Consider the following 70871-nt stretch of genomic DNA (forward strand, 5'->3'; position numbering starts at 1 on the left):
TAGGGAAAACCACTAGACCATTCAGGTATGACCTAAATCAAATCCCTTATGATTCTACAGTGGAAGTGAGAAATAGATTTAAGGGACTAGATCTGATAGATAGAGTGCCTGATGAACTATGGACTGAGGTTCGTGGCATTGTGCAGGAGATAGGGATCAAGACCATCCCCATGGAAAAGAAATGCAAAAAGGCAAAATGGCCATCTGGGGAGGCCTTACAGATAGCTGTGAAAAGAAGAGAAGCAAAAAGCAAAGGAGAAAAGGAAAGATATAAGCATCTGAATGCAGAGTTCCAAAGAATAGCAAGAAGAGATAAGAAAGCCTTCCTCAGCGATCAATGCAAAGAAATAGAGGGAAACAACAGAATGGGAAAGACTAGAGAGCTCTTCAAGAAAATCAGAGATACCAAGGGAACATTTCATGCAAAGATGGGCTTGATAAAGCACAGAAATGGTATGGACCTAACAGAAGCAGAAGATATTAAGAAGAGGTGGCAAGAATACACAGAACTGTACAAAAAAGAGCTTCACGACCAAGATAATCATGATGGTGTGATCACTCACCTAGAGCCAGGCATCCTGGAATGTGAAGTCAAGTGGGCCTTAGAAAGCATTACTATGAAAGCATTACTAGTGGAGGTGATGGAATTCCAGTTGAGCTCTTTCAAATCCTGAAAGATGATGCTGTGAAAGTGCTGCACTCAATATGCCAGCAAATTTGGAAAACTCAGCAGTGGCCACAGGACTGGAAAATGTCAGTTTTCATTCCAATCCCAAAGAAAGGCAATGCTAAAGAATGCTCAAACTACTGCACAATTGCACTCATCTCACACGCTAGTGAAGTAATGCTCATGCTCAAAATTCTCCAAGCCAGGCTTCAACAATATGTGAACCGTGAACTTCTTGATGTTCAAGCTGGTTTTCGAAAAGGCAGAGGAACCAGAGATCAAATTGCCAACATCCACTGGATCATCGAAAAAGCAAGAGAGTTCCAGAAAAGCATCTATTTCTGCTTTATTGACTATGCCAAAGCCTTTGACTGTGTGGGTCACAATAAACTGTGGAAAATTCTTCAAGAGATGGGAATACCAGACCACCTGACCTGCCTCTTGAGAAACATATATGCAGGTCAGGAAGCAACAGTTAGAACTGGACATGGAACAACAGACTGGTTCCAAATAGGAAAAGGAGTATGTCAAGGCTGTATATTGTTACCCTGCTTATTTAACTTCTATGCAGAGTACATCATGAGAAACGCTGGGCTGGAAGAAGCACAAGCTGGAATCAAGATTGCTGGGAGAAATATCAATAACCTCAGATATGCAGATGACACCACCCTTATGGCAGAAAGTAAAGAGGAACTAAAAAGCCTCTTAATGAAAGTGAAAGAGGAGAGTGAAAAAGTTGGCTTAAAGCTCAACATTCAGAAAACGAAGATCATGGCATCTGCTCCCATCACTTCATGGGAAATAGATGGGGAAACAGTGGAAACAGTGTCAGACTTTATTTTTCTGGGCTCCAAAATCACTACAGATGGTGACTGCAGCCATGAAATTAAAAGACGCTTACTCCTTGGAAGAAAAGTTATGACCAACCTAGATAGCGTATTGAAAAGCAGAGACATTACTTTGCCAACAAAGGTCCATCTAATCAAGGCTATGGCTTTTCCAGTGGTCATGTATGGATGTGACAGTTGGACTGTGAAGAAAGCTGAGCACTGAAGAATTGATGCTTTTGAACTGTGGTGTTGGAGGAGACTCTTGAGAGTCCCTTGGACTGCAAGGAGATCCAACCAGTCCATTCTAAAGGAGATCAGTCCTGGGTGTTCATTGGAAGGACTGATGCTAAAGCTAAAACTCCAGTACTTTGGCCACCTCATGTGAAGAGTTGACTCATTGGAAAAGACTCTGATGGTGGGAGGGATTGGGGGCAGGAGGAGAAGGGGACGACAGAGGATGAGATGGCTGGATGGCATCACCAACTCAATGGAAATGAGTTTGAGTGAACTCTGGGAGTTGGTGATGGACAGGGAGGCCTGGCATGCTGCAATTCATGGAGTCACAAAGAATTGGACATGACTGAGCGACTGAACTGAACTGAACTGAATTACTAATGAGATCAAGCATCTTTTGGTACATTATTCTGCATTTCCTCCTGCTTAAATGTAGTTCAGGTCAAATGTTTGGTCTACTTTTTATTAGATGGCTTATCTATTTTTTATGGCTTTGTAAAAATCAATATATTGATTCTACTATTCGTACTAAACATTTGTACATTATCTGTCACAAATATGTTCTCCCTGTTTGTGATTTGTCTTTAACTTTACTTTGGGGTTGTTTAATAAACAGAAACTCTTAATTTAATTTAATTATATACACATATATATATTTTGGCCACATGCTGTGCGATTTGCAGTGTCTTAGTTAATCAAAATTGAGAGCTTGGACTGTCAGGAAATTCCCAGAAAACTGTTAATTGTAATGTAGCGTAATTTATCCATGTTTCCTTTTTTGTTTAGAAATTTTCTGTTCTTTAGTAAACTCTTTTGTATACTAGGGCCCAAAACAATATTCTTCTCTCTTTTCTTCTGGAAGTTTTGATTTTTACTTTTAATTTTCTTGTCCGTCTGAAATGGATGGTAATGTCTGATGTGAGGTAGGGAATCCAATTTTACTTTTCCCACATATAGACAATCAGCAACACCACCTTCCGTTCATCTCTGACATAGAGCACTGTGCCATATTTGTGTGGGGTTGTTTCTTGGCTCTTTATTTTGCTCCGCTGGCCGTTTTGTGTGTATCCGTGTCATGACCACCTTGCCTTAATCATTCTTGTTTTATGTCTTGTTATCTGCCTAGTCAAGTCCTCACTGCCATCTTCTTCTTTAGCAATGTCTCGACTATTCTAGAGTCTTTGCTGATTTACATTTTACTCCCAGAATGGGATCATAACGTTATTGCTGGTTGATAACTTGCTTAAAAAAAAAACCTTAATAAATATTGTGAATATTTTGGAATTACATAATGCTGTAAAATATAATTTAAATAACTACATGATATATTATAATGTAGATATTCTATAATTTACTCATTTCATCCCCCATTCTTGATATTTAAGTTGTTGCCAAATTTTCCTTGTTATAAGCAGTTTTGTGGTGAATATTCCTGTGGTAAAATATTCACGCCTATTTTCTCAAGATGGAAGTAGGATGTCTAAGGATTTGCTCAATTTTAAGGTTTTTTGATAGAAATTACTATGCTATTTTTTAGGAAGTTCATATGAACTGTGTGATAATGAGGTCTCAGGGCAGGCACCCTTACTAAAAGGGAACATTATCATTCCCAAAACAAAAAGCAAAAAGAACCCTCACATTTTCCAGCTCCATGGGCAAATAATTTAAGACCAGGTTAAATTTGGTTTACAAATCTAATCTGGATTACCACATTCTGTGTATTTTTCTAGTGAATAGCCCTGGGATTTCGTACCGTGAACATGCACGTAAATATCATCTCCCTTTGTCCCATTAGAGGTACTGAGCTGGGCGGATGGCCCATGGAGGATCAGAGTGCCGCGTTGATGGAGTTTATCTTGCTGGGATTTCCTCTCAGCAGGCAGGTGGAGCTGCTGTTGCTGGTGCTCCTGCTGCCCACGTTCCTGCTGACACTCCTGGGAAACCTGCTCATCATCTCCGTGATGCTGTCCTAGGCCCACCTCCACACCTCCATGTACTTCTTCCTGTGCAACCTCTCCATCCTGGACATCCTCTTCACCTCTGTCATTTCCCTGAAGCACTGGCCAACTTAGTGCTTCCCAGCTGCCCTTCTGTGACTCTGACATCATTAACCACTTCTTCTGTGACAGTGGAGTTTGCTGGCCCCCGCCTGTGCGGACACCACTGCCATCGAGCTGATGGATTTTATGCTTTCATCCATGGTCATCCTCTGCGGCATAGTCCTCCTGGCCTTTCCCTACACGTACATCATCTTGACGATAGGAAGCATCCCTTATGTAAGTGGAAGAAACAAGGCCTTCAAACCTGTGCTTCCTACTTGACCATACTTGTGATTCCCAGCAGTATCACGGTGTTTATCGATGTGACTCCCTTCCAGAAAGAATATCTGGAGGTCAACAAGGTCCCTTCAGTCCTGAGCAGTGTCGTGACTCCATTCCTCAACCCCTTCATATATACTCTGAGGAATGATACAGTGTTGAGGGTCCTCAGGGATGTGTGACTGGGTTCGAGTGGGTTTGGAAAAGAGGATGAGGACAATGCTGAGGAGAGGAGTGTCCTCTGTCAGTGACCACAGAGGAGGGGGATAGTTCCTCTTCCTCTTCACTACCAGGTACCCATTGTGCAAACTCCCAGTACTAAAACAGAGGAATTTTTTAGAAAAGAAAAAGAAAGGGGCATCCCAGGTGGTCCAGTGGTTAAGACTCTGTGCTTCCATTGCAAGGGGAGTGGGTATGATCTTTGGTCGGGGAACTAAGATCCCATATTCCATGCGGCATGGCCGAAAAGCAAAAATTAAAGAAATAAATAAAAATAAAAGAGAGGACTTGCCTTAGCAAGAGTGAGCTAGCTGAGGGATCCTCAGTGGTCTATAGCAGAAAGAAGCTGAGCTTGGAGACAGGGACTTGGACTCTGGCCTTGGTTCTAACTCTAACTCTGTGGCCACAATGGTGTCACCGTGTCACCTGCCACTCTGGCCCTCAGTGCTGTCCTCTGAAGTGCATCAGGGCTTGACTTGATGATTTCCAAGTTCTGTCCACACTGAATATTCCAAGAATTGCAGAAGGGTCTACAGCCTGTGTGTGTCCTATTTGAAGTTCCAACATATTTGACCCCCTTTCCTCATGGATCCTGAATACAACTCTTCTATCAACTTGACACAAAGTCTTTCCTAGTTCTTTCTCCATGGACGCCCTTTCCTTCTGTTTTCTCTAAGAAGCTTTCTAGGAATAATCTTCATTATTCTCCAGGCCATTGTCATATCTGTGACGCACTGTCTTCCCTCAGTGGACATTTGTAATGACTGTGGTGGATATATGTAGTCCATGTTATTTAATAACACTGCTTTCTGTACTAGAACATGTTCATAACACCCAACACGCTCGCATGCTTATGTAAGACACGCCCTCAGCTTCCAAGGACTGACGCGCAGATGGATAATTTGACTGAAGGCACAATCCATTGCCTGGCCAGTGATCTATGACCTGTGTGGCTTGGCTAGGACAGATAAATTGTACAAACAAATGTCTCTTTTTTGAGAGTTTGAACTAAGAGATGCAGTGATTCTACAAGACAATGGTGATGTTCCTTCTGGAAGCTCAAGGAGACTTGGTGCCTGGAGTGGCCATTTGGGGCAGGTACAAGCTGATGAGTAATTACTTTGGTGGGGGCAGGGATCCCTCCATCTCTCTTTTTTTTTCTTCTTTTTTTTATGATTGAAGTGTAGTTGATTTACAATTTATGTTAGTTTCAGGTGTACACCAAAGTGATTCAGTTATATATATTCAGCTATGTATATTCACATATGTGTATATATGAATATATATTCTTTTTCAGACACTTTCCATTATAAGTTATTGCAACAAGCTGATGAGTAATGAGGAGCCCAGTCTGCCCATCATAGAGAATAATAGAGAAAATAGAAAATAGAGAAGAGATGGATGAGAGTCTACTCAGTTGCAGAGACATAAGAGTGAAGGGCCCTCCTCTGTAATGACTTCCCAGGTCAAGACACTGACAGCTTTATTTCCTGTTCCTGAATTTGATGAAGTTGCCAGTACCCATATATCAAACCCCTCTTTATTGAGCGCTTTTGGGAAGGTCATTATTTCTCATGACTAAAAAACAGTTTGAATAAAGCTCTCTCTCTGCACCAAGTGTAGCCCTTCCCCCTTTCTGAGGAATTAGAAAGATGCCTATTTCTAATTAAACTTTTTGAATTCTTGGTGCCCAGACACTGCCTCAGATATTTGACTGGCACCATGTAGGTCTATGGCTCAGGTTAGTTCAAGCCAGACTTTTCTCAATGTCACCAGAAACACTAGGGTTTACATTCCTGTCCTCCCTGACCTCTAGCACTGCAGTATCCACCTTGCCTGAATTAACACCTGTGCTTTTCATGGAACACACACCTAAGGCAACTCTATAGAGTGCTGTGGAAGCAAAGGCCACTCAAATGAGAATAGGGGCTGTGGACTTCCCTGGTGGTCCAGTGGTTAAGACTCTGTGCTTCTGATGCAGGGGGCCCAGATTCAATCACTGGTCAGGGAACTAGAATGCAAATGGTGACAAATGGTGTGGTCAAGACCTCTTACATTTGTCACAGGTAATATCCTAATTTCATCTGGTAATTGCATAGCCATCTGTTAGCTAATTGGCTTTATCCAGAGGAAAAATAAACTTCTCATATCTTTATGACAGAAGGTAGTTTGAGAGTGAGGCGTCCTCCAAGCTAGGTTCTTATTCTCCCATGGAGACTGGGAGGAAGGGTGCCATCTTTCTTGATTCTACTTCAAAGAGATGGTTCCAAGGTCCTGAAGAAAGACTTGCTGGGTCACAAAGCTGGCCAGAGGCTGATTTAAAATTTAAAACTAAAGATTTATGTACATTTAAGATTTATATACATAAATATACTTTAATATTTATGTACATTTCAAAGAACAGACAGAACTCACAAGTTTTCTAAAGTATATATCTCAGAAAAGGGTAAGAGACAGCTCTTCTCTTATTTTCAGCAGGGAGAATTTAGCCTTGTAGATGAAAAATTAATCAGTCAATCTAATAAACAAATGGAAACTTCTATTTGAGCTGACTTTGAGGATTATAATCCAGGAGGAGCATCTCAGAAAGCTCTGAGAACTGTTGAACCAGTAAGAAGTCAAGACACAGTTATATGAGTTCCTTGACATATGACATATGACAAAGGGTTGTATATCAAATGACATATTATTGACAGTTTATGTAATCCAGATCTAAACTTCATTATGGACTTCCCTGGTGGCTCAAATGACAAAGAATCTTCCTGCAATGTGGGAGACCTGGGTTCACTTCCTGGGTTGGGAAGATCCCCTGGAGAAAGGAATGGCAACCCACTCCAGTATTCTTGCCTGGGAAATCCCATGGACAGAGGAATCTGGCAAGCTACAGTCCATTGGGTCACAGAGAGTCTGACATGACTGAGCGACTAACACACATACACACACACACTTCATCATGGTAGATCAAGTTACACCTTATAAGGTCAAAAAGAAATGTTATCTTTTGAGGGTGTGGCCTCCCTATGTGGCAAGTGGGATCTTCCCTGATTAGGGATAGAACCCATGTCCCCTGCATTGGGAACCCAGAGTCTTAACCACTGGACAACCAGGGAAGTCAGAAATGCTATCTTTAAGTTGTCCTGTTGATTCTAAGAGAATGTTGCTTTTTATGTTTGAGCAGGTATTCCTGCCAACTGGGGAGGTTTGGTTGATGCATAATTCAGATACACAATGCACAGTGGGGAAGAGAGGAGGCTAAAGGGCAGAGAAGAAATTTTTCTGTTAAAATTTTTCTTGTCTTGCTATAACATGAATTTTACCTCACAGCCTCTTACTTTACTTCTATTTGACCTTACCCAGCCCTCTGGGAGTCCATTCCTGCAATGCTTTTTGCTTCTCCAAGCTTTGTCAACTATTAGGTAAATCCCTGTCCTGGGCTAGGTAGGAATCAAAGTGGGCACACCTGATTCCCATCTGATAGTGACAGAGGAATATAAATCAAAATGAGGATCACCTTTGACTGGAGAGCTTTTTTGTTTCTGATCTTTAACTATAAAAATACACATTCATTGTAAAATTTCAGCCAGTACTGAAAATAAACCATAAAATAAACCATGAGAATTTTATCAGCCAATTCTACTCTCCAGCAGCAAACATTATTAACTAAGCAATTTGTGTTTTTGAGACCATGCACCTCAGATGGGTCTTGAACCCACATCTTTTAACTGAGATCATACACTTGGTCTTAGGACTTAATAAAGCTTAGGTTCTTGATGTCTTGTCACAGAAAGAATTCAGTTAGAGACAGTGATAGGTAAGGAGTGGACTTAGGAGAAGCACATTCCACAGACAGGTTGTGGACTGTCAGAAGGTGAGAGGCCCTAAAATATAGGGCCTAAAATATGGGGTGGTTAGTTTTTGCTGGAGTCCAGCTCCAGCAGCCAGGGAATCAGCCTGAAGGGGTGAGGGTGTTGGTGGACGATGAACTAGCCTCTGACTCATAGTACGGAACTACATCGGTGAACGATGATGTAGTCTCTGACTCACAGTACGAAACTACATGTTTATTTCAAGCTTCAGCTTCTCTTTTATACTTTGACAAAAAGCATTAGGTCAGAGGTCTGACGTTTTTAGTTTCCCCCACCCAGATTTGGGGCTTCCCTGGTGGCTCAGAGGTTAAAGCATCTGCCTGGAATGCGGGAGACCTGGATTCTATCCCTGGGTCGGGAAGATCCCCTGGAGAAGGAAATGGCAACCCACTCCCGTACTCTTGCCTGGAGAATCCCATGGAGGGAGGAGCCTGGTAGGCTACAGTCCATGGGGTCGCAAAGAGTCAGACACGACCGAGCAACTTCACTTTCACCCAAATTTACTGTACTTAACTTGTGATTACATTGTAACTCATGCTACATTCCTCAGTTTATTTCTTTTCTTTCTAAATCCTGTTTGCCCCTAGCATCTTAAGATCACTATCTCCTAAAAAAGGCTTCTAGCTATTCTTAATTATTCCTAAACCCTAAACTCAGCAATGCCAAAAATGCTCAAACTACCGCACAATTGCACTCATCTCACACACTAGTAAAGTAATGCTCAAAATTCTCCAAGCCAGGCTTTAGCAATACGTGAACCGTGAACTTCAGATGTTCAAGCTGGTTTTCAAAAAGGCAGAGGAACCAGAGATCAAATTGCCAACATCCTCTGGATCATCGAAAAAGCAAGAGAATTCCAGAAAAACATCTATTTCTGCTTTATTGACTATGCCAAAGCCTTTGACTGTGTGGATCACAATAAACTGGAAAATTCTGAAAGAAATGGGAATACCAGACCACCTGACCTGCCTCTTGAGAAACCTGTATGCAGGTCAGGAAGCAACAGTTAGAACTGGACGTGGAACAAGAGACTGGTTCCAAATAGAAAAAGGAGCACGTCAGGGCTGTATATTGTCACCCTGCTTATTTAATTTATATGCAGAGTACATCATGAGAAATGCTGGGCTGGAAGAAGCACAAGCTGGAATCAAGATTGCTGGGAGAAATATCAATAACCTTAGATATGCAGATGACACCACCCTTATGGCAGAAAGTGAAGAGGAACTCAAAAGCCTCTTGATGAAAATGAAAGAGGAGAGTGAAAAGTTGGCTTAAAGCTCAACATTCAGAAAATGAAGATCATGGCATCTGGTCCCATCACTTCATGGGAAATAAATGGGGAAACAGTGGAAACAGTGTCAGACTTTATTTTTTGGGGGCTCCAAAATCACTGCAGATGGTGACTGCAGCCATGAAATTAAAAGACGCTTACTCCTTGGAAGAAAAGTTATGACCAACCTAGATAGCATATTCAAAAGCAGAGACATTACTTTGCCAACAAAAGTTCGTCTAGTCAAGGCTATGGCTTTTCCAGTGGTCATGTATGGATGTGAGAGTTGGACTGTGAAGAAAGCTGAGTGCTGAAGAATTGATGCTTTTGAACTGTGGTATTGGAGAAGACTCTTGAGAGTCCATTGGACTGCAAGGAGATCCAACCAGTCCATTCTGAAGGAGATCAGTCCTGGGATTTCTTTGGAAGGAATGATGCTAAAGCTGAAACTCCAGTACTTGGTCACCTCATGCACAGACTTGACTCATTGGAAAAGACTGTTGCTGGGAGGGATTTGGGGCAGGAGGAAAAGGGGATGACAGAGGATGAGATGGCTGGATGGCATCACTGGACATGAGTCTGAGTGAACTCCGGGAGTTGGTGATGGACAGGGAGGCCTGGCATGCTGCGATTCATGGGGTCGCAAAGAGTTGGACATGACTGAGCGACTAAACTGAACTGAACTGAACTGAAACTCAGCAATCTTCTTTTGCCATAAATATTTCCCTCACAAACAGGTCTCAGATAACAATCCTTCCCATGGCCTCAAGCTGCAGCCTACGTGCTTATCCTGGGACATTCTTTGTAAAGATCATTGAACAAATGTCAATGGTTATTTTATAGATTATTTTCTGGGCACAACTGTAGAAGGCTTTGTGCTTTCTCGTGCTTCTCTCAAGCACCTTAACATTCTTTCCAGCCAACTCAACTGAAGAAAGGAAAGAACAAGTCAGAATCACAAGGCCTAACTCCTTCATCCTGGGGCCGTGCCTGCGAGATGAGCAGAGGGGGTTGGGGCTGTGCCTCCATTTTGTCAGTAATGCCTAACACAGCTCTGGACAAGTTTTTATGCGTTGGGTAATTTCATAGGCTAATAAGTGGGAGATTTCCAGGAATTAGGCCACCGCCCACTTTTTGGACTTTCATGATTGGCCTCAGAACTGTCATGACACTGGTGGGTGTGTCATGAATTATAATGAATGTATAATGAGTCTCAAGGTCCACTGGAAGTCAAATCTTCTGCCATCTTGAGCTGCGTTGGTTCTAACCAGTTTTTTTTTTTGTCTTTCAAACTTTTATTTAAGGGAACTGATCCATGATGGATTTTAGATCTTGTTGAATGCAGCCACGTCCATAGATTGTACATACTTGTCAAAAGCAGTGATCTGCTCTCCAGCATGTCTGTTCCAAGTTTGTCATCTTCAACTACACATTGTATTTGAAATTTTTTAATGCCATACCCAACCGGAACTAGTTTAGAAGAGCCCCAGACCAAGCCGTCTGCTTGAATGCTTCTGACGCATTCCTCTAGTTTTGCCATATCAGTCTCATCATCCCAAGGTTTCATGTCTAATAAGGTGGAAGACTTGGAGACAAGTGCTGATTTTTTGGCTTTCTTTGACTCATACTGGGCAAGGCGTTCTTCTCTTAGCTCTTGGCTTCTTCACTTTCCTCTTCCTCCTCAGATCCAAAGAGATCAATGCCACCATCATCTTTACTATCTGTAGCTCCTCTTTCTGTGGTGTCTTCCACATTGGCAGGGCCATACTTGCCCAAAGCTTTCTTCACTCCTGGCAGGCTGGCCTTTTCCTTCTCATAAGATTTGATGTGATTATACCAATGCAGGGCATGACATAAGTCGGCAGGTGGTGGGCCAGAGATGGCTTCAAATACTGCCACATCTGCTTGTGATGGCACACACCCCTCCATGTAACTCTTGTCCGCCAAGTAGTCATTGAGCACCTGGAGGCCAGCAGGGCTTTTCAAAACCCATGGTGATGGCTAATCTAGAACTGGGAGGCAGTGGAGGAAAAGAGGCGAGCAACTGGTCAGCGCCAAGCGCTGAGGAAAAAAGGCGGTTCTAACCGGTTTTTGTCATGCCCTACCGCTGTGTCTTTCTTTTAAAGGTTGTTCCCTGCCCCCTTCCCTCCTGTTTCACTCGTAGAACATGCACATATTTATTTATACAAACTTTTATTTTACAAAAATGGGATGGCATTATATGAAATGTCTGCAAACTGATATTCTAAAATATCATTCCATGTCAATACCAACAAAACTACATAATTTAGGTGTCACATTTATAAACAATGGACACTGAAATTTCTAGTATATTGTTAATGGTGCTAAAATTTATTAGCATAAATTCCTACTCTTAGTTCTTGTTGTTGTTTAGTCACTAAGTTGTGTCCAACTCCTTTGCGACCCCATGGACCTGTCAGGCTTCTCTGTCCGTGGGATTTCCCAGGCAAGATCACTGGAGTGGGTTGCCATTTCTTCTCCAGGGGGTCTTCCTAACCCAGCGATTGAAACTGCATCTCTTGCATTGCAGGCAGGATTTTTTACTGCTGAGCCACTAGGGAAGCCCTGATTATCTTGTAATAGAATATAAAAGTTTCTTCCCTATTACAGGGTGGCTGCATTTTTATATTCTATATTTACTGATATAGAAAGAATACATGTATATATATACATATGTGTTTAAAATATTTAATGTGGTTATTTCTAGATAGTGTAATTATGGATGATTTAGAAAATATTTTAATTAATTAATGTATTTATTTATTTTTGGCTGCACTGGGTCTTTGCAGCTGCTCTTGAGCTTCTCTAGTCGTGGCGAGTGGGGGCTACTCTCTAGTTGCGGTTTGTGGGCTTCTCGTTGTGGTAGCTTCTCTTGTTGCGTTACTCGGCCTTTATGTGCACGGGCTTCAGTACAGTAGTTGCTGCTCACAGGCTTAGTTGCTCTAAGGTATGTGGAATCTCCCCGGACCACGGATCTAACTGATGTCCCCTGTATTGGCAGGCAGAATCCTATCCACTGGACCACCAGGGAAGTCCTGAATGATTTTTTTAAAGTCCTGCTTCTCCTTATTTCTTTAAAATGAAAATATTCTGTTCACAAAAAAAGGAAAAATTTCCCAGAACTGAACTTCTGCTCAGGTCAGAGTCCAGTGGAACCATCACATCTACCTGGGAATGCAAAGAATGAGCCCTAACATTGCATTAGTTTTTTTGGCAGCCTCATCCTTTACCACTTCAAACTGACCTTTCAGTCCACTAAAACCTTCATATTGGTTTAACATTTTCACATGAACTGCGTCCTTGCTTTACTTGTTTGGTTCATTTTTTAGTGTAAGAGACTTGTCATTTGTCCCTCTCATAGTTTGATCACATCAGAGAGCAACCAGTGCAGTTTTGTAATTGGTGAAGGCTCTTTTTTTCCTCAGCAGTATCCTTTGGGGGAAACAAAATACTGGAACTTCACACAGGAGAACTAGCTGTCCCCTTTGAGCCTCTCAGGTAATTTTTCTTGGAACATTTTGAAATCTGACTTGAAATCTATAAAAGTTATGTCTGACCATCTTTCTTTGACATTCTAGGAAGTGACAAAAACAAAATAGTAACAGACTCATAGACACAGAGGACAAAGGAGTGGTAGCCAGAGGGGACAGGGCTGAGGGAGCAGGTGAAATGGGTGAATGGGATGAAGAGGTACAGGCTCCTAGTTATAAAATAAACAAGTCATGGGGGTGTAATGTACAGCTCAGGGGCTAGTGTCAATAATATTGTAATAACTGTGTTGGTGACAGATGGTTACTAGGCTTATCATGGTGATCATTATATAATGTATAAAAATATCAATCACTATGTCATATACCTGAAACTAGTATAATATATCAATTATAATTCAATGTAAAAAAATTCTAGTAAGTGAAACTGTCAATAGGGCAAGAATATACTAGGTGCTCTGCTTCCAGCAGAGGGAGACTTGGAGTTGATGCCCTGATTCTGGGACCTCTGGCACCTTGGTATCTTGCCTTGGAACAGTTTTGCAACCTGAATTTAAAAACCATCATCCCTCCATGTCTTCCTTTAATCTTAACATCTATTCTGTAACTCCTGCCAGGTGTTATTTTCCTGTCATCCAAATGCTTTCACTTACAGTTTTGTGATTTCCTTTTGGACTTATAAACTAACTGTTGAATCTTTAATTACATCTGCTTCCTCTGAACACTGTTATCTTTCCATGGTCATCCTCCAGTCATGAGTTCTACATCAACTATTTGTCTTCTTGTGAAAAGATTCGGCCTTGCAGACGCCGCCACCCCAGAGCTTCCCTTGCTGTCTAGCCATGGTCAACCCCACCGTGTTCTTCGACATCGCTGTTGACGGCGAGCCCTTGGGCCGCGTCTCTTTTGAGCTGTTTGCAGACAAAGTTCCAAAGACAGCAGAAAACTTTCGTGCTCTGAGCACTGGAGAGAAAGGATTTGGTTATAAAGGTTCCTGCTTTCACAGAATAATTCCGGGATTTATGTGCCAGGGTGGTGACTTCACACGCCATAATGGTACTGGTGGCAAGTCCATCTATGGCGAGAAATTTGATGATGAGAATTTCATTCTGAAGCATACAGGTCCTGGCATCTTGTCCATGGCAAATGCTGGCCCCAACACAAATGGTTCCCAGTTTTTCATCTGCACTGCCAAGACTGAGTGGTTGGATGGCAAGCATGTGGTCTTTGGCAAGGTGAAAGAGGGCATGAATACTGTGGAAGCCATGGAGCGCTTTGGGTCCAGGAATGGCAAGACCAGCAAGAATATCACCATTGCTGACTGTGGACAAATCTAATAAATTTGACTTGTGTTTTACTTAAGCACCAGACCATTCCTTCTGTAGCCCAGGAGAGCACCCCTTCACCCCATGTGCTTGAAATATCCTATAATCTTTGTGCTCTTGCTACAGTTCTTTGGGTTCCATATTTTCCTTATCCCCCTCCAAGTTTAGCTGGATTGCAAAGTTAAATTTATGATTATGAAATAAAAACTAAACAATTAAAAAAAAAAGAAAAGATTCAAGTTCCTTTACCATCTGGTCTCTGATGCAGCACTTCCAGGCTTTAGGATTTTATTAAAGTTAACTAATTATAGAGTAAAATCCCTTGAAATTGATAAAAAAGAAATGATATTCCCTCTTATTCCAAACAATCTTAGAATGTCACCATTTTTTCATAAAAGAACATAGCTTAATCTTTGTAGGGTTAGAAAGGATATAATTTCAGAATTAAAAAGTATTGAAAAAATATGATTTCATTTTAGACCAGAAATCCTTTATCACGGTCCAGCTCCATTCTGCAGATTCATGTAGGAAACCACTACTGTAATACCTGTTTGCTTGTTTGTTTTTAATTTATTTATTTTTAAATTAAAGATAATTGCTTTAAAGAATTTTGTTTTCTATCAAACCTCAACATGAATCAGCCATAGGTGTACATATATCCCCTCCCTCTTGAACCTCCCTCCCATCTCCCTCCCCATCCCACTCCTCTAGATTGATACAGAGCCCCTGTTTGAGTTCCCTGAGACATACAGCAAATTCCCATTGGTTATCTATTTTACATATGGTAATGTAAGCTTCCATGTTACTCTCTCCATACATCTCACTCTCTCCTCCGCTCTCCCCGTGTCCGTAGGTCTGTTCTCTATGTCTCTGTCTCCATTTGAATATTGACTTACTTATTTGGTTCTTCCAAGTCTTAGTTTGGCTTCCCAGGTGGTCCAGTGGTAAAGAATTTGCCTGCCAGTGCAGGAGACATAAGAGACGCAGGTTAGATCCTTGGGTTGGGAAGATCTCCTGGAGAAGGAAAGGGCAACCCACTCCAGAATTGTTGCCTGGAAAACTCAGTGGGTAAAGGAGCCTGGTGGGCTACAGTCTATGGGTCACAAAGAGTCAGACACGACTGAGTGACCACACACACACACACACACACACACACACACACACGCACAGGTCTTAGTTGTGGCGCACAGGCTGGGATCTTTAGTTGAGGCATGTGAACTCTTAGTTGGGGCAGGTAGGATCTAGTTCCTTGCCAGGGATTGAACCCTGGCCCCCTGCATTGGGAGCCCAGAGTCCTAGCCACTGGACCACCAAGGAAGTCCCTGTAATACATATTTAGGCAGCTTTATTTGGACACTTTTCTCTTTCCCTGAAAATTATGGGAAGTACATGATGCCGGTTTTTTTAGTTACCGTATAATTTACCAGAGGTCCATAAATCTTTTGTTATAAGTCACAAGCCCTCCCCCAAATCCTGTTCTCTGACCCCATGTCAATTATCGGGTGTCAGCCTTGTGCTCTTTCTTTTCCAAAGTCAGACTCTTCACACAAAGATGAAAATACCATCCACAACCCTATGTCCTTCAGAGTCATCTTTGTCCCAGGCTTCTTAAGGTTGTATAACTTGTTTTCACATGTATCAACTCAAATACGAGATTGCCTAATTTTAACAGACTCCACATCAGGCCTCAGAACACACTGGAGGAAGGAGTATCATTAGCAAGGTCAGGTCTGCAGAGCGTTCCTCCTACCCTTTTACATAATCACCAACCAACAGACTGGGGTCTTGTCTTCCTGGGTTGGAGGAGGGCTCTGTGCATATATTGGCATCAACAGATCCTCCTTAATCTTGGAATTCATCATACTCATAAGTGTCAAGCTAGGATTGTCTTTCCTCCTCAACCCTAGTGAAGAGTGGTATTTAGTAGGATAAAGGTAAAGACTTCTCTGGTATAATAATGGTGAATAATGCTATGGAGAACAGTCAACATGAGCAAATGAAGAAATGGTTTGTCTTGAGCTATTCCCCCTGGATGGTGTTGGGACTGACCCTCAAAATCTCAGGTGCCTCACTTGCTTCTTTCCGCTAGACCAGGACCCTGGGGACTTCCCCGGTGGTCCAGTGGTTGAGAGTCTACCTTGCAATGCAGGGGATGTGGGTCTGATCCTTGGTCAGGGAACTAGGGTCCCACATGCTGTGGGGCAACTAAGCCCACGCACTGCCATAACTGAAGAGAAGCCCATGTACTGAAACTAAGACCTGACACAGCAAATAAATATTTTTTAAAAAGAGAGAGTTATAGATAAACCAGGACCCTGGTAGAGAGGGTGGAGCTCAGAGAGAAAAGACCCTCAAGACCCCATCTAAGGAGGATTCAGTGTGAACTGATAGGTCACATGATGAGAAAAGTGATGTCTTGCATCAGTTGTTGCACACTATCATCAGTCAGTAGGATTATTTTCTATCTGGTTACAGACTCTACCTGCAGCTGTGGGCTTTTGGTATGACATGCCAGAGTGAAGAGGTATTCATCAAGATTTCATCACCCTTTTGGCAATGAAATCAGACTGCATTTTTAGCACACGTATTTTGGTGTCTATCCTCGAGGAGGAAGTTATATTTAGCACATTTTCTGCTAGCCACTGAACAGTGCAAGACCTTCTGAGTCTGGAGTTAGTCACAGCCCTTTATGTCTGTCTGTGGAAGGTCTCCTTGTAAACTGCTAGGCCTGTGAGGAGCCTGAATTTATAGCGTGAACTGTAACCATAAATCCTTAGAACCCACCAGGAAAGGTGCCGATTGGGTGGTATGTTCATAGTGATTTCTTAGTCCCTGCCCTGGGAAGGTTAGGAAGGCCCCTGTCAGATAGAGTGTGTGTGTGTGCACGCTGGCATGCATTCACGTGCTGGGTGTGGTAGTATAAACAGGGCACTCTGACTGACCTTCCTCAGACTTAAAAAAAATTTTTTTTGAGTGGAGTATCGTTGATGTACAATGTGTTAGTTTCTGTTGTACAGCAAAGTGAATCAGCTATACATATACATGTATCCATTTTTTTTAGATTCTTTTCCCATACAGGTTATTACAGAGTATTGAGAAGAGTTTCCTGTATAACTAGTGTATAACTATACATTAGTCAATCTATTTTATATATCAATTACAATTTCCCAATTTATCCCCTCCCTCTTTTCTCCCCTGGTAGTCATAAGTTTGTTTTCTACCTCTGTGAATCTATTTCTGTTTTGTAAGTAGGTTCATTTATACCCTCAGATCCTTCTTGTACCTGCTTCTGAGCAATGTGTTTGCACTGTGTTGGAAAATCAGGTCAGTATGTTATGCAGCCTCCCAAAGAGAAGTGGTTCTGGAGCACACAGGGGATGGACTTTCAGGGCCATAGGCCCTACTTCTCTACATGGATCTTCTGCGTCAAGGGTCAGAGACACAAAGTCCCTTAGATCAGTGCCTGCAGACAGGGGGCATCAGAATCTCCCAGGGCATGTGTTTAAATGCAGATGTCACGGTCTAACTCCACACAGGTAGACTGAATCAGACTCTGGGGTATACAGTCTGGGAATCTATATTTAAAAAAGTACCCCAAGTTGTTTTGTGATGTGAGCAGGTTTGCTGACTACTGTCTCACTTGGCCTTTTCTCCAAGGGGATGGTAGCAGCACTCAGTGCTGGCATCAAGCCCTTTTGACTTTACCTCCTAAACATTTCTTGAATCTTCTATGTGTCCACTAGTCCCTGGCCAAGTCCAGGCTGCCAGCATCTCTGGCCTGGACCACTGCAGTGGCCTCCAAGCTTCCCCTGCAGGGACTCACCCCCCACCAGTCAGTGTCCACATAGCAGCAGCGAGAGTGGTCATTTCCAGTCTCAGATTCTGTCACACTCCCCTAGATTCTGACCTTGACTCTGGTTATTGTTTCCCATTGCTTTTAGATGAACACGACATTCTTCTCACAGCCAGAGGCCCAGATCCCCATCCACCTCTCCAGCCTCATCTCCCAGCCATTGTCCCTGCTAATCCACAGACCTGCCCCCACCCCCTTCACTGCCCTTCCTTCAGGCTCAGAGGTCATCACCTCTCCAGGTATGCCTTCCCAACCTCTCAGGGGCCACACTTTTCAGTTGCAGTTTTATACTGATTGATGTAATAATGTGATTAAACACGTTTCCATGTAGAATGTAATTTCCCATAAAGGCAGGGACCATGTTTCTTCATTATCATAGCCCTAGTGCTTAGCACACAGTAAGCACTAAATACCTGCCTTGGGAATTCTTTGGCAATCCAGTGGTTAGGACTCGGCACTCTCACTGTCAGGGTCCCAGGTTCAATCCCTGGTTGGGGCATTAAGATCTCACAAGGAGTGTGATGTGGCCAAAAAAAAAAAAAAAGCAACCCCCCCTGTCCTGGCCTCCATATGGCAGGTGTTGGCAATCAAGCAATCTTCAGTCACAGAGAAGATGCAGGTCCTGGGATGGACCTGAGCTTTGTAATTATACCCAAATTACATTATGTAATAAAATCACATACAGATTACTAATTTGTCTATTCATTCATTCATAATGGCAAATGCAGTATTAAGTGCCATTTTGAGATGCTGAATTCTGTGCCTAGCTGGAGTCAGCCAGCACAGCAGGCACTGCTGGTAATGATTTGAACACGTTTGGACACTTGGCACACCTCACTTCTCTTGGCTCATTCAAAATAAACATTTACTGAACAAGAACTAGGTGCCAGACATGCCCCTTATTGCTTCAGCAGCTTGTGGTCTGGGGAGGAAAGACAGACATGAAACAAGTGACTACAAGTGTAAGTTTTACAAAGGGGCATTTGAGTAAGCCACGGAGACACCAGAAGGGATGCAGGTCTCGTCTGGGAGGGGGTCAGTGGCAGGCTTCCCTGCATAATGCATAAGGAATACTTGAACTGAGGTTGAGGATGAGTGGTTTCCCTGGTGGCTCAGATGGTAAAGAATCTGCCTGTAATGCTGGAGACCGGGGTTCTATCCCTGGGCCTGGAAGATCACCTGGAGAAGGGCATGGCAACCCACTCCAGTATTCTTGCCTGGAGAATCCCATGGATAGAGGAGCCTGGCAGGGTGCAGTCTATGAGGTTGGAATGAGCTGGACACCACTGAGTGGCTAACACCAGGTAGAGGCCAAGGTGAACTTCAGATGACAGGGCTATTTAATGGACAGCAGGGAGCACTCAGTTCAGCCTAATTCTCTTGTGAATTGGGGCTTGGCCCACCCACCCCTCATCTATCCTCTCAAGTGGTTGGCTGAGATGACCTGTGCTGACCTGGAGACTGGGCGGGGTCCAGAGGGCAGATGATGCACTAAATGGGAGGTGGGGGGGCTTGTGCATGGGTACCTCTCAGGGCCCCTCCTCTGACTCAGACATCACAGGAGAGGTTGTGAATTCAGCACCACCCCAGCACTCTTGTCAGAGCAATATTAAACATCATCACCATGAGCGATTTTGATTCATTTCTTTATTAATATAGAAAAGGAGCCCAAGGCAGCTGGACCAGTAGTACAAAGCACCAGGAGTTAATACTATTCTGGTGAAAGGGTTGGCTTTACAAAAGTGAAGAAGTAGGTGGGAGCTACCCTAGTTCTGGGGCCAGGCCCCGCCTACTGCCCAGAACCAGTCCCCGGGAGAGAGTGACAGGTAGGTCGGGGACAGATGAGCTGGAGACCAGAAGGACAGGCAGCAGGGATGGAGGGCCAGGCAATGAGAACCATCCTGTGGCTGATGAGGACAGGGAACTAACTGCTGGCTGGAGGCTCCCCACTGGATCCTGGGCAGAGGTTCACGTGAGCAGGCAAAAAACCCTGCAGATACTAGAGACAATGGGGATCCAGACACGGCTTGGGGTTGAAGGGCCTTCCCTTCTCTCCATCAGGGGTCACTGTTCTCAGTACTGTGTGGGTGGGGCTTCAGGGCCCAAGGCACAGAGGGAGGCCAGAGGCCTCCCAGTGGGAGAAAGAAGGGGCAGGGAAGGAAGCAGTTGAGTGTTCCGGGCTTAGGCAGCCAGGGCTGAGACACAGCAGGAAAACAGAATCCTTGTACAAAGAGGCTGGAATGTGCGGCCAGGTGGGCTTATCCTTGGCCAGGACCAGCCCCGTGACCTCCATGCCTGCCTCAAACCTTAGCAAACAGAGTCCGCCAGGAGCCCTGAGCTGTTTCTCCATGGACCAGCCATGCCCTGCCCTTTGCCTCCTCTGCTAATGAGAGCTTTGGATATGACCTCTTAGGTCACGAGAGCTCCAGGACCTGCTCTTGGTAGCTCCCCAACCAGCCCCTGAACAGAACTGGCATGGGCTGGGGGGCCAGGGGTGATGGAGGAGGAAGATGTCCTGCATGGAACCTCCCCCACCCCTGCAGACACACTCCAGACCTGGGCAGGCTGTTAAGAGCCTCTCCTTTGTGCAGGAGGAGCAGCTGCCCTCCCTTGGCACAGGGGGCGTGGCTTGGTGCAGTCCCCTCACAACCACCGCCTGGTGACGCCGGCATGGAGAGAATGGGGTGGCACTCTACAACCCTTTACGCTCTCCCAGGGTGGGGAGTGCAAGGCCTCTAGCAGCTTTTGCCTCCAGCCTTCAGTGTGGGGTCATAGTGCTCTTTGTTCTTCTGTGGTCCTGCCCTGGGGACAGCCCAAGACTCCACCTGGCTGGCACATGTTAGTCGGTGAGGAAAGGACAGAGGGGTAAGTAAGGAGACAGGAAGGTGAGAGCAACTCTCTGGCTTTCTCCACGTCCTCCAGGAAGAGCAGCTCAATCGACTGAGTCGCAGATCTCCTCCACCACCGCGTTGAAGATGTGCGGCTGGTCTGCGTACACGTGGTGCGAGGCACCCTCGATCTCCTATGGAGGGAGGACCCCGCCAGGGGCAGGATGGCCCTTTATTCTAGGCACTGGAAAGCAGCCACACCATTTCTTTCTCTTGTAAACCTGCTCGCCTGCTGCCATAAGCACTTATTTTTTCTAAGACAACTGTCCACCTTTCTCCCCATATCTTGCACTTCCCAGTGGCAACCAGTGAATCCCAATGTCTCATCCTTACTTCTCCTATGGTCCCTGATTGTATCTTTCCTTCCACACTAGTCCCACCATGCTCATGGCACCCATAGGTTCGATACCCAGGACCCGTGAGGCACCAGTCTAAGTAAGCACGAAGTGAAAATTCTTCAGCCCCTCTGTCCATGGACTTCTCCAGGCAAGAATACTGGAGTGGGTAGCCATAAGTAAGCACACTCCTTAGCAAATGAAGGTGGAGGCAGGAGAATGGTGGGAAGGCTTCTTGGCAGCCTCTATTGTACCCAGCTCTGATTTGGAGTGAGAATTACAGGGGAAGAGGGCAGCATGCTCCCTATGCCTGACTACTGGACAAGAACCTGCCTTTTAGCTTGACTGGCTACACAGAGGCAAGGAACCCTGAATTATGATATTACAGAGAGCCAACCCTTTCAAATTCATGACCCTATCTCAAACTTTCCACTCTTTCTCCCTGACTCTCCCGTCACCCTTCGCTACCTGGTCTCTTAGCTACACTGAGTCAAATCAACACGTGCTGCATGTTGCAAGATTTCCACCTCAGTCTGTCTCCCCTGGTGGCAACGTACCAAATCTCGGACGTAGGAATCCGGCCGCTGCAGCTTCACCTTTTTTCCCGTGCTGGTGTCTATCCAGGTGTTGGCCCCATAGATCATGGTGATGGGCACATCTTTTCGAATCAAGTGAATTCGCTCTAACATGGGGCGCCGGGCCCAGCCAAAGGACTCCATCATGGCTTTGAATGCCGTCTCCCCACTGGAAAAGCAAAACAGGGTGAGGCGATGAGTAAATGCCACAGCATAAAATGTCAATCTGAGGGTCCTCGGAGGCTGGGGCACATCTTTGGCCTCTTTTTGTTTACCTCCAAGCCCAGCACTAGGCTCAGTAAATATTAGGAAGATTACAAGACAGGACTGAATCTCCAGAGGGTCCGCACAGAGATGAGGTAGGAGGGACACACATGTGAAAACCCCTTGGCGCTGAGGAGTGCCATATTAACCTGTATTACATACAGGATAATATGTATTTAACAGCTATTGATGTGGCAGCCTGGGCGGAGGGTGGGCACATACGAACAAGACACACGCAGTGCCTGCCCTCCCGGAGTTCCCATTTTCCTCATCCTTCAGGCACTACATAATGAATTACAGGATTAACTTAACTTCAGATTTCCCAAGAATTATGAAAGGGTAGGGAGTTCTAGGAGAACACAGATTAGGGAGTTGGCTGGCTGGGGCTGGAGGAGAGGGTCGAAGGGCTCCTTGAAGTGGGCTCTGACGGGCAAGGCCTACAGAGGCACAGAGGGTTAACTGAGGAGCCTGGGGAATGAGACGTCAGGCTTGCGAGGACCCAGGGGGAGTTTGTGCTACCTGAGAAGCAAGGACGGCCAATCTAATCTACTTTGCTCCCTGGTCATTTCCTGAGGGAGAGCTTTCAGAGGCCGTGTCGGGAGGGGTCTGCAAGGCTGGAGGGGAAGCCAGCTGTCCGGACGGCTCTGTCACTGCTGTGGGAAGCAGGCAAGGTTGGGGAGACTGGCACCCAGCAGGCTTGGTCTGTTACAGGGTTATGTTCCCAGTCTCCTTAGCATCCCTGAGATGAAGGGGAGCCTGAGTTCTGCACAGGTCACCAGGAACAGAGTCCTTTTCTAAGACACTGCAGCACAGGGGAACAGTCATGGACTCTGGAGTCAGAGAGACATACCTTCAAATCCTGGTTCTACTTTCTTAGCAAGTTGTGGAACCAGAATACACCTTAGTTCTCTCATCTACAAACTGGAGAGAAATTATACCCACTTTTTGAGGTCATTATGGGGAAAATGAAAATATGTACAAAGCCCCTAAGTTTAGTGAAGCGAAATAAGTATCCCATCCCCCAAATAATTATTCTTTTGCTAAATTATGTTTTCCAAGGGAATGGTAACAGTTACCATGAACTCAAGATTACAACTCAAAAAGACTCAGGGGCTTATAAAATTGAGTGACGGTGTTTGGGGGAAGCGGCGGGTTATCACCAATATCATCTCTGCTTCTTCCAGGACCTAAGTGAGTTGTGTGACTACATACCTGTGGCTTAGATGGGAGGCCATTCATTATACTGAAGTAGGACTGAGACTGGGGAACACTCTGGGGAAGGACTAGGGGTGGGCCTGCAAGGCCTCAGGGGGTATGAGACTGGCACCGAGCCCAGTTGAGAGGGATCACGAGCAGAAAGCTGATTTGACTGTTGAACTGAGTTTCTAGACTGCTGTTTAAGCAGGGCCTTTCCATCAGTTGAGCTTCTGAGGAACGCTAGATGGACAGTTCCCACGCTGCCTGAAAGCAGTCTGAATTTGAGGTTAATGCTCAGACAGTGCTACTGGAATGCAAAGTCCCAGTTGCTTCACAGCTTCAGGCTGAACAGGCCTGAAATGAGGCAGGGCAGTGCTGCTGCTTCCAGTGATCTTGGCTCGCCTGCGATGCTTCCTAGCAGCTTGGGGTGAACTCCCCACAGAGGTGGTGCCTCATGGTATCAGCAGCTCACATGGCACTGCCCAAGGGAAGATTACCTCCCTTACTCCACCCTGGCTGGTGGCTGCCAAGACTGCGGATCACAGGGTACGGGCCAGGGGCCCACTGTCTGAGTTGTCACAAACATAAACTTGTTCAGATTCTGGGGACATCCTCAATTCTCCAAAAGACAGAAAAGGCATTCCTATCCCAACAGTAAATATTTCAAGGTGCACAAACATTATGTTTTAAAATATATAATCTTTCCATCAGCAATTCTATTTGTAGGACTATAGCCTAGAGGTACAGTCACACATGTGCCAAGGAAGATATACAAGGAGGTTCTCTGAAGCAATATCACATGATATCTCAGACAGAAAATAACAAGAAAATGAGGGAATTACAGGTCTGGGACAGGAGAGGACTTGCTTCCTTTCTTTTCTTTCTTTTCCTTTACAACAATACCATGTTCATAATACTTCTTCAGTTCAAAAAAAAAAAAAAAGATCTTTGCAAGTGTTTTCCAGACTCTTTGCCTGTCAGGCTAACTGCTTACCTCCAGGAAAGAGTAAGGGTCTTCCTCTATAGAGAGAGGTGGTATGTTTAATTAATCTATTATCTTCTCCATCCCTTTTTGCCTATCCCTGGGGAAGTCTCTGGAAATAAGCAAGCCTGCTAACGCCTATGTTTCCCTAACTGGATGAGAGCTCTGTGGAAGAAAAAAAATACAGCACAGACTGATCCTGGGATAGTTCTGGAGTTTTCGCTCCAAACCCATCGACGCTGAGCTGACTCCCAGAGCTGCCCTCACCTGGGATTCTGTGCATTGCAGTGGTAGATATACTCTGATATAGTATCATCATCAAAGAAGTCTGCAAACTTGCGCTTGAAGTCCGGTCGGAATCGCTGTACCAGGCCGGGCCCTGGGAGAGAACAGAACGTGGGGGAGCCAGTTTGAGTGGGGAGGAAAGACCCCTGTCATTGTTTTAACAACTTTAACCAAACGTTATTTCTCTTAAGGGTTTGTTTGCTTTGTACACTTAAGGTTATAGTCACAGAGCATGTTAAGTCTTTTGGGAAGCTCCAGGTAACCTCAAACGAGAGTCAGTTAGTTGCCAAAGAATTTGGACAGTCTAAGGTCACTGAGGAACTGGATTACTTGCAGCTCAATGAAATCCCAAGATCCTTTCCTCCAAGGATCACAAACCCCACAAGAGTCCATGGTTGAGACGCTTTGCTTTTATGGTCTGAGCTATGTTCTTTCTCCCTGAGACCACCTGTGGCCTTTTAATCTTCTGAGGGTAGTGGATGGAACCAAGAGCCCTCTCAGGTTCAGGCCTGTAACAGAATACAAGTGATGAGGCAAACCTAACACTGGCATCTCAGACTCGGGGCAGTTTTAGAGAAATCTGCTCCTTTCACCTTTCTTTAAATAGTCCATACACAAGCAGTAGGGCACTGGGAACACACTGTAAAAATTGGGCCTAGTCTCCTGGCCTCTCTCTCTCTTCCGGTCTGCTCTCTCTGTGTGCGGAGGGGTGAGAGGGAGGTGTGGCAGGATCCCCTGGGCACTCGCCCTCCTCCATGGCTGCCAGCCACCTGTCCCTACCATACTAGCTCTGATGTCTATGCGTGGCCCTGGCCAGAGGCAAGTCCAGAAATGGGGACAGTGATTAGAACAGGGCTCCTGCCTGGAGGATTAGGGAAGGTCTGCTGGAGTGCTCAGTGCTGGGCACCTAAGAAGACCAGTCCTCTGCCCGTTTAGTACCCTTGGCACCTGTGTCTCTTGTTTTCCTTCCTTTCTCCCCAGACTCCTACCTTTTGCTCATATGCTCGCTTTTCTCTTTTACCCAGAGCCATTCTGTTTCTCTTGAAGGGCCTAGAGAGACAACTCTTATTCAGCCACTAGCAGTTAACCCCTAATAATTGGCTGCTGAACATTACCGTGTATATATAAGCCATCAGTGCAAGATAGAGCGTCACCCACCTTTACCATAAAGGGAAGCTGCTTTTACTTCCTTAAAAGGCTCCTCTCCAGACAGGAAGGTGCCAGTAGTGTGAGGTCAGAAGGCTGGGGCCTACTAAATTTATGCACTCTGGCTGCCCTGCCTCCTTCCTCCCTTCACTCACAGGATTTGCTAACAGCTACTAAGTGGTGATGTGGTGTCTGACTAGGGCAGGGCATGGTGTAGAGGGGCTTGCCTGCCTCTGTAGGTGATGCTGGAGGCTCTGGTTCTGACCTCTCCTGGCAACAGATGCTGGGTGAGTTGCAGAGATGGGATCCATAGTGACCATGTTGAAACACCAACAGCTGCCACAAACCCACACATGTAGCATAAAAACTCAGTAGAGGAAGAGTCATCTCGAAACCCCTTTCTCTCTCTCTGGGGACACAGAGTAGAAGTTCTGCTCCATCTGTCTCTTGAATAGAAAAACTTTTTCCGGGCAGATGAAGGGGGGAAAAAAAACCTTCTGAAACTGCCGACCAAGACATTTGGTCCAGATTAACAGCTTTAAATAATAACGCTAGGCTTATTCCCACTTTTCATGAACAAAAGGGGATGGTGAGCGTCCAGACGCAGGGGGGCCTCTAGAATGGGACAGCTGTGGTTGGAGGAGACAGTTTCTCTATCTGCAGGCTACTCACCCCAGGGCCCAGCGACTCGAAGAACAGCCAGTGGATTGGAACGCCCTAGGACAGAGGCCACAGCCTTGACCCAGGTCGGGGGTGCACGGACCTGACTGGGGTCAGCTGGTCGGAGGGGAAAGCCCCACGGGTCCACCAGGATGAGGTGTTTAACTCTAAAGGAGGGAAAGGGAGAAGACAAGTTTTCTTTGCTTGAAGGTACCATAGCCCTAAGTTGCCCAGGAAGAGAACAACTGGAAATGAGTAATGGAAGATTCCCAGCAAGGCACTGTTATGATGCAGACAGGTGGCTCCTCCTTACCTGTCAGGGTACTTGATCGAGTAGGAAGTGGCCAGGAATCCTCCCAGACTGTGCCCCAGGAGGATCATACTGGGGATTCCCATGCTCTCCCGCCACGTCTCTATTGAGGTCACAAACTCGTCCTCGGCCCCCTCTGGATCCCTGGGGAACGTTGGCCTCGAGCTTCGCCCGAAGCCTAGCAGATCGAAGGTGTGCAATGTGCGGCGGGTGCTCAGTGAATCCATGTTGAGGATCCAGAGGCCCACGCCGCCCCCGAAGCCGTGCACCATCACCAGTGGGGTGCGGTCCCTGAGCTCAGGGCTCACTGTCACTGTCCAGATCTTGTTCTGGTTTGGGAGGGACACATATCGAGCCAGGAACTTGTTCTGGAGGCCTGGGGAGAGGGGGTCCAGGGCAGAGGATAAGACTGTGTGCTGACCGCATGATCTTTTTGCTTGGACCCTCACTTTTCAGCCCTCTCTCATCCCCAAACCCTTCCTGGCCTCTCTCACCTTTCCTTTTACAACTCTCTGATCATACAGCCTAAGAGTTCAACTCCAAGTACAATTTGTAGATGTCTAGTGTTAGTAGTCTTAATTGCTCAGTTGTGTCTGACTCTTTGCCACCTCACGAACTGTAGCCTGCCAGGCTCCTCTGTCATTGGATTCTCCAGGCAAAAATACTGGAGTGGATTGCCATACCCTTCTCCAGAGGATCCTCCTGATGCAGGGATCGAACCCAGGTCTCCTGCGTTGCAAGCAGATTCTCTACCATTTGAAGGGAAGATCCTTGTAGATATCCGTAGGCGTTAAGAGGGGCCATTGTATTCCTTGGGCTCCCTTTGGGTCCAGGGTAGAAGTGACCCCACAGAGCTCTGGCATTCATCACTCTTGTACCTGTATATGCCTGGGGCTTGACGGAGGGAGAGTGTGTCCTCACTGAGGGTATCTGGGAGGGTCAAGCCAGGTCCTTCTTAGGGAAAGATGAAGGTGGGCAGTGTTTGCTCTGCTGGCGTGAAGACAGTCGCACAACAGAGCTACCTGAGGTAAGTCACATGGATTTCAGACAAAGGCTTGAAAACTGACTGTTCTGTGGCTGTACTTACTCAGACCCATAAGAGAGAGAGTAGCCACGGCTAGGGCAATAGGTGCAGGGCAAGAAAGATCATATGAGAAATATGGGAAGATGGGGCCCAAGGGTCTTGTTTGAGCTGGTGGCTGCTGGTGCTCCTAGGGGGATGCCCTGACCCCACAGAACATTGCCTAGGAGAGCTGGCCAGTGGGAATCCCCAACTACTCTGGTAACTGGATGAAGGGGAAGGGTGGCTTATTGGGTAGAATACAAGGAACAGTATTATTAGAGAATATAGGATTGCTGGTCCTTGGCTAGGAAGGTGGTAAATCTAAGTGTTTGTCTGATGAGAAAGGGAGAAATGGAAAAAGAATAAGAGAAGGAAGAAGTGAATGTGTATTTGCACACATTGTGTGTTAATAGCTGGTACAGGGTTTGAGGTGAAGTTGTGGGATGTGGCAGAATGGTTTCTGCTGGAGAGTTTCTGTTCTGATGGACAGGGCAGGAGATGTTAAGGAACTGCTATCATAGAATGTGCATCCTCTGCCCAAATTGCCTCCCTCCAATCACGGACATCCCTTCCTTCCACATTGAGCATTGTCGACCAGGAATCAGTGGGCTCAGTGGGCCAGGCTCTGGGAAGACCCTGTATCCTGGGGCTCCTGAAGGAGGTGGCACAAGCCACCTTCTACTTACACTGGAGGATCCTGGCTTCTACATTCTTCAGTTGAGACATGGAAGTGGGGCGCCAAGTGGGCAGCCAGCTGCTCAGCCAGCCTTGAGGCCTGGGACAGGAACACACAGAAACATTCACTAGCAATATTGCAAACATTGATACCCCCAGTCTTGCTGGCAGTTACAAAAGAGTTATCAGGGTGCAGGGTGTTTCCCAGGCTCAGGAAACCTGCCCCTGTGGCAGTCAGCAATTCCATGGCTGCCTGATACACTGTTACTCTTCTCTGGTAAATGGTTATTAGCAACAACATACCCTTTGTTGCAACAGATACTCAGAATACTATGTGTACAGCACTTTACAGTTTATAAAGCTCTTTCACATTTTTTATCTCATTTGAGCTTTACAACTCCCCTTTGTTATTGGTTATTATAATGTTCAAGGAGGTTACAAGGAGGGGAAAAAAACCCAACTTTTAACTAATGTTTCAGTTTTCCTTTGCCATCCCTAGGACTGTATGTTCCTTTAGAGTAGGACAAATTCCCATGCCACTTGCCCTCCTGGCAGAGTACCAGGGTTGGTGTATGCCTGCTTCCCAGCCCCTGGGAGTCCAGAGCACTGTGTCAGTGGCCAGTGGGGCTCTCAGGCAATCAGTCCAGCCTTGAATGATGTGTTGGGATAGGCAGGGAGTAAGAGGAGGGAGACCTGGGTTCAAGCTCAGTTTTGATTCCCTGATAGGACACATGTTGCCTCTGGCCTTGTTTCCAGATTATAAAATGAGTAGAAATTTCGCCACCAATGGCTTGCAGTAAAACAGGTAAGATAACCTATCTTGTTTTCTACTTTACAGCCAGGGGACTTATTGCAGGGTACAGGTTGAACGTACCAGTATTAGAGTAATGTTTTAAAAACCCTAGAGTTACGTCATAGTAATGTCATTTATGAGCAGAGTGGTGTTGGCCTGATAAATAATCTGTCTTTGAGCATCCAGATATGAAAGGAATCTCATAAGGTGCCCGGGATAAAACAGATGCTCAATGAATCGCTTTTGTTATTCCTCTTCCATCCCATATTTTTCTTTTCTTGAACTCTGCCTGGCTGAAGTGGATTTCAGGATGGACATTACCAGCTATAGGAAGGGCCTGTATACATCAGAATAGTCAAGCAGGGGCATTCTGTGAAGGAGTGAGGGCAACTACTACTAATCCCCTCTCGCTACACACTGGGCTGCATCATTTGAACTGCAGAATTTTAGATTAGGCTACTTCCGTAGAAATCTAGTCCAGCCTCTTAATTTAACAGATGAGCAAAGTGATGCCCCAAGAGGCCATACATCTAGTTAAAGAAAAAGAAGCAGAACCAGGACCTGGATCTCAAATCCAGGTTTCAGGTATTCCCTGGTGGTCCAGTGGTTAGGACTCTGTGCTTTCACTGCTGAGAAACAAGGCCAAAAAAAATAAAGTCAAATCCAGGTTTCTCCTTGTGTTTCCTCTGGACATTCCAGCCTCAGCTTTTTAAGGCCACACATGGATACTCAATATACAACTAGTTTTACACTTGCCTGCTTTCTGAAAGAACATGTGACCTAAAGCCAAAGGTCAGAGTTCTAATCCTGGCATCACTACTCACCAGCAATGTGTCCTTAGCACATTATTTAGCCTTTCTCTGTCAGAGTTTCCTCATCTTTAAAAGGGAGGTAATAATAGTATCTACTTCATAGAGTTGTCATAAAGATCAAATAAATTAAAGCACAGAATAATGCCTACCATAATACACACTTTCAGTAGATGTTCTTTCCCCTGGCCAAATCATAAACTATCCATATTCTGTGCTTTTCAAGTAGCAAATCTCAGTTACTCAAATCTTAAGAGGTTTGAATTGCTGGAGCTACAGCTGAAACTGGTCCATCAATGGCTTTGGCCAGATGAGAACTGTTGGTCTCAATTCTATGAAGACTCAGAACCCTTCAAATGATCCACTGGAATTCCTTACAGGCTTGAAGTGTGGGCACCAAGACCATAGAATGTTGCTGGTCTTAGGAGACAAACTTTCTCTCCATCCTACAGAGACTGTGACAAGTCAGAACATGTCATCTGGACCCCACATGGCCTCGTATCTGCCCAAAGCAGCATTCAGGAGAGATGCTGTCCCAAGGAACAACAGCATCATGGGCTGCTCTGCAGAGATCTTCAGATACCCCGCCTCTCTTCTTCACTGAAAATGTTACCAGTAAAGTGCTGGAAGTAGCACCTGGCACACTATTGCTCAGTACCCCTGGGGAGATGTGGAAGCCTGCGGTGGGAAACTGAGGCAAGAAGCAAAGTGGTCCCTTAGCCACAAGCTTAGCCTGACTAGGGTGGTCTCATCTCTCTAGGATCTTTACCCTGATGGTGGGTGAGCCGGAAGAGCTTCTGTGCTGTAAGAACCCTGTTCTAGACCTCTGTGATATTGGGGTCTAACTTCTTTGGACACTGGATTCTTCATTTGTAGAAAGAAACTGCACTGACTGAATATCAACTCTAATATTCTGTGTTTAACCTAAGTCATTGTAGGTATTGTAAATTTCCTCTTGAAAGCATCATTTTGGAAAGTACCACTCTCCTTGGCAATTCCTTCAAGCCTGGGAAGCTATTACTGTCATAACGTTATTAGTTTTGCAAGCAGCTCCAAAATGGGGGGAACACGGGATTCAGGAAAGGCCCAGTTCTGGTATAACCCGGGCTTGGGTGGAAGCTGAGTCATTCTCCTAGCAACTTTTCCTTGTTCCTATCAGACGGTGAACTGCTTGCCACACCACCTACAGGTGGCATCCCAAACTTGATGTCATTGAGATCGCGGTAACAAAATCCAAAAGCTCTAATTCTGAAACCATAGCATTAAGGAGATTGTTAATGATGATTAAAAACTATCAACTAGGATTGCTGGCGACTAAGCGTCTCGCCGGGCGAAAGCTAAAGGAACTTGCAAGCCTATTAACCCAGACCAATCCCAGCCCAGAGGAGCCCTCTCTCCGCTTTCCAAGCCTTCGCGTAGCGGGGCTAAGCGATGCTCTTCCCACACCTCCGACTCGCGTCGGGGAGCAAACGCAGACTAGCCGCAGACCTGGCTGCTACCCCCGCACCCGCGTCCACACACGCTTGCTTTGAGGGATCTGAGACATCATCACTAAATCTAATCCCAGGGCGCAGGCTTTAGAGGGGAGCGAGGAATAATCGCCGAGACTAAAGTGGAAAGTAAGAATCGCTGGGCTGCAGGCAAGCGTTATCTTCCATCACTCCCTAGGCTCCGCGGCCGCAACTCCTGGGCAAAAGCAAGCAAGCAAACGCAGCCCCCAGCCCTCCCCGGAAGCCGACCTGAAAAGGAAAGGCGGGAAGATGTCTAAAACTGTTCCTCAGCCACAGACAGTCCCAGGTTCACGGCCCCGAGAGAGAGAAGGAGAGAGAGAAAAGAGACAAGGTTAACTCACTGCTGCTCCAGATCATCGGCCATAGTAAACAAGCCCTGCCGGGTCGAGCTGAGCCAGCCCATCCCTCCACCTGACGCCAGCACCAGCTGACCGAGAAAAGCGTCGGATAACAAAGTGGGGCGTGGCCAGCGCCGCGGCCGGGGAGGCGGGGTCGCAGGACTCAGGCTGGGCCGGCTGGGACACGTGAGCTGTCTCTGAACCCCTCCTAAGCTAGGACCGCAGTCCGGCCACACATTTGGGGACAGTGAGGGAGGTAAGTAGTACTGAAACTACGAGTTCCTCCGTCAAACCTCCATTCTCTGATAATTAAAAGGTAACAGAATTACCCCTGCACGCTCCCACAATCTTCCCTATTACAGACCCCAGTCCTCCCAGGTCCTCTCCTTAGCGTTCCTTCTAAGCAGATGCTTAAGATGTTTGTGTACACAGTACCAACGGTGGAACGCTCCTACGAAGGGCCTGGGGGCTTGTGGCCCAAATAGACTGCTAGATTTTGTAAATAAAACCAGGACGCCTAGTTAAGGTTGAATTTCAGATAAACACCAACTACTTTTTTAGAGTAAGTCTGTCCTGTGCAATATTTGGGACATAACTGAGCATCCTGTATTTTATCTGGCCACCCCAAACTTAAGCCACGCCTGCCAAGATGAACATTCCTCAGCCCCGGGGATGTCTTTGGCCCCAGCCTGGTTCTCAGGAACAAGGTGGCTCAACCCCAGGTCTCCATCAGTTTGGACGATCCCTGCCTCCCCTCCCCCCAGGAAGGAAGCTGAAGAACTAACCTGTAAACCTGGGTCGGTTTTAAGCAGCTGGAATGGGGGTTGGGGGATGTGGTGAGGGGGAGAGAGGTCCTGATTGGTTTGCTCAGCAGAGGAGCCAAATCTTAAGGCTGGCTGGCTCCAGAACTTGCTTGAACTGGATAACAAGGCCTGATGTCCCTGAAGCGGGCATCCTCTTGATAAGGATAAAACCAGACTAGAGTAGTGGAGGGTGGGAGAATACTGATGGTAGGGTTTGTCAAGGTGGGTTTTTTTGGTTTGTTTTTTTTTTAGGCTTTCTGCTGGACTCAGAAGAGTCTGAGATTTCTTCTTTCATGTAACACAGTGTTAAATTGACCTTATTATCATTATAAGGGCAGGAAGTTCAAGAGAATGGGTATTTAATACACTACTGATACTATGTATGAAATAGGTTAACAAAGGTCCGTCTAGTCAAGGCTATGGTTTTTCCTGTGGTCATGTATGGATGTGAGAGTTGGACTGTGAAGAAGGCTGAGCGCCGAAGAATTGCTGCTTTTGAACTGTGGTGTTGGAGAAGACTCTTGAGGGTCCCTCGGACTGCAAGGAGATCCAACCAGTCCATTCTGAAGGAGATCAGCCCTGGGATTTCTTTGGAAGGAATGATGCTAAAGCTGAAACTCCAGTACTTTGGCCACCTCATGCAAAGAGTTGACTCACTGGAAAAGACTCCGATGCTGGGACGGATTGGGGGCAGGAGGAGAAGGGGACGACAGAGGATGAGATGGCTGGATGGCATCACTGACTTGATGGACGTGAGTCTCAGTGAACTCCAGGAGTTGGTAATGGACAGGGAGGCCTGGTGTGTTGCGATTCATGGGGTCGCAAAGAGTCGGACACGACTGAGCGACTGATCTGATCTGATCTGAATGAGAACCTACTGTATAGCTCAAGGAACTCAGTGCTCTGTGGTGACCTAAGTGAGAAGGAAATCCAAAAAGAGGGTATATATGTATACGTAGAGCTGATTCTCTTTGCTGTCCAATAGAAACTAACACAACATTGTAAAGCAGGAGGGAAAGGGTCCCCACTCCAGTGTTCTGGCCTGGAGAATTCCATGGACTGTATAGTCCACGGGATCAAGCAAAGAGTAGAACAGGACTGAGTGACTTTCACTTTCACACTCCAATAAAAATTAATTAAAAAGAGAGAATGGAAAAAAAAAAAACAGAATGGGCATTTTTAGAGCTTAGGGGTCTGGGAATTTGCAAGGTATGGGGCAAAGTAGTACTAACAAAAGAGGACCCATCTTGTCACTTGTTCTTACCACAGAGTGGTCCTAAACCTCAGGGTGCATGACCATCATCTGGAGGGCTTGTTTAAAAATGCAGGTTTCCAGGACTTCCCTGGCAGTCCAGTGGTTAAGTCCATGCTTCCAATGCAGGCTTTGAACCCTGGTTGGGAAACTAAGATCCCACATGCCTGTGAGGTGCAGCCAAGGAAAAAAAAAAAGTTTCTAAAACCCTACCCTCTGAGATTCTAATTCATTAAGTTTGGTTTGATGCTAATAGCTGCATTTTTAGGAAGCACTTCAGATGCTAAAGTTCAGTAGGACTCATTGGAAATTAGAAGATAGTTTCTAGGGTCAGAATTCTGGGTGCAATTTTGGCTTTGCGGCTTATCTGCTACATGTTTGTGAGTAAATTATATAGCATCTCTAAATTTTCTTCCTCTGTCTCCTATCTTGTTGTAAGAATTAACCAAGATAATTCAAACATGTAGTACATTTGTTTATGCTAAAAAGTTACTATTATTATTAACATACCTATTCAAAGCCCAGCATTATGTTAAGCACTGCTACTGCTACTGCTAAGTCGCTTCAGTTGTGTCTGACTCTGTGCGACCCCATAGACGGCGGCCCACCAGGCTCCCCGGTCCCTGGGATTCTCCAGGCAAGAACACTGGAGTGGGTTGCCATTTCCTTCTCCAATGCATGAAAGGGAAAAGTGAAAGTGAAGTCGCCCAGTCATGTCCGACTCTTCTCGACCCCATGGTCTGTAGCCTACCAGGCTCCTACGTCCATGGGATTTTCCAGGCAGGAGTACTGGAGTGGGGTGCCATTGCCTTCTCCAATGTTAAGCACTAAGAACACCATTATCAAAAGTAAAGAAACAGGGACTTTCCTGGTAGTCCAGTGGCTAAGACTCATTTTGTTGCAACAACATATCCTGCATGATGCAACTGGAACCTGATTCAGCCAAATTAATTAATTATAAAAAACACACACCAAAAAAACCAAGGTGCTAAGTGTTATGAAAAGGGAATGTTGCGTATCATTCCAATAAACAAAGAATGTTACCTGCCGTTCCAGTAAACAATGAATGTTGCCTGCCATCAGGCCATCAGCCAGAGCAACTGCTGGCTGCCCACTCAGCCCACCCCTCCATGGTGTGCCCTGAAGGGAATTCAGGATGGAGATAAACAGGAAACTGTCTGTCTTAGATAGTTAAGGTGCATATCTAAGGAATAATTCTTATAGGTAGTCAAGGACTAAAATCACTAACTTGAGATGTCTGGTTTTTGTGATTTCCATGTTCTACTACATGTCTCCACCCCCTGACACCCCCACCCCCACCCCCCATCCCCAGCAGAAACTGCAATATATCCTGGCTCCTCCCTTTTGGGAGCAGTTCCTCAAAGCAGTCTGAGAGGCTGTCTTCTGGGTTATAGTCCTCAGTAAGGTCCCCAAATAAAACTTAACTCTCAACTTTCAGTTTGTGCAATTTTTCTCTGATTGACAGTGTCAAGGGCTTTTGGAAGCTGTACCATACAGGATATTCCAGGTTACATCACTGTTAGACAGGTTAACAGAATCTCCCACTTTTCAGAAAAACTGTAAGATGTAGAACTTTTCACTTTCATGCATTGGAGAAGGAAATGGCAACCCACTCCAGTGTTCTTCCCTGGAGAATCCCAGGGACGGGGGAGACTGGTGGGCTGCTGTCTATGGGGTCGCACAGAGTCAGACACAACTGAAGCGACTTAGCAGCAGCAGCAGCAGACCTGGCTGAGCACTGAAGAATTGATGCTTTTGAACTGTCATGTTGGAGAAGACTCTTGAGAGTCCCTTGGACTGCAAGGAGATCCAACCAGTCCATCCTAAAGGAGATCAGTCCTGGGTGTTCATTGGACAGACTGATGCTGAAGCTGAAATGCCACCTGATGTGAAGAACTGATTCATTTGAAAAGACCCTGATGCTAGGAAAGATTGAAGGTGGGAGGAGAAGGAGATGACAGAGGATGAGATGGTTGGATCGCATCACTGACTCAATAGACATGAGTTTGAGTAAGCTCTGGGAGTTGGTGATGGACAGGGAGGCCTGGCGTGCTGCAGTTCATGGGGTTGCAAAGAGTCAGACACAACTGAGCGACTGAACTGAATTCAACTGATGACCTGGCTGGAACTGATATTAGATCTCTCGAGACCTCATCTTTTGAGGCAGTACAGAGGTGTTTGTATTTTGTCTTTGTGTGCCAAATCAGCTCTACTGTAGAGGTTGGTCATGAGTAGGAAACTTGAACATATGGAAAATGCCTTTTATAACTAAAGTTAAGAGATCTCTTAAGATGTCCCTGTTACTGAACTGAACTCGTGTCCACTCGCTGAGCAGCAAAGCTAATTTGTTGACACTGGGTTGTGGTGAAGGAAAGTATAGTGGTTATTGTAGGCTCCTAGCCAGAAGTACAAGTGGCTTCTGCTCAGAAGACCTGAACTCCCTGAAGGCTTTCAGGAAAGGGTTATTATTTTTTCTTCTTAAAAAAAACTTATTAAAATTTTTAAAAATCAATGTATTTTAATAGATATTGTGACTTCCCTGGTGGCTCAGACAGTAAAGCGTCTGCCTACCATGCGGGAGACCCACGTTCGATCCCTAGGTTGGGAAGATCCTCTGGAGAAGGAAATGGCAATGCACTCCAATACTCTTGCCTGGAAAATTCCATGGATGGAGGAGTGTGGTGCGCTATAGTTCATGGGGTCGCAAAGAGTCAGACACGACTGAGCACTTTTTTTTTTTAATAGAAGTATAATTGACTTACAATGTTGCATTGGTTTCTTCTGTACAGCAGAGTGATTCAGTTATACACATACATACATTCTTAAAGGCAACATTTGAGGTGAGGGTTCCAAGGTGCATGACTTTCCTCTGATTGGTTGGTGGTGAGCTAACAGGGTGAGGTTTCAGGAATTTTAATCATCAGCCTTCTGGTTCCAAGCAGTCTGAGGTCTGTGAGCTTGTGTTCAGCATGTAGTCACAATCCTCCACCTGGATTGGGGGCATTAGTTCCTGGAGAACACCTCAAACATAAATTTCAGATCATTATGTGTGTCCTTTGGGGAGGAACCAGGGCTGCTTTAAATTGTTTCTTAACTGCCGGTCTTTTGTTTCTGTATTCCCTCATCTCCCTAATGAGTAACCGCTTGGGTCTGCTCTTTGGCACTCAGGGAAGGCCTAGGAGACCAAAGACTTTTTCTAAAAAATGATTTTATTTATTTATTTATTTTTGGCTGTGTTGGGTCTTCCTTGCTGCTCGGACTTTTCTCCAGTTGGGGCTACTCTTCGTTGCAGTAAACAGACTTCTCATTGCCATGGCTTCTCTTGTGCAGCATAAGCTCTGGGCTTGTGGGCTCCAGTAGCTGTGGCTCATGGGCTCAGTAGTTGCAGTTCCAGGGCCCTAGAGCACAGGCTCAAGAGCTGTGGTACAAGGGCATGTGGGCTTTCCCCAGATCAGGGATCAAACCCATGTCTCCTGGCTTGGCCGGCGGATTCTTTACCACTGAGCCACCAGGGAAGCCACAAAGCCTTTTTCTTCAAACAAGAAACGGGGACACAGAGGAGCTTTTGTACCAGGGAGGGTCCTATAGGGCTCTGCTTGGTTTCATCCCCAGAGCTGAGATATCTCAGGGTTAGGCTGGATCTGTTAGAATTATAGAATGGAGAAGACTTTCAGGGCCTGCTCTAGGCAGGCCTCTGGGGAGAAACACAAGGTACTTGTTTCTCCCCAGCTTCAAGACAAAATACACTGTGTACAAGTGTATCTTTTACCTCTAACATATGTGATATTATGTATGATTTAATGTATGATTAAAGTATGAATATGGTCTTTATGAATGGAAACTAATTTTTAACAAACCCTCTTTCCTGTGCCTGTAAATCACATTAAATTTTTCGGAAATAGGTGGAATTGATGACCTGATAACTTATGTCTGCCAGGGATAGATTGTGCTTTGGTTTCAAACGGGTGTCATTGCCTTTTGAATGAACTATGAATAAGGTCTGATCCTCAGATTAAACAAAGAAAGTGAGTAAAATAGCTCTAAAGTCGCTCTCTCCAATATGATAGCTGTTAGCCACACGTGGCTACTTGCTGCTGCTGCTGCTAAGTCATGTCAGTCATGTTCGACTCTGTGCGACCCCAGAGATGGCAGCCCACCAGGCTCCGCCGTCCCTGGGATTTTCCAGGCAAGAATACTGGAGTGGGTTGCCATTGCCTTCTCCGCATGTGGCTACTTAGATTTGAATTAATTAAAAAAATCAAAGTTCCTTAGTCACATTAGCTACATTTCAAGCACCCAACAGCCACCCACGTGTCTAGTGGCTACCGTATATTGCATGGCACAGAGGCTTTTTTATCATCACAGAAAATTCTTTTGGACAGTGTTGCTCAAGCAGTGAAGATTTCAGTCCCATGTTATGGACAGTGTTTGGCCCTTGGAAAGGACAATATGGTAAACTCTCTTATGGATGTCAGGGAGGAAGCAAGATTGGGGGGTTCTCTTTATGGGACTCCCTAAGACTAGAAGGGAAGAAAATGAAAGGAGCCTGTAAAGTTATTCTGTTCTATCAGGGACTACAAGGACAGTTATGTTAGGATGAAGTGATATGGGCTTACTGAAGCTATTTGCTGCTGTACTAGGTCTTAGATCAGAAACTTGATACTTGAGAAATTTGACTTTGTGCTGTTTGCAATTAGATTCCTCAACATTTTTTTTTAAAAGAAAATAATAACCTATTTATTATATTAGAAAACAAAGTAAAAGAAAAGAAGATTCCTTTTTCTGTACTCAAACAACAACACTTCTGACACCAAATGTGTGGATTTTCCCATACGAGGCATTTTCCCAGTTCTCAGTCAACACCAACTCGGTGTTCCTAATATTACTCGGTTCTGGCATTGACTGCCCTGACTTAGTGCAGATGCCACAGGTTAAGGACTCAGTCCCACAAGACTCTCCCCTCCTTCTACTTTAGATGCCAATCTCAAGTTCAGGTTTCACCTGTGCCTCTTATCACCGGCTATAACTTGGAGGTTCCCAAGACCCCCTCCTAAGGTTTGATAACTTACTGCAATGGTTCACAGGCCCCAGGAAAACAATTTACTTACTAATGTTAAAGAAGAAACAACAGGGAATTCCCTGGTAGTCCAGTGGTTAGGACTTCGTGCTTTCACTGCCAAGGATGTGGGTTCAGTCCCGGGTTAGGGAACTAAAAAACAAAAACAAAACAAACAAAAACCAACCAAGCGAAAAAACACAACAGGTCCAAAATGGAGTCACTTGTGCTAAAACCAATTTCTAATTAGACAGTGCAGAATTTTCTAGTCAGGACCAATGAGATGCTTTCCATCCTCCAAAGAAAGATTAGGTAATTTGTCAAAAGGACCCATTCTGTCTCCCATAGGTAGGTTATCTAAACCTGAAATAATCTTTTTATTTATTTATTGCTTTTTTGACTGTGCTGAAAGGCAAGCAGGATCTTAGTTCCCTGACCAGGGATCAAACCTCTGCCCCCTGCTGCAGAGGAAACATGGAGACTTAAGCACTGGACTACCAGGGAAGTCCTGAAATAATCTTTTTTGTTTATGATTTTTTTTGTCTTGCTCCTGAAAACCTCTCCCTTTCTGTAACTCTGGAGCTCTTCTCTACTGGTAAGTTGGGATGCTGCCTGATTCATGAGTTGTTCAGTAAAGGCAGTTAGATCTTTAAAATTTACTTTGTTGAATTCTTGCTAACACTAGATTACTGGTTTATTATAAAAAGATACAATTTAGAAACAGCCATAAGGAACAGATGCACAGGGTGAGATACAGGGGAAAAGGCACATAACTTCCTTTATCTTTTAGATTGTGTCACCCTCCCAGCATCTAACTGTGATCAGCAACTCACAAGTTCTCAGAACCCCTTTGGTTAGAGTTTTTTATGGAAGCTTCATTACATAGGCATGATTGATTATATAATTGTCTACTGGTGATTGAATTCAATCTCCAGCCCTTCTCCCCTCACTGGACCTTGAGAAAGAAATGAAAGTTCCAACCTGGGAATCATGTGGTTGGCTCCCCTGGCATCCAGCCTCCATCCTTAGGGGCTTTCCAAAAGTCACTTCATTAATATAAACTCCAGTGTGGTGAAAGGGCCTTGTTATGAAAAGCAAAAGACATTCCTTCCACCTTTATTGCTCCGGAGCTATTTCAGAAACGGGACAAAAACAAATATAACAAAAGATGCTCCTATTGCTTTTACCACTTAGGAAATAATGAGACCTGGAGATAAAGAACAAATATGTATTTCTTATTGTATCATACTGTCATACAAAGAAAGGGGGTTTTGGCCACACTAGGCCAAAGTTTAAAGGGTGGAGCTGTTACATGCAATAGCAGAGAGAAGAAAAAAAAGGATTTGAAGGAGAAAGTGAAAATAAAAGGGAAAAGAACTGGAAAACAGACTTTTTCACACAAAGATTATCTTTAGAAGAGTCCTCTTTTTAGGAAGATATATGTTTCTTTTGATAAAGAATGTCATTTCTTACCATAGTGAGATACACTGTACATTCATGGCTTTTGTTTATCAGGGGAACTTCTTGACCTTCCACTTTCCCATTGTTTTATAATGTTAAGTGTTCAAGGGTAGCAGAATATGCCACCCCAAACTATGCCACTTTAGTATAGCATTATTTTGAGCTGAAGGCAACTGAGAAGACACAGATACAAGAAAAGTTCTGGACTTTCCTGGTGGTCCAGTGTTAAGAATTGCCTGCCAATGGAGGGGACACGGGTTCGATCCCTGATCCAGGAAGATTCTGCAGGCTGCTGGGCAACTAAGCCCGTGCTCCACAGCTACTGAGCCCACGCGCCGTAACCACTGAAGTCTGAATGCCTAAAGCCTCTGCTCCACAACAAGAGAAGCCACCTTAATAAGAAGTTCATGCACCACAACTAGAGAGGAGCCCCGTTCACCACAACTAGAGAAAGCCTGCGAGCAGCAAAGAAGACCTAGCACAGCCAAAACCAAAAATAAATAATTAAAAATAAAGGTTCTCTGCCCTCCTCTTATTTGCCTAAAAGCAGGACAGAAAGGTGTTCCTGCTCCTCTCTCTACTGCTGCTGCTGCTGCTGCTAAGTCACTTCAGTCGTGTCCGACTCTGTGTGACCCCATAGACGGCAGCCCACCAGGCTCCCCGGTCCCTGGGATTCTCCAGGCAAGAACACTGGAGTGGGTTGCCATTTCCTTCTCCAATGCATGAAAGTGAAAAGTGAATGTCAAGTCGTTCAGTTGTGTCCAACCCTCAGCGACCCTATGGACTGCGGCCTACCACGCTCCTCTGTCCATGGGATTTTCCAGGCAGGAGTACTGGAGTGGGGGTGCCATTGCCTTCTCCTAGGAAGGACAGAAAACTCTTGACCTTAGCAGCCCAGAGAGGGCACCAGAGGAATCTACATAACAAACTTTACTAACTAGCCCTTATTTTTCATTAATGCTTAATATATTTACTTGCTCAACTTCATATATTTCCTCACAACTTGCTTTCCTCTGTTATTTCTCTAAAAGTTTATTGCTTTCTTGGGTTAAGATACTACTGTTAAAAACAAGACAACAGGCTCAAAATGGAGTCACTTATGCTAACTTAATTACAATTTCAGTGCTCCCAGAGATGAAATCTTAAACCAGACAATCAGGGATTGCCTGATCAATACTGTGTGCATGCTCAGTCGCTTCAGTTATATCTGACTCTTTGCAACCCTGTGGACTGTAGCCTGCTAGGCTCCTCTGTCCATGGGATTCTCCAGGCAAGAATACTGGAGTAGTTTGCTGTACTATTAGGTAATCTGCCTGATAGATCCCTGCCATCCCCTAAAAGGATTTCCCTGGTGGTTCAGATGGTAAAGCATCTGCCTACAATGCAGGAGACCTGAGTTTGATTCCTGGGTCAGGAAGATCCTCTGGAGAAGGCAATGGCAACCCACTCCAGTACTCTTGCCTGGAAAATCCCATGGATGGAGGAGCCTGGTAGGCTATAGTCCATGGTGTTGCAAAGAGTTGGACATGACTGAGCAACTTCACTTCACTTTATTTCATCCCCTAAAGGAAAATGACCTTGCTGATTTTTGTCTAGTATAATTAATTGTTCTGTCTCCTTTCTGCCTATAAAAGTCTCTTATTTTAGATAACTCCTCAGAGCACCTTTATATCTGTTGGTTGGATGCTGCCTCATAAATTATTGAATAAAGCCAATAAAATCTTTACATTTGCTGAGTTGGATTTTGCCTTTTAACATTATATAAGCCCAAGTTCTGACCACCCTTTTGAGTCACTACTGACTATTCCCCATGCATGTGCAATGCACATGTTAAGAAACATGTTGGTTTTCCTCTTGTTAATCTGTCTTTCGTCAGTCTAATTATAGGCCCAATGAACCTGAGTAGAGGGAAATAGTTTTTCTTCTCTAACAGTGTTTTAGTAACAAAAGGTCTAAGTTCTACACTGATTTCAGCTTCAACCTAATTTGATTTGTCCTCTGAAAGCCATAAGAGTTGCAGTCCCTCCAGTACCCATTATTTTGCATGCCCAATTACTGGGGCTCTGTGCTTTGCCCAACTTCTAATTATTCAGAGAAATAACAAAGCAGACATAGTTAATTACCTGGGTTAACGATAGTTAATAAGAACAAATATTTCCTTAATATTTACTTTATGTCAAGTGCTGTGTTAGTTACTGTTAACATTATCTCATTTAATCCCCACAACCTTTGAACTAAAGAATGTCACGCTTGTCATGTATCTCTAAAAGGATTGAGTCATTAGTCACTGTGGTGGCTGACCTTCAACACACTCTGAAAGGAGTTGAGGGCAGAGATCAGGAATGAGGCACTCTGTGCTTTGGGAAAACTGGCAGAACAGGCCTTCAGATGGATATTTTCAGGAGAAAATTTGAATCCAATTGAGACAGGAGGGAAGGAGGCAGGGCACAACCATTAAAAGAATGATACACAGGGGAATTTCCTGGTGGTCCAGTGGTTAGAACTTGGTGCTTTCACTGCAGGGGCCCAGGTTCAACCCCTGATGGAGGAACTAAGATCCCACAAGCCATGTGGCCTGCCCTCCATCCCCCTCCCTTCCCCCTCCCCCCACACAAAAAAATAGAGGATAAGAAAAATACCATTTAGAACCAAGTAGGCCCAAGATGGTGGGAGATTCAAATTCCAATAGACCTTGAGCCTCATTATAAGCTCACTGTAATACATGTGCATGCTCAATGACATACCCGCAGGCACCATAACAGTTCTGAGATTGGCCATAAAAGCCCAAAAAGTGAGAGGTAAACCAATTTCTAGAAACCCCCACTCCTTTTCCCAAATAGTTGGAATGATCTTCCTACTTGTTAGCTTATGAAATTACCCAACCTATAAAAACTATCAACCATGGGGCTTCTCTCCGAGATGGCCCACACTCTGTCTATGGAGTATGTAACTCCCTCAATAAATCTGCTTTCACTCTACTTCATCTAGTTCTTGAATTATTTCCTTTAGGAAGCCAAGGACCCTCACTTTGTGGCTTATCCCAGGGTCTTGCCGAAGACTTGGGAAGTGACCATCCTCTCATGCCCCATTTTCCTGCAACACAACTTCTTGCATTTCCCCATGCTTAGAAAAGCACTAAAATCATTAACTAAGACATCTGTGCCTTGTGACTAGCAGTAGCCCTCTACCAAGATGTGCTTGACGGCACTTACCCACTCTCTTCTCCACAATCAAAGACATGATCACCTCTCCCCTACCTCTTCAGAGCAGTTCCTCAGAGCTACCTGAGACAGTCTCTTGGGCTATGCTGCTGCTGCTGCTAAGTCGCTTCAGTCGTGTCCAAGTCTGTGCGACCCCAGAGACAGCAGCCCACCAGGCTTCCCCGTCCCTGGGATTCTCCAGGCAAGAACACTGGAGTGGGTTGCCATTTCCTTCTCCAGGGCATGAAAGTGAAAAGTGAAAGTGAAGTCGCTTAGTCGTTCCCGACTCTTAGCGACTCCATGGACTGCAGCCTACCAGGCTCCTCTGTCCATGGATTTTCCAGGCAAGAGTACTGGAGTGGGGTGCCATTGCCTTCTCCGCTCTTGGGCTATAGTCCTCAGTAAATCCCCAAGTAAAACTGAAACTCACAGCTCTCACATTGTGCATTTTTACTTCAGTCAACAATCCAATAAGCCAGGTATTGTTCTTTACATCTTGAACAAGAGGAAAATGAAGCTGTCAGACTAACTAACTTGTTCTGGATTAGAGAACCAGTCAACAGCAGGGCTTCCCTGGTGGCTCGGTGGTAAAGAATCTGCCTGCCAATGCAGGACACATGGGTTTGGTCTGGAAGATTTTCTGGAGAAGGAAATGGCAACCCACTCCAGTATTCCTGTCTGGGAAATCCCAAAGACAGAGGAGCCTGGCAGGCTACAGTCCACGGGGTCACAAAGAGTCGGACATGACTTAGCGACTAAACAACAACAAAACAGCAGAATCAAGGCTCAAATCCAGGATTGTCTGAGTCTTGAGTATGTCCACTACTTAGGATGTGACTTTTTACATAGAGATTCTGATTTAAAATATTGAAACTAACACCAGTATTAGCAATTTCCCACTGAGAGATCAGTCAAAAAAATGTTTCAATGATTATAGAATTGTTGCTGGAAGGGGGACCCCTTCCAGGGCCCAAAACTGGGCTCTTTTCTAACACTCGGAAATGAATTGTCCGAGGAGACACATGTGCTGACAAAGCAAGAGATTTTATTTGGAAAGGGCACCGGGGTGGACAGCAGTAGGGTAAGGGAACCCAGGAGAACCGCTCTGTCGCGTGGTTCGCAGTCTCGGGTTTTATGGTGATGGGATTAGTTTCCAGGTGGTCTTTGGCCAATCATTCTAATTCAGAGTCTTTCCTGGTGGCACACGTATCGCTCAGCCAAGATGGATGCTAGCGAGAGGGATTCTGGGAAGTGTACGGACTTGCGGTGTCCGCGGTGTCTCCTTTTGACCTTTCCGGAACTCTTCCAGTTGGTGGTGGCTTACTAGTTCCATATTCCTTACCAGGATCTCCTGTCATAAAACAACTCATGCAAATAGTTACTATGGTGCCTGGCCAGGGTGGGCGGTTTTCAATCAGTGTGCTTCCCCTAACAGAATAATAAACTGAACACAGAGGACTACTTGCTGTTTTAAGTAGTCAAGAAAGCTTTAGTTCATTATATCAGTGTTTGACTTTGCAGATCTCAGAAAAGGATGTATTCAGTAAGTGAATTTGATGTTTTTCATCTCTTCCGCTTTCCCCCTTTGGGAGTTCCTGTGGAGATGCTAATGATGATAGTAGATAAGGATCAAAGGTAGACAAAACATAAGGGAGAGACTACTGGAAGGAGCCCGGATGATTCCCCTCAGGAATCCACTCCTAAATGATTAAACAGCATCCGCCTAGTCTTTAAAGTTTGAAGTTGAATACTGGTGAGGAAGCTATCGTCCTACTTACTGATGAGGCAGGGAGAAAGTTTCAACTTGTCAGAGAAACTGAGGCTTCTTGCCTTATTATATTGAAATTCAGAACTGGCATGGTTATGCACTTTTTTCTCAGCAATATAAGAGAGTTTAGATTGAAGTTCTGATAACAGTGTAAATCTCCATGAGTGTGAATATGAATATATCTTCAAATAGATTATAAAGTTTTTTGAGGACATGGATTACATCTCTTCTTTCTAGAACTAAGCAAGGTTTTGCTCATGACTATTAATCAGTACATTTGTGATGCTCATTTGGTTCCAGTTTAAACACAAATAAAAAGTGAAAATGAATGAAGGAAACTTGCTGTTTTAGGAATTTTGCTTGAATGCCTAGAATAGTTCAAAGTTATTAAATGTAAGCTGTAAAAATACCTGGTTCATGTACCACTTGTAGCTCAGAGGGAGAAAGACTAGGTCTGGAAGGTCAGATTCATATGAAATTAAAATGCAGAAAATGCCAGAAATTAAGGTATATCTTATTTTTCAAAAAGTTAAAATGTTAGATATGAATAGTTGATCTCACTTGTTAAAATACAAACCCTCAAACCTTCATAGTTTCCTCTGCAAAATAAGTTGGAGCTGGTAGGGTTTGAACAAGGCACCAGGCAATGCTCTTACAGACCTTTCAGAGCTGTCATTCTGGGATAGTACGACAGGTTCAAGATGATAGCTTGGGAATAGAAGGCTGCTAAACTTAGAGAAGGAAATGGCAACCCACTCCAGTGTTCTTGCCTGGAGAATCCCAGGGACAGGGGAGCCTGGTGGGCTGCCATCTATGGGGTCGCACAGAGTCGGACACGACTGAAGAGACTTAGCAGCAGCAGCAGCATACTTGATCATATACCCTTATGCAATTTAATGGACTTTCTCCCCGCCCCTGCCCATCACCAGCTCTTTTAAGACTATATCATATTTCCCTGAGGATACCTACAATCTAGCATAACGACCTGCTGCTGCTGCTAAGTCACTTCAGTCGTGTCCGACTCTGTGCGACCCCATAGACGGCAGCCCAACAGGCTCCCCCGTCCCTGGGATTCTCCAGGCAAGAACACTGGAGTGGGTTGCTATTTCCTTCTTCAATGCATGAAAGTGAAAAGTGAAAGTGAAGTCGCTCAGTCGTGTCCAACTCTTAGCGTAACGACCTACAATTTAGCAAAATGGGGGCTGGAGGAGGCGTCCAATAAATGTCTGCTGATTGAATGAACACTTGCGGGACTAGGTTTTACCGCACTTATTTCTAAGCGTCCTCAAGAGGTCAGCTCCCAAATCGAGTTCAGGGTCTGGCGGAGGTTCCCGCACCTTCGCACCGCACTTGCCTTCTGCAATAACCAAGTCTAAACCGATGCCTTCGCAGTGACCGGCTCCGGTGGTTCTCACTGCGGGACAACTTGAGTTCCTCTAATGATCTGGGGCAGGCATCTGCAGTCAGTGCCCTTAACAGATTTAGGGCCGAGCGGGTACCGAAACCCAGGAAGCGCCAGACATTGACTTAAAGCAGATCCAATTAGGACGCCCAAGAACCAAAGAAAGCCGGAACCCTCGGGTAGCCACGCTGTCCTCTGAAAAACCTATCCTCCTCTTCCTCCCACGCTACCCTGTTGCTAGAGCAACTGTGGGCGTCACTAACCTGACGGCGGAAACAGGACAAAAAGAGTACACGTCTCCAGCTCCAGGACAGATCCGTTGCGCAGGCGCACTAGCTTTCTCTGGCTATAGTTCTCCTGCAGTAGACGTATTCTGCGTCTGCGCATTACTTATTTCGCGCCATGGCCGGCCTATACGCCTGCGCAAAGTGGCAACTCGAGGAGGGCGGAGCTTGCATATTAGCTGTACGCATGCGCCGAGCCTATATCCGGTGTGGTGGTCTGTTTAGTTAGGAGTCTGAGGGTAGGCCGGCGGGAATATTCAGCTTGTAGCTGACTGTAGCCATGTCGGCGTCTGTGTTGTCGGTCATCTCGCGGTTTTTAGAAGAGTACTTGAGCGCCACACCTCAGCGTTTGAAGTTGTTGGACGCGTACCTCCTGTATATACTGCTGACTGGAGCGCTGCAATTCGGTTATTGTCTCCTCGTGGGGACCTTCCCCTTCAACTCCTTCCTCTCGGGCTTCATCTCTTGTGTGGGGAGCTTCATCCTAGCGGGTAATGATTCTATAAGTGATCTCAATAATAATGTGTTGCTTTGGTGCGTACTTCTATTTCCACACAGTTCCCTGGTGGCTCAGACGGTAAAGCGTCTGCCTACAATGTGGGAGACCCCGGTTCGATCCCTGGGTTGGGAAGATCTCCTGGAGAAGGAAATGGCAACCCACTCCAGTACTCTTGCCTGGAAAATCCTATGGACGGAGGAGCTTGTTAGGCTACCGTCCACAGGGTCGCAAAGAGTCGGACACGGCTGAGCGATTTCACTTCTATTTCCACAGTACTCGGTTCTGTATCAGACCACCGCCTTCTGAAGTTGTGAGGGTAATCTGCATTGCTGTGTTTTTGTGAGTGGGGAAATTGAGGCTCATTCAGGTTGTCGTACCTAACGCCAAAAAGCCGCCGAAGAACTGGACTTAAATCTAGAAACACCTTCATTCTGCTCCTCAACCTGGTGATCCACTTCACTTCATATTGGTCCAGGGAAAACTGCATTTCATCTTTAACTTAAGTTTAACACAGCTTTGAAGTTGGTAAACTTTTAAAACGGAAAACCCAACTCTGAAGCTGTTATTTTACTGTCTTGAACTCAGCTTTCATTCTTATAATTCTATTATTGGTGTGATACAATCAGAAGAATTTTATTTTTCCTTATGCCAAGTCTTTGGGTTTGAGGCTGCTGTGGCTAAAATTGAATTGGCAGACCCCCTAACTTCCTCCCCAATGAGAAGTTGATGGCTTTTCATTGAAGAAAATGCCTAGTGAGAGGGAGTAATGGAGTTCTTGTGGGGGATTGTGATTTCATAGCTGTTGGATAATAGGTAATTGGGTCTAAGAAATGAAAATTGCTTTAGGAAAAAGGATTCAGGGCAATTCATAGTTGCTGTGGAAGGGTATTGGTTGCATTTCTTTTTATTTTTTAAATTTTGTTCTTTTAAAACTTATTTTTAACTGGAGGAGAACTGCTTTACAATGTTGTGTTGGTTTTTGCTATACAGCAGAGTGAATCAACCATAAGGATACCTATATCCCCTCCCTCTTGAAACTCCCTCCCACTTCCACACCCCCATCCCCCATCTCTGGGTTGTCATATAGCACTGGGTTGAGCTCCCTGAGTTACATAGCAGCCTCCCACTAGCTATCTGTTTCACACATGGTAATGTATATGTTTCAGTGCTACTCTCAATTCATCACACCCTTTTCTTCTGCTGTGTCCACAAGTCTACTGTCTGCCTCTCTGTTCTGTCCTGCATATAGGTTCATTAGTACCATTTCTCTGGATTCCATATATATGTGGCAATATATGATATTTGTTTTTTTGTTTCTGACTGACTTCACTCTGTGTAACAGGCTCTAGGTACATCCACCTCAGTTCAGCACCCTCAAATCTGTTCCTTTTTATGGCTGAGTAATACTCCATTGTGGAGAAGGCAATGGCACCCCACTCCAGTACTCTTGCCTGGAAAATCCCATGGATGGAGGAGCCTGGTAGGCTGTAGTCCATGGGGTCGCTGGGAGTCGGACACGACTGAGCGACTTCCTTTTCACTTTTCACTTTCATGCATTGGAGAAGGAAATGGCAACCCACTCCAGTGTTCTTGCCTGGAGAATCCCAGGGACGGGGGAGACTGGTGGGCTGCCGTCTATGGGGTCACACAGAGTCGGACACGACTGAATCGATTTAGCAGCGGCAATACTCCATTGTATGTATGTACAGCTTCTTTATCCATTTATCTGTTGACAGGCATCTCGGTTGCTTCCATGTCCTGACTATTGTAAATGGTGCTGCAGTGAGATTTGGAGTACATGTGTCTTTTTGAATTACGGCTTTCTCAGGGTGTATGCCCAGTAGTGGGATTCCTGGGTTATACGGTAGTTTTATTCCTAGTTTTTAAAGTAATCTTCATACTGTTCTCCATAGTGGCTGCCTCAGTTTACATTCCCAACAGTGGAAGAGGGTTCTCTCTTCTCCATATCCTCTCCAGCATTTATTGTTTGTATAATACATTTTTTGATGGTGGCCATTCTGACCAGCGGAGAAGGCAATGGCACCCCACTCCAGTGTTCTTGCCTGGAGAATCCCAGGGGCGGGGGATCCTGGTGGGCTGCCATCTATGGGGTCCCACAGAGTCGGACACGACTGCATTGACTTAGCAGCAGCAGCAGCAGCATTCTGACCAGTGTGAGGTGGTGATACCTCATTGTTGTTTGATTTCTTTAGATCATTTCTCTATTAATGAGCCATGTTGAGCATCTTTTCATGTGTTTATTGGCTGGATTTAGAAAAGGCAGAGGAACCAGAGATCAAATTACCAACATCCGCTGGATCATCAAAAAAGCAAGAGTTCCAGAAGAACATCTAATTCTACTTTATTGACTATGCCAAAGTCTTTGACTGTGTGGATCACAATAAACTGTGGAAAATTCTTCAAGAGATGGGAATACCAGACCACCTGACCTGCCTCTTGAGAAATCTGTATGCAGGTCAGGAAGCAACAGTTAGAACTAGACATGGAACATCAGACTGTTTCCAAATCGGGAAAGGAGTACGTCAAGGCTGTATATTGTCACCCTGCTTATTCAACTAATATGAAGAGTACATCATGAGAAACTAGATGAAGCACAAGCTGGAATCAAGATTGCTGGGAGAAATACCAGTAACCTCAGATATGCAGATGATACCACCTTTACGGCAGAAAGTGAAGAAGGACTAAAGAGCCTCTTGATGAAAGTTAAAGAGGAGAGTGAAAAAGTTGGCATAAAGCTCAACATTCAGAAAACTAAGATCATGCATCTGGTCCCATCACTTCATGGCAAATAGATGGGGAAATAGTGGAAACAGTGTCAGACTTTATTTTTTTGGGCTCCAAAATCACCAATGGTGATTGCAGCCATGAAATTAAAAGACACTTGCTCCTTGGAAGAAAAGTTATGACTAACCTAGACAGCGTATTAAAAAGCAGAGACATTACTTTGTCAACAAAGGTCCATTTAATCAAAGCTATGGTTTTTCCAGTGGTCATGTATGGATGTGAGAGCTGGACTGTGAAGAAAGCTGAGTGTTGAAGAATTGATGCTTTTGGAGAAGACTCTTGAGAGTCCCTTGGACTGCAAGGAGATCCAACCAGTCCATCCTAAAGGAAATCAGTCCTGGGTGTTAATTGGAAGGACTGATGCTGAAGCTGAAACTCCAATACATTGGCCACCTGATTTGAAGAACTGACTTGCTGGAAAAGACCCTGATGCTGGGAAAGATTGAAGGTGGGAGGAGAAGGGGATGACAGAGGATGAGATGGTTGGATGGCAACACTGACTCAATGGATATGAGTTTGAGTGAACTCTGGGAATTGGTGATGGACAGGGTGGCCTGATGTGCTGCAGTCCATGGGGTCCCAAAGAGTTGGATATGACTGAGCAACTGAACTGAACTGATGCGTCTTTGGAGAAATGTCTGTTTAGGTCTTCTGCCCATGTTTTGGTTGGCTTATTTGTCTTATATTGAGCTGTGTGAGCTGCTTGTATATTTTGGAAGTTAATCCTTTGTCTGTTGCTTTCTCCCATTCTGAGGGTTTTCTTTTTATTTTTGTTTATAATTTCCTTTTCTGTGCAAGTGTTTTTAAGTTTAATTTGGTCCCATTTGTCCTTTTTTGTTTGCATTTCTTTTGACACCTTTGAGCTTACTAAATCTACCACTGCCTTGTGTCTGTTTCTTGTGCTGGGGTTTCTAACTTCCCCAAGTTGTTCTATCTATTGGAAGAGAAGGGAGGAGGTGAGTTTGGCTGAGAAAGGGAATTGTAGGCGATTATGTGGAAAGATTAGGTAGTTCTGGGTGCTAGAACCTTGAGGGCCAGGCCAAGGAGTTTTATCCTGTAGATAATAGGAATGCATCTAAGCATTTAAAACATTTAAAAATGTTTTTAGATTTGAGTGAAGGAGAGACTTAAAATTGGTGTTAATGTGTAGGATAAATTGGAGGGGAAAGTTCTCTAACCTGGTTCCCTTAATTTCTTTTTGGTAGTCTGTTCTCTTCCATCCCTTCTGCATGTGTTATTTAGCATATGCTGTTTGGAAATTGACTAGTACATTATAAATCAGTACAGGATCCTGTCACTTTTTTTTTTTTAAAGCCTGATATTATTTGGGCCCAATGAAAATGATCTGTTTTCTTCTATTCCCTCATGACTGGGGAGACTTACCCATGGTTTCAAGAAGGAGCCAGAGGTAGAAAATTGCCATTGAGAAATCTTTTTTTTTGTTTTTTTTTTTGATCAACAGTTTACAGTGTAGAGGACTTCAATGATAGAATATTTTTTTCTTCCAGACAGATTTCAGACATCCTCAGCAGCTGACTGTTTATCTTGTGGTTAGATATCTCTAGAAGAGACACCTGTCCCCTTTTCAGAATAGCATCCCAGTGTTGGCAGCCTTTCTAGTTTTTCCTTTTTTACTTGATTGAAATACCTCTTTTTGCTCCTTTAAAGTGCTATTTAGGAGGGATGTGTGGAAAACATTAAGACTCTTTAAAATAAGTCTTTGATCTTGAAATCAGTTTTTAAGTAGTTTCACAGCTTTTGTCTATTCTGTTTTCTAATCTTTATGAAATACTTTTGGAATTAACAAAGTTTTGTTTCCCCTGGTTTATAGATCCAAAACGGTTTGAATTTGAAAGATAAGGAGGCCTAATTCAGAGTGTTTTCTTTCTCATGGCAGCTCTTTGGCCGTGAAGACTGGAGTCCAGTGTTTCTTTGAATTATCTCTTAGATTCCTAGGCCCATAACTGTTATCAAAGAGATTGGGAGTTTGGCAGCATTATGCCTGACAGTCCTGTTTCTAAATGTCATACCCATTGCTAGCTGTTGTCTTCTGTCACTCAGGCTGTCAATATCTGCTATCTGGACTACTGTAATCTTCGTTATTGATCTCCCAGCCTCTTGTCTCTCCCTCCAGTCCCTCTTCCACTATGTTTGCAGGCTTGATTTGACTTGAAGATCTAACTGTTCTACTCCCCACAGAAAATTTGTCTGTATCCAAAGAGAAATTTAAAAGATTTTTTTAATGGTGTAGAGGCTTTTTGTTATCTGGCTCTGGACACATCACAAGCTTCATCTCTTGTCTCCACCTCCTCTGTACTTTATATTCCAGTATTATTGTGTTACTTATTATTCCCTGAACATTCCAAGGTGTATTAGGCTATTTTACCTTTGTTTGATTGCCTGGAAAATTCCTTCACTTCTTAGACAGCTCAAGTGCTGCTTCCCTTTGAGCCCTTGCCTGGGTCTTGAGATTTAGGTCTTCCTCCCATGTTCTGTAGGCGTGTAATGCTCTGTTCATCAATCAGTGCTTATTAATGGATATTCAGTTGTGAGTGTGCCTCTGATAAGTTAAGGAATGTTGAACATTTATATGTCAGGTTTCCTGGCAGGGAACTGAGAATTTAACTATGGAACATGAGGATGTGGTCTCTACTCCCACAGGGTTTACAGTCTGGTGGGAGATGCAGGCAAGTACATGGATATGGTGCAGTGATGGAGAAGTGTTGGTGAGAATAGTGGTCCTGTAACACTTCCCTAATACGTTTGCTTTTCCAAGATATGCTTCGTAATTTCTCTCTGCACTCTCACCTGTCTTTTCTCTTTTCCTTTATTCTCAGTTGATCTTGCTTTGTTTTTTTGCTTTCCCTTTCCCAGCAAGGAATCATAGCAGCTCACCTCCACTTGTACCCCTGCTCTCTGAACTTCCTGTGATGGTGGATGATATATCCCTTTCCTATCAGAGGCCACCTCCTCCACGTGTGAAGAGCATCTTGATGTCTCTTGCTCACTCAGGGACTCAGCTTCTGTAATCATCCCTCCATTCTGTACCATTAATTTCCCTCCACTGGATCATTCCCATCATACACACATGCTGTAATTAATTAGAGCATAATTAATTAATCCAATTAAAAATTAATTTGACTCCAGATACCCCTCTAGCTACTGTTCCATTTCTTTTCCATCATCACGGAATTCCTTGAAAAAATAGTCTAGTTGTTGTTTCCGCTTCCTGACTTTCCATTTGCTCTTAACCCACTCTTGGTGGTCTTTCCCCACCACTACAGTGAAACCACTCTTTCCATCTTGCCAGATCTAATGGCACACACCTCACCTTGCCTGAATGCTCAGCAACATTTAGCAGTTAACATAGTTGGCTGCTTCCTTCTGAATGAATGAAGTACTTCTCAAAACTTTTACACCACACTCTTCCTGGTGGTTCTTCCTTACCTCATTGGTTTTTCTTTCCTACTGTTTGTGCTAGATATTTCTCGGTCTGAGGGTGTGGTTCCAGACCCAGTCTCTATTTCTTTCCTTTGCTGCTGCTGCTAAGTCGCTTCAGTCGTGTCCGACTCTGTGTGACCCCATAGACGGCAGCTCACCAGTCTCCCCCGTCCCTGGGATTCTCCAGGCAAGAACACTGGAGTGGGTTGCCATTTCCTTCTCCAATGCATGAAAGTGAAAAGTGAAAGTGAAGTTGCTCAGTCGTGTCCGACCCCCAGCCACCCCATGGACTGCAGCCTTCCAGGCTCCTCCATCCATGGGATTTTCCAGGCAGGAGTATTGGAGTGGGGTGCCATTGCCTTCTCCGTTTAGGTGAATGTAAATAATACCTATGTAACTGCGACTACCACATTAATATTTTCAGTTTTTTTTTTTTAATTAATTTTATTTTATTTTTAAACTTTACATAATTGTATTAGTTTTGCCAAATATCAAAATGAATCCACCACAGGTATACATGTGTTCCCCATCCTGAACCCTCTTCCCTCCCCATACCATCCCTCTGGGTCGTCCCAGTGCACTAGCCCCAAGCATCCAGTATCGTGCATTGAACCTGGACTGGCATCTCGTTTCATACATGATATTTTACATGTTTCAATGCCATTCTCCCAAATCTTCCCACCCTCTCCCTCTCCCACAAAGTCCACAAGACTGTTCCATACGTCAGTGTCTCTTTTGCTGTCTCGTATACAGGGTTGTCGTTACCATCTCTCTAAATTCCATATATATGCGTTAGTATACTGTATTGGTGTTTTTCCTTCTGGCTTACTTCACTCTGTACGATAGGCTCCAGTTACTCAGCCATTAAAAAGAATACATTTGAATCAGTTCTAGTGAGGTGGATGAAACTGGAGCCTAATATTTTCAGTTTTAACCTGTTCCCTGAATTCCAAATTAGTAAGTCCAGTTGCCCACTTGACACCTTCACTTGATGTCTAACACACAACTCCAAATTGAACCTTCCGGCCCAACCATCTCTCTTCGCCAGTCAGAACATAGTGTCAATGTTGGTTAAATTGTTGAAGCTAAAAATTTAGGAGGTTTTCTTGATGCCTTGATTTCTCTTATCTCCCACATCCATTACATTAGCAAGCCCTTTTCCAAAACACAGCCTGTATCTCTCCACTTCTGTCCATTTTATTACCATTGCCCAAGCTCTTTGGCTTCTACATGAGTCTTTTGTTTCTTTAACTCTGCAAACCATTCTCTATATTGCAGTTCTACCATCCTTAGAAAATGTAAATCAGATTATTTTACTCAAAACTTAGAAATATTACTCTATTGCTCTTAGAACTACATCCAGAGTCTTTACTGAAGCTTACAAAACCCCACTGGATTTGGCCCTTGTCCCCCTCTTGCCCTTGATCATGAGTCTAGTCAGTCTGACATGTTGTACCTAGAGCATGTCAACATTGTTCTTGCTGCCTGGAACGCTCTGCCCCTAGATCTTTCCATAGTTGGCTCCTATCAAATTTTGGTCTTAAAATAGCACCTTGTTAGAGAGATCTTCTGTTACCACCAAATAAGAAATAGCTTCCCAGTCATTCTTCTATTACCTTGTTATCTTTAGAGCATGTATCTCTACCTCATATTTCTTTATTTGTTTTCTTGTTTATTATGTTTCTCTTCATTGAAGTGTAAGTTCTTTGGGAGCCAGACTCTTGTCTTATTCTGTGCCAAAATCCTAGCACACTGCATGGCACATAGATGCTCAGTAAATATTTTGCTGGATAAATGAGCATTTAAGGAGATAAATTAGAACCACTAAAATGGAGCAAGCTGCCTCAGGGGGTAGTACGTTTCCATTTTTGGAAGTGCTCAGGGAGAGACTGTGTGGGGGTTGTTTCTTGAACAGAGGGCTTTCATGATGACTCAGACAGTAAAGAATCTACCTGCAATGCAAGAGATGCGGGTTTGATCCCTGGGTTGGGAAGATCCCTTGGAGAAGGGAATGGCAACCCACTCCAGTATTCTTTTTGCCTGGAGAATTCTATGGACTACAGTCTATGGGGTCGCAAAGTGTTGGACATGCCTGAGAGACTAACACTTTTCGAACAGGCTTTCTTTGCCTTTTTTTTCACCCCTGCATGTGGGGGATATGTTGCCTCTGTGATAACACAGGCTCTGGATGGTTTGTAATTCTCTACCTGGGCATGACTTATCAGATTCTGGAAATGGTAAGTATATTTTGAAATGATTCCCAGCTGATTCATGCAGCCCTCTTGGCATACCCATCCCCACCACCTCTTGGGCATTTTGTGCTTTGTAAGGGATGTTGGTCTCTATGACATTCAGGGTCCTTTGCATCTCTGCAAGATTCTGACTTTTATGTTACTATTGAAGTAAGTTCGGTTACTGTGATTGTGAAAATGGTAACATCAATTCATTTCCTTATCCACCTTCATGTGGAGTTTCTCTTTCCTTTTGCATTTCCTTTTCCATTCTCGAGCATTACTCTACTCCCACCTTCCACCCCAGTCGCCGCTGATAATTGTGTTTGGTATCTCTTTCCCCAGATTTTTTCCTACATTCCAAGAAAAATGAGAAAATATATTTACTTTAAGAGAAATATGGAATAGAAGAGTAGAATATTTTTGGCTCTTTTTCAATTAATGTATTTTAGATATCTTTACTGTCAACCTATTGAGAATTCACCTCATTCTTTTGAATAATTGCATGGGGTTTTATTGCATGTCTGTAGTGTAATTTATTTAAATAATCCCTTGATGTCATTTGGACTGTTTTCACTTTTTTTTTCAGCTTTAGGTACATGCTGTTAGAATGTCCTTGTTCTGTAAGATAAATTCTTAAGTTAAAAGGTGGAAACATTTTAAACATTAATAGATGTTGCTAGTTGCCCTGGCAAATGGATGAAGCAAGCTGTACTTGCCCCAGCAGATTTTAATTGGCCACCCTTGTTTCAGTCAGTGTCGTTCATGTTTTTAAGAGTCCAGTTTCCTGAAAACATCAGGGCTGTTTCCATGTTTAAGCATAATGACAACTCTGTTGCCATAGTGATGGACTCTTGAGAACTAGTCTAGTAGTTTTCTGATCTTTGGATTAGATCTTAGTTTGTTGCCTTCTCTTGGTTAGTGGTAAAATGGATGCTCAGTTCAGGTCAGTCACTCAGTTGTGTCTGACTCTTTGTGACCCCATGGACTGCAGCACACCAGGCCTCCCTGTCTATCACCAACTCCCGGAGTTTACTCAGACTCCTGTCCATTGAGTTGGTGTTGCCATCCAACCATCTCATCATCTGTCATCCCCTTCTCCTCCCACCTTCGATCCTTCCCAGCATCAGGATCTTTTCCAGTGAGTCAGTTCTTCACATCAGGTGGCCAAAGTATTGGAGTTTCAGCTTCAGCATCAGTCCTTCCAGTGAACACCCAGGACTTATCTCCTTTAGGATGGACTGGTTGGATCTCCTTGCAGTCCAAGGGACTCTCAAGAGTCTTGTCCAACACCACAGTTCAAAAGCATCAATTCTTTGGCGCCCAGCTTTCTTTATAGTTCAACTCTCACATCCATACATGACTACTGGAAAAACCATAGCCTTGACTAGATGTACCTTTGTTGACAAAGTAACGTCTCTGCTTTTTAATATGCTGCCTAGGTTGGTCATAGCCTTTCTTCCAAGGAGCAACTACCTTTTAATTTCATGGCTGCAGTCACCATCTGCAGTGATTTTGGAACCCCCCAAAATAAAGTCTGTCACTGTTTCCGCATCTATTTGCCATGAAGTGATGGGAACAGATGCTAGTCTGAAGTAAATTTAAGTTCTGTAATCATTTGTCACAGGTAGAAAGATATTTTGGAAAAGTGTATCCCTAGAACTTTCTTTTCATGTCAAATGGTCACTTTGGCTACAGTATCAGGTTGGAATCTTCAAGGGTACAGAAGGTGGCAATGGAGAGTTCTCTGTCAGAGCTGTGTAATTTAGATCTCTTGCCTTTTTTGAGACCAGCAGCTGCTAGAACTGGGAGATCAAAGATTATAACTGTGAGGTCCTCGTGTATACGCATCTCTGCCGTCTAATATACATGTTCTGTTGGAAATAATTCACAACTTTATAACTGGGTCTCAGCCTGCCTCCTTTGTTACTCCTTTGTTACTCCCTCAAGTACATCTCAGTCTTAAAAAGTTTATAAACTTAAGTCAGGAGATAAGAGAGTTCTCAAGATTTTCTGGTTGTATATATATTTTTTCTAAGTAAGCCTTTGATTTTTAGTTTAACTCTGAGAAGTCATATTGTTCCCTTTAACAAACAACAGCAGAAAATTTAAGTGTACAACTTGATGAACTTTAAAAAATTTACCCTTTTAACCACTACCACATCAAGATATAGAACATTACCAGTACCCTAAAGGTCTCTCCGCATGCTTTCCAAGTCATCTCTCCTGTCAAAGATTAAAAACCATTATCCTGACTTGTATTACTGTAGATTGTTTTTGGCCGGTTTTAAGCTTTGTAGAAGTAGAATCATAAGAATGTACTTTTTGGCGTCTGGATTGTGTTGCTCATCATGATATTTGTGGAAATCCATGATGTGAAGTTCTTTCATTGCTTTATGGTATCTGTTGTATGCATATGCCATAATTTACCCATTTTGCTGTTTTGTTTGTGGGTTTTTTTTTTTTTTTTTGGGTTGCTCAACTTGTGAGATCTTAGTTCTCCAACCAGGGATGGAATCTGGGTCTCTGTCAGTGAAAGTGCTGAGTCCTAACCACTGAACTGCTGGAGAATACCCCCTGTTTTACCATTGATAGGTATTAGATTGCATCCATTTGGGGGCCACCATTGGTATCATTCCTGTACACGTCTTTTGGTGGACTTGGTATCACTTCTGTTGGAATAGAAGTATTGGGTCAGGGGGTCTGAGTATGTGCATTAGTCATACATGTTACATACTTGATAATCATTTTTGTGTTTTTGTTCTTGTACAGTTTGTCTGAGAATACAGATCAACCCACAAAACAAGGCGGATTTCCAAGGCATCTCCCCAGAGCGAGCCTTTGCTGATTTTCTCTTTGCCAGCACCATCCTTCACCTTGTCGTCATGAACTTCGTTGGCTGAATCATTCCTGTTTACTTAACTGAGGAGGAGGAGACTAGAAGAATGTAAGTGATGATCTTAGCACTTATCACATGATGTTGATTTTAGGAATAGAGATTGGAGGGCTGGTTTTGATCATGGTTGGCAGAGTTCCCATAGTGCTGATGAGAGGTTTGCAGAATTTTCCATATTGGTCTGCAAAGCTTGTGTTAATATCATCATGATTCATCAGTGCTGCTGATCTTGGTCATTGCCTTCTCTTCTCACTGTTCTGGAAATCATTAAGATAGCAGAAAATGGGAGTTTGCTTGTAGCTAATACATTAATTTCTGCACCAATAACCCCATGAAAATAACTCTGAGATCTTAGAAGAGACATAAATTGTAGATTTTGGTTTTAGTTTTGCTCTATAATTTTTTCTCAGATGACTTCAAGTGCTGGGCCATTGTTCCCGTAGTACCTAGTATAGTGCTTACACCTGATACATGTATAGTACATGCTAAATGAATGATAGCTTCATGATGACAGCTTCTTGCTAATATATGTGCTAAATTAAAAATTAATGGGAAAATTGGATTAGCTTGGGAGAACACCTTAAAATATAAGATGAGATGCTATTTGGTTCATTTGTCAGTTTTCCTTTTTTTTTTTAGCAGTAGAGCTCTTTTATTTCCTAAGTATCTTAATCAGTTCAGTGCAGTTGCTCAGTTGTGTCCGACGCTTTGCGACCCCATGAACTGCAGCACGCCAGGCCTCCCTGTCCATCACCAACTCCTGGAGTTCACCCAAACCCATGTCCATTGAGTCGGTGATGCCATCCAACCATCTCATCCTCTGTCATCCCCTTCTCCTCCTGCCCTCAATCTTTCCCAACATCAGGGTCTTTTCAAATGAGTCTGCTGTTTGCATCAGGTGGCCAAAAGTATTGGAGTTTCAGCTTCAACGTCAGTCCTTCCAGTGAGCACCTAGGACTGATCTCCTTTAGGATGGACTAGTTGGATCTCCTTGCAGTCCAAGGGATTCTCAAGAGTCTTCTCCAACACCATAGTTGAAAAGCATCAATTCTTCTGCGTTCAGCTTTCTTTATAGTCCAACTCTTACATCCATACATGACAATGGGAAAAACCATAGCCTTGACTAGATGGACCTTTGTTGACAAAGTAATGTCTCTGCTTTTTAATATGCTGTCTAGGTTGGTCATAACTTTTCTTCCAAGGAGCAAGCGCCTTTTAATTTCATGGCTGCAATCACCATCCGCAGTGATTTTGAAGCCCCAAAAATAGAATCTCAATATATAAAGTGGCAGAGGAGCCAGGGTTGTTTTGATTGACAGAGTTGAAAAGCCCTCTTTGCTTGGGCTCTCCTCGTGTGTAGTATGCCCTCCCCTCCATCCTTCCCTCCTAAGCAGAATCCTAAAGCTCTGAGAAGCACTTGACTTTGTATTAATACTTATTTTATATATGAGGAAAGAGAGTTCCAGAACAGTCTAGTAGGTTTCCTTGGCCATGCAGCTCAGTGTTAGCAGAGCAGTGTCCTTGTCCAGTGGTGCTCTTCCAATATCCTATGTTGCCTACTGATGAGTAAATGCACTCTATTCTCCGCCTTTCCCTACAGAATTAAATGTTGCTATTACTGGGGTAGAGAAAAGAGAACCTTAGGAAATGCTACTGTCTCTGGGGGAAGAGGCCCAACCTCTTTCTGTTGTACTTGGAAAGCTGTCATTTTTGTATTAATCAGAAATCTAACACATGAGTTACAATAGCCATGGGCAAGGTAAATGTAATAATGTGACTGTACTTCAATTTCTATCATAAGTCAATCAGTTCCTTAGTATATTACATAAAGCCTTTCCATTTTTTATATTGTCTCAAAAGCAGTTCTGTTAGTTCAGGTGAAGTTTCACTTTTGGCAATAGTTAAGTTGACAGAGATGGTTTCTATCAGTGAAAGAGGTTGAGAACCATTTCTTTCTACTATCCTAATACAGTTGAATTTTTTGGAGACCTGATCAGGACTTGAATTGTTCTCTCATATGCCAGTCAATGCCTTGATACTGGGAATACAAAGAAAAGGAAAACATAGTTCCTGCCTTCAAGAAGTGAACAGTCTAATGGAGAAGCCATGTACCCACAGCAGTTAGAGCCATGCTAAAGACCTGAACAGAGTGCTGTGGGGGCTGAGAGAAGGTGGCTGCCATACTATCTGGGAGCAGAGGCCACAGGCGAGGTGTCTGACCAGTGACAGCTTCTTCAGTGCAGGTGGAAAACTTAGCCAAAAACACTGACCTTCATTGACCTGTGAACGTCCTGAGTAACCCTTGGGCTCCGATAGTAAACTTGCTGGAAAGGTCATAAGTCTTCTGATTGCCTTCCTCTAAAAGCAATGCCTTACTTTAGAGCAATGCCTTAGTCTAAAAAGTAAATGCCTTAGTTTTTTCTAGATGAGTCATGGTGGTGTATGCTTTAACAAGGGGACAGAGCATACAGTCCAAGGATGTTCTCTAGGATCAGGGAGATGCCAAATCATGAAAAATTATTTCTTAGGGCTGTCACGATTGGAAGAGGACTCTGCTGCAGAGAGCCTAGTATTTCAAAATTATGACAAAAACAGACAAAAAAGCAGGCTTGGCAGAAACTGAGTTTGCATACTACAGACCATATTAACGACCTAGGGCCACCTGTTCAGCTGGGAATTATGGGTCCAGGGTACAGCATAATCTTCCAATCCCAGATTACAGTGTTAAATCATTCTATAGAGGGTGTATTCATAGAGAAGTTCTTCTGTGGGGGACTCATCAGGGTTTTTTGTTCCCAGAGATCTTTCATTTGACATACAGTATACTGTCCTGCTCTCAATCTTCAAATAGACATTTTTCTGCTCTTTTTCTGTGTTTCTAATTCAGTTCTATGTGCAGTGTCCTAAAACACTTTTAAAAATGGTTTTTAAGTGAGTTTTCAATATTTATATCAGAGGGTACAACAAAAATTTAATACTTTCCATTTTTGCCAAGTATGTTGGGAGTTGGGTATAAAAAGGATAAACATATATAGCGTACTGCTTTTTGTGAATTTCGGGGTAGCATTTAAAACCAGCAGCGACTTTGAAAAAGGCAGATCAGAAGAAAATGGCATTGAGTTAAATAAATGTTTTCAAGGAGAAGTAAGGAAGTTAGCAGATAGTGAATGCTCACATGGATCAGGTTTTAAGTGCTTCTTATTCTGTTTTATTTTCAGAACAACCTCTTGAGGATAAACTTGCTTATTCCATTTATGAACGGGAAACTAAGATTCAAAGAGCCTTACTGGAAATCTTTTAAGTTTGATAATTCAGTCTGATGTAAAAAAATGTTTTTAATCTCTATTTTCGCTTGTGTTACTTGCTCAATTTTGTCCGACTCTGCATCCCCACAGACTGTAGCCCACCAGGCTCCTTTGTCCATAGGGATTCTTCAGGCAAGGGTACTGTAGTGGGTTGCCATTTTCTTCTCCAGGGAATCTTCCCGACACAGGGAAACCTGGGTCTCCCGCACTGCAGACAGATTCTTTACCATCTGAGCCACCAGGGAAGCCCTAATTTTTGCTTAAAATTGCTTATTATAGGAACTTCCCTGGTGGTCTAGTGGCTAAGATTCCATGCTCCCAATGAAGGGGGCTGGGTTCGATCCCTGTCAGAGAATTAGATTCTACATGCCGCAACTAAGAGTTCCTTCACCACAAGTGAGGTTCCTGTACCGCAACTAAAGATCCTGCATGCTGCAATGAAGATTGAAGATCCTGCGTGCTGCAACCAAGACCCGGGGCAGTCAATAAATACATACATAAATATATATATATGTAAATCAGCCTTAAAAAAATTGCTTATTATAAAGTATTTGACAATTGCACAGTCAGAGAAATGTGTTTAAAATGGCCACAGTTATTTTACCACCATCTTTTCCTTTATTACTTACTTTCTTTGCTTGTATGGCAATGTTAAAAATACAGAAAAGTACAGAGAATAATATAACACCCCCATGTTCATTACTTGCAATGAACAGATTTTGAACAGAAACTAAGCTAAAGTTCCTTTGAATCCCTCCAGTCCCCATTGTTTCCCTCTGCTGTAAGACTTTACTGTCTTCTTGAAGTTTATAAATATATAAAAACTACTGTTAGCACAACCTTATCCAAACTTCAGACTTTGTGGCCCCCTGAAAACATGCCCAGAGATAGCAGAGTGAGACACCTATGGTAAAAGTTGGCTGTTCAGTTGGCAACACTGGTATAGGTAGCTATTGCTGGGTTCAAGAATAGACTTCATAATATTTAAAAAATTATAAAAAGGAAAAATGCTCCTGGTGAGCTTCTGAGTTGGGAGAATCCATGCGCCTCTAAAGTGATGGTATTTGGCACTTAGGTGGCAGTAAGTCTATTTTGAATGCATCATATTCAGTAGATTTGAATATTTAAAGATTTACATAACTACAGGTGAATATTTCCTGTTTTGTTTTTCCATGTCTCCTTGTGAAATTCTTTTCGGAAAATGTCAGCCTACCTCAGGTGTTCGGAAGGGAAGAGAGACTTAGCTACATTGGATCACAGCTTGGGAAGGGAAGTTCCTGATGACTCGGCCCTGCTTCAGGGGGAAGAATGAGCAGGGCTTTGACAAAGGGACAGACCTGGGCTTGGAAGTGTGCTTAGCCTGGGGGAGATAGTTTGCCACCAGCTTGTGCTGAAACCTTGTTAGTGTTACTTTGTTTTTATGGTGGAGGCTGTTCTACAGGTCTTTAAAAATTCATAGTGTTTAATCCTGGCTGAAGCGAGGGTGCTACAAGGCTGGGCAGAACATAACTCTGGGAATTATATTCCAACAAGCAATTGCTGTTGGCTTTTCAAATTCATCAGTAAATATCAGTACTATAGTAATCTAGAAAATTACCTCTAAAGGGAATCTTAATGTGGTTTTTTAGGCTCTACTGCCACCTAGTGGCTTGTAGATTTCATTGCTGAGAGTGTACTACAAGCTCAAAAGAGAAACTGAGTTTAGGGGAAGAGACCACAAATACTTTTGTGATAAAACCTAGTTTCTTTCCAGTCACAGGAGGGCAGCAGAGGTCCAGGTGGGCCTAGATGTTAGGTGGGGGTTGCTTTACATTCTGACCAGAAGTGGGCAGTGTCGAGAGAGGCACAAAAGGGCATGCAACCTTACAGTGACCATGGGATTCTGTTACATGTGAAGACCAAGTGCACAGTGGCCCACAGATGTACTTTTTTATTTCTTTTTCTTATCTTGTCAGTTCAGGAGCTCCCATTTTGGCTTATTCTAGACCTGTTTCTGACTTGATGGACGGGAGTTGGTGATGGACAGGGAATCCTGGCGTGTTGCAGTCCATGGGGTTGCAAAGAGTTGAACACAACTGAGTGACTGAACTGAACTGAACTGAGGCCTGGTTTTACTCTTCTCCTGGCAGCCAGCTTTAAGTTTGTGTGTGTGTGAGGGGTTAGTGTCTATTTCATTTTCTCTGTGACATTTCACCTTACATTGAATTAGCCATCAGATAAGTTCTGAAAAAGGGGAATACTCTAAATTTGTAGAAAACATTTTGAGTTAGCATAGTCTTTTTTTCAACCCCCCTTTTTTCCCTTGGTTGGAGAATGAGCTTAGTTTTTTTACCTATTCTTAAAACCTTGAATCTGCTTATTTTTTTTTTACAAAAAACTGATAACTGATGAATTTTAATTGGTGATTTTGCTCTATTTTTTATTTGGTTCATTGAAAACCAGCAAAAAAAAAAAAAAGAGGGACTATCAGGTAGATTTTTTTTTTTTTTTTAATTTTGTTCTGTTTTTTAAATTTGGCTGAGCTTTGTGTCTTATGGAGTCCTAGTTCCTGACTAGGATGGAGCCTGGGCCCCGGTAGTGAAAGTGCTGAGTCCTAACCACTGGACCGCCAGGGGACTGCTACAGATTTGTGTTTATGAAGTCCCTGCCTTATTTTCTCTACCCTTGCAGCTCAGATGATTCCTGCTGCAAGGCATTCTGCCCCCAGGTTGCATAGGAGCCTCTTGGGGCTCTCACGGTCCCCGGTGCCTGCCCCTAATGCTGCACTTACCATACACTTATGAAACCATTCATTTTCCTGTCTCTCCCACTGGACTCTTAAATGCCCAGGGAATAGGACCTTAGAGCTTAGCACAGAGCTAATAGTCATAGTGCATGTTTGGTGTGTAAATCATTTTCAGCAGCCAGAACTGCTGTATAAAATGGCTGTATCCTTAGTTATGTGGATGCTCAGACATGAGGAATGTGCTGTAGAAGAACGAAGCCAAGGAAACAGTCTGCATGAAGGGTGGTAGAGTGGGGCACGAGCAGGAGACTAGAAGTCAGAAGACCTGTGTTGTAGACTTTGCTGTGCTGTTAACTAGTTGGATGGAGAAATAAGCTTGTCGCTGAGCCCTCATTTCCCCTATCTTTACAGGAAGGGAATTGGCCTGGGTGGTCATCAGAGTCTCTTGCAGTTGTTGAAGCCTCTGATTAATAGTATTCATGATAGTCCCATTGTGTTTGAGGAGGATCACACTGTGTGGATCCTCAGCTGAGCTTTGCTTTTTTTTCCCCTGCTTTTTTCCTTTAGTTTTTGCTTTTTATACATTACCAGGTTTTCATCATCCATCAGGGTGGTGGAAAGTTAAAAATGCACAATGTTTGTATAAAGCCTTTTACAAAATTAGACATTTGTTGAATGTTTTACCTCTATCACATGACCAGGTTTTCAGGACTCACACATTCCACGTGCACTTTTATACACAGCAACCTGTGTCATCCCCCAGCTCACGCTGGGGTCAGTTCAGTCCAGTCGCTCAGTCGTGTCCGACTCTTTGCGACCCCATGGACTGCAGCACGCCAGGCCTCCCTGTCCATCACCAACTCCCGGAGCTTGCTCAAACTCATATCCATCGAGTCAGTGACCCATCCAACCATCTCATCCTCGGTCATCCCCTTCTCCTCCCGCCTTCAATCTTTCCCAGCATCAGGGTCTTTTCCAATGAGTCAGTTATTCACATCAGGTGGCCAAAGTATTGGAGTTTCAGCTTCAGCATCAGTCCTTCCAATGAATATTCAGGACCAATCTCCTTTAGGATGGACTGGCTGGATCTCCTTGCAGTCCAAGGGACTCTCAAGAGTCTTCTCCAACACCACAGTTCAAAGGCATCAATTCTTTGGCACTCAGCATGGCACTCAGCACGCTGGGGTGGAGGTAGACAAATAGTAGTAATCCCTTTCTATACATGAGGTAAGAAAACCTTGATGAAATTTAAATTAGTTTGTCCAGGGCCTGGAACTAGTAAGTGACTGAGTAGGAACTCGTTAACTGACATTTTTACTCCAAACTTTCATATTCCTTCTTCTCTATGGTGTTCAAAGACTTTTGGATGATAAATATATATGTCTTGTTAGAAGGTTTCTTTTAACAGTATCAAAGTTGCTTCTCTTTTTTAAATGGGAAAAACTTAGAGGTAAATGTTTCTGCACAGTAAGTCATCTTTAATATGATCTGGAAGAAATGGAGGAGAATGCACATCAGGAAACCTGACTTTATCTCAAGAGGGTGACCCTGGGCCAGCGCTGTCCAATAGAACTGTGCTTTAGGCAAACTTGAGCCTGCAGCCGCCCAGCATGGTAGCTACTGGTCACATGTAGTTAGTTATTAAGCATTAGAGATGTGGCTATGTAACTGAGGCACTATTTGTTTTTCCTTTTTGGCCACACCCCGGCATGTGGAATCTTAGTGCCCTGACCAGGGATTGAGCCCACACCCCTTGCACTGGAAGCACAGAGTCTTAACTACTGGGCCGCCAGGGACGTCTAAGACACTGAAATTTTAACTTTATTTAATGTTAACTCAGTTTGAATAGTCACCTGCGGCCAGTGGCTCTGGTGTTGGACAGCACAGCTTTGGACAGATCTGTCAGACTCTCAGATGGCAGTTGCCTCATCTGTAAGATGAGAAGACTAGATGTGCGTTCATTCCTATTTTCTCCAATTTTAGTTTTAATTGGGTGAGTAGAATCTAGGATGAGATGGATTTGAAGGAAAATCGGTATTTGAGCATATCTGCTCAGTGCTGGTGTCTGAATAGACATGGTGCTGAGGAAACAGACATTCCAAATGGAAATGACCCTGTCTGGCATCATCTTTTGTGACTTCACAGAGAGTAAGTATTTTGAATAGTTCTTTGTGTTGTGCCTTGCTTTCTCTTGAGATGACGGGAACAGGTTGATGGAACGGTGCTATCTTTCCTGCTCGGGTGGATAGACGGAAGAAGCCATGCTCACTCTCCTGGCTTCCACTTTACATATCTTGTTATCAGGGGAGGACACTTTATTAGTCAGTTTCCTGAAACCTTTATCCCCTGGTTAACAGTTGAAATCATTCTTCTGACCTGGTGAATCGTTCACTTTTGTTGAGCTAATAATTCAAAGACTCCTAGAAGCTCTGCTTTTAGAATACTGTCTGGTAAATATACTTTTGCCTTAAAGGAGCAGATCTATGTAAATAGGAATTTTCTGAAAACCATTTTCAAAGAAATTTACTCTCATGAATCATTTTCTTGCCTTTTAGATGGACCAGTCCCAATGTCTTAGATTTAAATGTTTTAATATCATAAGATCTCAAAACTTGACTTTCCTAGTAAATGAGGATTTCTCTTAGCATTCTCAGGGGGTCAGGGCTCTTCCCGGAAGTGGCCAGTGCTCTAGTCCTCTCTCACCTTGCCTGTTAGCACTGATGTGATAGTCTGTTGTCAGAGAGTTTGCTTAAGAAATTTGATGGAGTGAATAGGTGAGTTTCAGGAGATCTGTTTGTTCTTTGTTTGGCACTGTGATCACTTTTGCTCCCCAATTTTTGCTCTTTGTTTTACATATTTCTTCTAATTCCACTGATGCAGGAATGTTCTGCAATTATGTAGCATTTCTGTAAGTGCCATTGTTAGTGAAATGACAATCTGGCTAGGAGTGTAAGATCTTTCCTTTACGCTCTGATGCTAGAATCTGCGGATCACCTGAACCAATACACAAAGTAAGGTGGTGCCCTTTCACGTAGGGGGTAGCCCCCCCTTCTGAAAGGTGGGATTTCCCAACATTTCTCAAGTCATGACACACGTGGAAGATGGCACACTGCAGGAAAGTGGGCTGCTTGCGGCTGGGGACGCTGGGGTGCCTAGAGCCAAGGGGTTACCCCTGGCCACGCTGGGTTGGAGCACACTGTGTAGGTAGCCCTCCCAGAGGGATGAGAAAGAAAGCCACTTCTCGGGGTTATTCTCTACCTCGTTCTTGCCAAAAATCGTCTTACCTTTAAATGAAAATTATTCCTTCTCTTTTGGTCCTTTGTTAAACCTGAGGTTGGGGATCTTTTTCTGGGTTTTTCGAATTCTTCTTTCTTCCACTCCCCACCACTCCCACCCCAATGATAAATTAGTGCTTTATAAGCTTTCTAAATCCAGAAAAGTTCTTTAGGTTAAGTTGCAGCCCTCTCACCACAGAGAGGGTTTGTGGATCAGGAAGGTCAGAGTGACTTATATGAAGTCACACAGCTGATTAATTGTAGAGCCAGTGTTAGAACTGCGTCTACAGTTCCAAGTCATCTATATCTTGGAATTGAGATTTGAGCATTAGTTTTTATGGATACTTCTGTAAAATGTTCATTGAAAAATACTCGCTTTATTTTGGTTGTTCTAGCCTGGTTTAAATACTTTCCAGAACTGGGGAACCCTGTAACTGCCTTTGTCTCTACAGGTTTAGAATTTAGGTTAAAGGATTTGACGCACTGTCTGTAGTATCACAAGACATTTTAGAAACCATGAATATCTCTTCTTACCTCTCTGCTTCTTTCTTTCAGGTTCACTTTTTAATTTCCCCTGGATAAGAGCTCTTTGAGATGGCAGTTTGCTGGACACATGGATTTTCTTCAGATTTATGCTCACTACCAACTCCTTGGGGTGCAGGTGGAGAGCCTAGAGAAGTTCCCTAGGTTCCTTCCGAGCCAGAACAACTTTGTAATAAGCATTTGTTAGCACAGCTTCTGCCTTCCATGAAGTGTAACCTTTTTGCCTTCCAAATTAAAAAGTTCCATGCCACTCCTTCTCTGCCTCTGGCTGTGTGTTTTGGTATTAAAATCCTTTTCCTTCAGTCCTCTGTGCAGATTTCTTTAGGAGTTGATAACTTGCAACTGTGAATCTACCTCCATGTTTTCGTTCAGTGTATTGGAAGTTAATGACAAAAGGCAGCTCTGACAACCCTGGGAAAGGAGAGCCCTTTGTCTTTTCCCTGGAGCTGGTTATCCCTTACTAATCCTTCAATTGTTGCAGGTGGTTCTGCTCTTACGACACAACGCATTCCTGGAACTGCATCAGTAAGCACTTTGTGAGAAATTGAACTACATGTGTGCTTCCCCATTTATATCTGTTTCACTGTTATTTAGTGGTGAAAAGTGATACACGTATCTCTTAGTGTAAGAAGAGTACAAAAAGTGTGGGACTTGTGTATATGCTTATTTAATCTCAGGGGTTCCAGTCCTCATTAGGTAGATGAAATTGAAGCTCTGATTTGTAACTTGCTTTAGATCAGAGTTCATGACATGCTTGGGTGGAACAATAGGTCTGCTGGCTGAAGTCTAGGCATATTTATATATTGTGGTGGCATCCTTATTTCCATCCTGGGGGCTGTATATAGGAAATAAGCTATGTTGAGGATTCCACTATTTAAATTTAGCCAACTGCTGCCTTGGTATGTTGGGCTCTAGAGATTCCCCAACTTGGCTGCACATTAGAATTGCTTAGGGAACTTACAATCTCAATGCCCAGGGCACAGCCCATACCAATTAAATAAAAATCTTTGGGGTGGCATCTTCGTACAGCTACCCAGGAGATTCTAACATGCAGCCAGATTGGAGAAGTACCACTGGATTCTTGTTCCTAAAAACGTAGCCCATTGACCAGCAGTATTGACATCACCTGGGAATCTTTGAAAAGGAGACTCTCCAGCCCCACCTCACTCCCTCCTGAAGCAAAAGCTGTTTGAACGTGGTCTGCATGGGAATCACAGGCATATTACAATTTTGAGAAGCACCCATCCAGACCAGTGGTTCTCAAATCTTGGTTTATTTCACAATTCTCTGGGAACTTAGTAATGAGCTTGGGCCTCTGTTTTTTAGCTCTCCATGGAACTCTGATACACACTGAGGTTCGAGAATAGCTCTGTATCAGGAGTCGTCATCACCGAGTGATCTGTCAGTGTTTCACTAAAACTGTATCACAAAGGCAGGATGTTGGTCCTTGGGGCTTGGTTTACCATTCTGAGGGATATTAGTTCGCTCATAACTAATAATGTTTTCAAACTTGTGTGCAGGTATGTATCTTTATCAGGAGGCTTCTGAACAATTTTTAGTGTAGATTGATAGACCAGTATTTTGAATAAGAAAAGCAGTATAAATGGGCTTAAAAACTGGGAATAATAGTACTAATTTTATCAAGGAAGACATTACAACTTTCAGAGCCTCTAATACACACATTTTAATGTCTATCCATGATCTTGAGATACACAGGGCAGATACCAAGCACCCACTTAACCGGGTTAGCTGTTACCTCAGAGGTGATTTACCCAAGCCAGTGACCGTCAGTGGGAAACACTGATCTCGTATTGCCTTCTCACTGTTTCCAGTAGGGCAAAAGCCTATAGACGGCTTTTAGAATCTTGATTTTAAATTCAGTTTAATAAAACTCCATTTTTGAGCTTTGTTCACTTGTTCAGTGGTGTCTTAACTGTTATTTTTTTTTTTTTAATTTATTTTAATGGGAGGCTAATTACAAT

General features: G+C 44.0%; 2 protein-coding genes, 1 long non-coding RNA gene and 3 pseudogenes across 6 annotated transcripts; 3 read left to right on the forward strand and 3 right to left on the reverse strand.

Moving 5' to 3' along the window:
• Positions 1-3491: 3491 nt before the first annotated feature.
• LOC113899315 lies at positions 3492-4319 on the forward strand (annotated as a pseudogene).
• Positions 4320-10729: 6410 nt separating this feature from the next.
• On the reverse strand, positions 10730-13757 carry LOC113899316 (annotated as a pseudogene).
• Positions 13701-14465, forward strand: LOC113899940 (annotated as a pseudogene). The gene has a single exon (XR_003513035.1). The product of XR_003513035.1 is annotated as a peptidyl-prolyl cis-trans isomerase A pseudogene (transcript).
• Positions 14466-19719: 5254 nt separating this feature from the next.
• ABHD4 (abhydrolase domain containing 4) lies at positions 19720-32031 on the reverse strand. Of its 2 annotated transcripts, none has more exons than XM_027553339.1 (7): positions 31926-32031; positions 28483-28571; positions 26737-27109; positions 26436-26590; positions 24600-24711; positions 21872-22058; positions 19720-21113 (listed from the first exon to the last, which is right to left on the reverse strand). In XM_027553339.1, exons 1-7 carry the CDS (start codon positions 31985-31987, stop codon positions 21024-21026), a joined length of 1068 nt encoding a protein of 355 aa, XP_027409140.1. In that variant the 5' UTR covers positions 31988-32031; the 3' UTR covers positions 19720-21023. The 2 variants fall into 2 exon arrangements, with proteins under 2 accessions (XP_027409140.1, XP_027409141.1); XM_027553340.1 differs by having other exon boundaries at positions 19728-21113; positions 31813-31962.
• Positions 32032-36749: 4718 nt separating this feature from the next.
• LOC113899944 lies at positions 36750-47238 on the reverse strand. Its single transcript, XR_003513036.1, has 3 exons — positions 47149-47238; positions 39107-39207; positions 36750-37019 (listed from the first exon to the last, which is right to left on the reverse strand). It is a non-coding gene; the product is annotated as an uncharacterized LOC113899944 (long non-coding RNA).
• Positions 47200-69144, forward strand: DAD1 (defender against cell death 1). Of its 2 annotated transcripts, none has more exons than XM_027553341.1 (3): positions 47200-47660; positions 58918-59092; positions 68902-69144. In XM_027553341.1, exons 1-2 carry the CDS (start codon positions 47450-47452, stop codon positions 59046-59048), a joined length of 342 nt encoding a protein of 113 aa, XP_027409142.1. In that variant the 5' UTR covers positions 47200-47449; the 3' UTR covers positions 59049-59092; positions 68902-69144. The 2 variants fall into 2 exon arrangements, with proteins under 2 accessions (XP_027409142.1, XP_027409143.1); XM_027553342.1 differs by lacking the exon at positions 68902-69144 and adding an exon at positions 62260-62921.
• Positions 69145-70871: the final 1727 nt, after the last annotated feature.

This window comes from Bos indicus x Bos taurus, chromosome 10 (genome assembly GCF_003369695.1).
Source record: "Bos indicus x Bos taurus breed Angus x Brahman F1 hybrid chromosome 10, Bos_hybrid_MaternalHap_v2.0, whole genome shotgun sequence".
Classification (NCBI taxonomy): Eukaryota; Metazoa; Chordata; class Mammalia; order Artiodactyla; family Bovidae; genus Bos; species Bos indicus x Bos taurus.

Bases quoted from the DNA above. Each gene is read 5' to 3' on its own strand.
- ABHD4 (XM_027553339.1), bottom strand. From the start codon at position 31,987: ATGGGCTGGCTCAGCTCGACCCGGCAGGGCTTGTTTACTATGGCCGAT. The intron at 28,572-31,925 runs GTGAGTTAACCT...TTCCTGTCCCAG, and splicing joins GCCGATGATCTGGAGCAGCA to GCCTCAAGGCTGGCTGAGCA. The intron at 21,114-21,871 runs GTACGTTGCCAC...CTCCCTCCATAG, and splicing joins ATTCCTACGTCCGAGATTTG to GAGATCGAGGGTGCCTCGCA.
- DAD1 (XM_027553341.1), top strand. From the start codon at position 47,450: ATGTCGGCGTCTGTGTTGTCGGTCATCTCGCGGTTTTTAGAAGAGTAC. The intron at 47,661-58,917 runs GTAATGATTCTA...GTTCTTGTACAG, and splicing joins GGGGAGCTTCATCCTAGCGG to TTTGTCTGAGAATACAGATC.